A 72089-nucleotide genomic window follows, 5' to 3' on the forward strand; every position below is an offset into this window, starting at 1 on the left:
TAAAGCAGATAAATTTAATAAATTATCTCTACTCTCATGGTCACTTTTCTTTGCTCTGGCCGGAAAGATGCTGTGCAAAAATACTGTCTCTCAAACCCTGGATCCACAAATTGCTGGGCTTCTTCACCTTCCTTGCTGCTCCCCTGGCACTTCTCCTCGCACCCACCTCCGGCTGCGTACGCTATGTTGTTCACCGCAAGACACGGGTTCAGACTAGCAGCTTTAAGTCTGCATTCCTGCCAGGGAGGAATTCGAACCCACCACCTGCTGAACGCCTCGCCCAGAGAGGCATTTCAAAGTGGCAGGGAGTTCCAAAGCCCCCCCGGCACTGTAGCAGTGAGTCCCAAAGGGGTCATTGGGATTTCTTTTTCATGCTGAAAAGCCCCATATCTTTATAGGGCATCCAGTGGCAGGCAGTCCCAAAAGTGGACAAACACTGTCACCTTTAAAAGGAGTTTAACAGGAATAACATAAGGAAAATTCATTATTATAGCAACTCCAGTGGCAGGCAGTCCCACAGCCCCCAAACTTTCTGAGAAGGCTTGCCTGAAACTTGCCACCGCTGTCGACCAGAAGCTTCTCCTCTTGCCAGGCCCAACCAGAACTTGGTGCCAGCTGAGAGATGAAAAGAGTCAGGTGGGCAGTGGATTCAAGTGCCAGAGGCTCTTCCTTTGGCAGGGAGCTCCATTGGCCCAAGCAAACCCTGACTTGCCACTTTCTCCCTGGAAAGCTGGTAGTGGTAGTGGAAGAGTCTCGCTTGCGAGGCGGGTGGCACGGCGCCCACCTGGACGGAGACTAGCACCCTAGAAAATAGAAAATACTTATCGGGAGAGAAAGAGAGGGCTGAATCAGCTCCGTTCACACCCAGCTGGGTGTAAATTGTTATTGGGATGATTCATTCCCATCCCCTCAGCCCACCAAACAGGGTTGTGAGCTGGAGGCACTCAATGGTCATCCCTCCTGACACTTAGGGGTGCCTTGTGTGAGCCCCACCTTCATCACCCACCTCAGCCCAATCCCAGCTCCACCAATCGCCGTGGGGCATCCTCCAGCTTCAGGCGTCATATTCAAAATCGCACAAGCCTGAGCGGGAAACCACATTTTCAGGAGTTCTTTAATAGAAGTATGGGATAGATACAAAAATATATTGGAGCCAAAAGTCCCTTATTGGCTATCTCCGCTGGAGGTAATGAGTGTTAAGAAAATTAATATGAGAGGTAATTGGAGTACATATGGTGAATTGGTAATTAAAGAAGGAGGAAAATGGAAATTGAAACCATTTGAACAAGTTAAAGATTATGTATATGATTGGTTGCATTACTTTCAAGTAAATGAAATGTTTAAAAAAGACTTAAAAGAAAGGGGTTATGTAGAAAAAGAGTCTAAATTTCAAATAGACATAATAAACAATTAATATAAAACTCGGTCAAAAATGTATAAGATATTGTTGGAATGGCATACGAAAGATGAAGAGGTTAAATCGGTAATGATACAGTGGGCCAAAGATTTTGGGTATAATATTCAATTTGATGAATGGGAAAAATTGTGGAAAGAGAATATAAAATTTACTGCATGCACGGCACTGAAAGAAAATGTTATGAAAATGTTTTACAGATGGTACATCACACCTGTAAAGTTAGCAAAGATGTATAAGACGTGTAACAAATGTTGGAAATGTAAAGAAAAAGAAGGGACGTTCTTTCATGTGTGGTGGGAATGTAAGAAAGTGAAAAGCTTTTGGGAAATGATATACAATAAAATGAAAAAACTGTTAAGATATACTTTTGCCAGTGACGTAGCGTGGGGGGTGCAGGGGGGGCCGGCCGCACCGGGCGCAACATCTGGGGGTTAGGGGGCGCAAATCCACGGGTTAGGGGGCGCAAATCCACGGGTTAGGGGGCGCAAATTACTTGCCTTGCCCCGGGTGCTGACAACCCATGCTACGCCACTAACTTTTGCAAAAAAAAAGGAGGCTTTTCTTTTAGAGATCTTAGGAAAGGACATAAGAAGAAAAGACTGTAAACTCTTTCAATATGCAGCAACGGCAGCTAGAATCTTGTTGGCCCAGAAATGGAAGCAAGAGGAAATACCGACGATAAAAGAATGGAGACTGAAATTGACAGATTATGCGGAATTGGACAAATTAACTGGGAAAATCAGATACACCAAAGACCAAAAGTTCATCGAAGACTGGGGAAAGTTCGTAGATTATCTGAAAAACGTATGCGGCGTGAAGACAACTCTAGTGGGATTTCAAGAGGCACTGTAAAAATAGAGAAATATTGTTAATATGAAATAGTGAGGTAAGGGAGGTATAATGGCAATACGAAAAAAGGGAATGTGTAATTAAAGTTATAAATATGGATGATTATCAGAGACGCTGAAGGAAGTTCAAAAAAGGAGATAATTTGTTGTATTTTGGATAAAAATGTATAATTGCATGGAAAATCAATAAAATTTATTATTAAAAAAAACAAAAAAAAACTTATGCAAATAAAGCATTGCTTATTCTTCATCCACTGGTGTGCTTATTGGCTCCAGATCCAGAAATAACATACAGAAATAATATACAGTGCTTTTTTCTGGGGAATGCATAAAACATTTTGTGAATGGACTTTTCCCGGTTTGAACTAAAAAATGGCGATTTTCTTGAGTCAAAATGAGAGTACCCCCAAGCATTTTTTTTAGAAAAGAAGCACTGCATATATACACACACACATATATATATCCGTTTTATTTTTATATATTATATATTTACAAACGGACACCTATATCTAGGTATGTATATTCTTGTATATAAACTTCCGCGGCCCCCCCGCCCCATCCCTCCGCCAAGGGGCACGAGAGGAAGGCCACTGGGGGAGAAAGGCAGGTGAGGGCGGGGCGGGGGGCGGGGCTGCCCCCTGGGGAGAGCGGGGTCGAGAGAGAGTGGGCGGGAGAAAGAGAGAGGGCCAGCCAGGCTCGGCACGTCTCTGCTGGCCCAACGTCGCAGCGCCTCTTCCGCCCGTTTCCCTCCCCTTCCTGTCCTCTTGCCTCTCCTCCGGTGGCACCTCCTTCCGGGTACCCCTGCCCTCGCCCAAGATGGCGGCAGCACAGGCTCTTCCGCCCGTTTCCCTCCCCTTCCTGTCCTCTTGCCTCTCCTCCGGTGGCACCTCCTTCCGGGTACCCCTGCCCTCGCCCAAGATGGCGGCAGCACAGGCTCTTCCGCCCGTTTCCCTCCCCTTCCTGTCCTCTTGCCTCTCCTCCGGTGTCACCTCCTTCCGGTACCCCTACCCTCGCCCAAGATGGCGGCAGCACAGGCTCTTCCGCCCGTTTCCCTCCCCTTCCTGTCCTCTTGCCTCTCCTCCGGTGTCACCTCCTTCCGGTACCCCTGCCCTCGCCCAAGATGGCGGCAGCACAGGCTCTTCCGCCCGTTTCCCTCCCCTTCCTGTCCTCTTGCCTCTCCTCCGGTGGCACCTCCTTCCGGTACCCCTGCCCTCGCCCAAGATGGCGGCAGCACAGGCTCTTCCGCCCATTTCCCTCCCCTTCCTGTCCTCTTGCCTCTCCTCCGGTGGCACCTCCTTCCGGTACCCCTGCCCTCGCACAAGATGGCGGCAGCACAGGTTCTTCCGCCCGTTTCCCTCCCCTTCATGTCCTCTTGCCTCTCCTCCGGTGGCATCTCCTTCCGGTACCCCTGCCCTCGCCCAAGATGGCGGCAGCACAGGCCCTTCCGCCCGTTTCCCTCCCCTTCCTGTCCTCTTGCCTCTCCTCCGGTGTCACCTCCTTCCGGTACCCCTGCCCTCGCCCAAGATGGCGGCAGCACAGGTTCTTCCGCCCGTTTCCCTCCCCTTCCTGTCCTCCTGCCTCTCCTCCGGTGGCACCTCCTTCCGGTACCCTGCCCTCGCCCAAGATGGCGGCAGCACAGGCTCTTCCGCCCGTTTCCCTCCCCTTCCTGTCCTCTTGCCTCTCCTCCGGTGGCATCTCCTTCCGGTACCCCTGCCCTCGCCCAAGAAGGCGGCAGCACAGCCTCTTCTGCCCTTCCGAGCTAGGAGTGCAGAAAAAGGTGAAACTGCCAGGAAAAGGAGAGGAGGAGTGTGTGTGTGTGTGAGTGAGTGAGTGAGTGAGAGTGAGACAGGGAGCATCCTAGTAGAGATGGAAGGGGAACCCAAGGGTCATCTAGTCTCTGCAAAGAAGCTCAGAGCTACAATTCCCAGGTCTTCTTTGGGAATTCTATGGGAAGTAAGAGTTTCTACATTCATGAGCATTCACTTAGAGTGCGCTCATGTTTTTACCTTTTATTGAAAGCGGCCACAAGTGACTTGGGTGGAGTATAAATAATAAAATTATATTGCTCCTGCTGCTGTTCTTCTCTTACCCTAACTCACATCCAACCCAATACCAAACCTTAACCCGAATGCTCACCCTAACTCAAACCTAATCCTCACTCTAACCCTAAACTTCATAGAATCACAGAATCACAGAATCATAGAGTTGGAAGAGACCACAAGGGCCATCGAGTCCAACCCCCTGCCAAGCAGGAAACACCATCAGAGCACTCCTGACATATGGTTGTCAAGCCTCTGCTTAAAGACCTCCAAAGTAGGAGACTCCACCACACTCCTTGGCAGCAAATTCCACTGTCGAACAGCTCTTACTGTCAGGAAGTTCTTCCGAATGTTTAGGTGGAATCTTCTTTCTTGTAGTTTGGATCCATTGCTCCGTGTCCGCTTCTCCGGAGCAGCAGAAAACAACCTTTCTCCCTCCTCTATGTGACATCCTTTTATATATTTGAACATGGCTATCATATCACCCCTTAACCTCCTCTTCTCCAGGCTAAACATGCCCAGCTCCCTTAGCCGTTCCTCATAAGGCATCGTTTCCAGGCCTTTGACCATTTTGGTTGCCCTCCTCTGGACACGTTCCAGTTTGTCAGTGTCCTTCTTGAATTGTGGTGCCCAGAACTGGACACAGTACTCCAGGTGTGGTCTGACCAGAGCAGAATACAGTGGCACTATTACTTCCCTTGATCTAGATGCTATACTCCTATTGATGCAGCCCAGAATTGCATTGGCTTTTTTAGCTGCCGCGTCACACTCTTGGCTCATGTCAAGTTTGTGGTCAACCAAGACTCCTAGATCCTTTTCACATGTACTGCTCTCAAGCCAGGTGTCACCCATCTTGTATTTGTGCCTCTCATTTTTTTTGCCCAAGTGCAATACTTTACATTTCTCCCTGTTAAAATTCATCTTGTTTATTTTTGCCCAGTTCTCTAATCTGTCAAGGTCGTTTTGAAGTGTGATCCTGTCCTCTGGGGTGTTAGCCACCCCTCCCAGTTTGGTGTCATCTGCAAATTTGATCAGGATGCCCTTGAGTCCATCATCCAAGTCGTTGATAAAGATGTTGAATAAGACCGGGCCCAAGACAGAACCCTGTGGCACCCCACTAGTCACTCTTCTCCAGGATGAAGAGGAACCATTGATGAGCACCCTTTGGGTTCGGTCAGTCAGCCAGTTACAAATCCACTGAGTGGTAGCATAGTCAAGACCGCATTTTACCAGCTTCTTTACAAGAATATCATGGGGCACCTTGTCAAATGCCTTGCTGAAATCAAGGTAGGCTACATCCACTGCGTTCCCTTCATCTACCAGGCTTGTAATTCTGTCAAAAAACGAGATCAGGTTAGTCTGACATGACTTATTTTTCAGAAATCCATGCTGACTATTGGTGATCACAGCATTCCTTTCTAGGTGCTCACAGACTGTTTGCTTAATGATCTGCTCCAGAATCTTCCCTGCTATTGATGTCAGACTGACTGGGCGGTAATTATTTGGGTCCTCTCTTTTCCCCTTTTTGAAAATAGGGACAACATTTGCCCTCCTCCAATCTGCCGGGACTTCGCCTGTTCTCCAGGAATTCTCAAAGATGACTGCCAGTGGTTCTGAGATCACATCTGCCAGTTCTTTTAATACTCTTGGATGCAGTTCATCTGGCCCTGGAGACTTGAATACATCTAAACTAGCCAAATATTCTTGTACTATCTCCTTAGTTATTCTGGGCTGTGTTTCCTTTGCTGAATCATTTGCTCCAAATTCTTCAGGTCGGGCATTGTTTTCTTTATCGGAGAAGACTGAGGCAAAGAAGGCATTGAGTAGTTCAGCCCTTTCTGTGTCCCCTGTTTGCATTTCACCATCTTCTCCTCTGAGCGATCCCATTGTTTCTTTGTTCTTCCTTTTGCTACGAACATACCCATAAAAGCCTTTTTTTGTTGCTTTTAACCTCTCTAGCAAGCCTGAGTTCATTCTGTGCTTTAGCTTTTCTGACTTTGTGTCTACACGTGCTGGCTATTTGTTTGAATTCCTCTTTGGTGGTTTCCCCCCTTTTCCATTTTTTGTACACATCCTTTTTTAATCTTAATTCAGTTAAAAGTTCTTTAGATAGCCACCCTGGCTTCTTTAGGCACCTTCCATGTTTCCGTCTCATTGGTATTGCCTGACGTTGTGCTTTTAGTATCTCCCTCTTAACAAACTCCCAGCCATCATGAACTCCCTTTCCTTTTAGTATTGTTGTCCATGGGATCTCACCCAGCACTTCCCTAAGTTTTATGAAGTCGGCTTTCTTAAAGTCAAGAAATTGAGTCCTAGTATGCTTGGCTGCTCCTTTCCGCTGTATAGTAAACTTCAGAAGAGCATGATCACTCGCGCCTAATGATCCTTCCACTTCTACCCCACTAACCAGGTCATCAACATTGGTTAGGACCAGATCTAAAATGGCTGTTCCTCTTGTTGCTTCTCCCACTTTCTGGACAATGAAGTTGTCTGCAAGGCCAGTGAGGAATCTGTTTGACCTTATGCTCTTGGCTGAGTTTGACGTCCAACAAATATCCGGGTAATTGAAGTCCCCCATTACTACTATCTCCCTTCCTTTTGCATGCTTGGCCAGCTGTTCCAGGAAGGCATCATCTATGTCCTCCGTTTGGCTTGGGGATCTATAGTAAACTCCCACAATGAGGTCTCTGTTATTCTTCTCTCCCTTAATTTTGACCCAAATGCTCTCACTTTGGCTTTGAGGATCTAAATCTTGGATCTCTTCACAGGTATACACATCCCTGACATATAACGCCACTCCTCCTCCTTTCTTGTCTGGTCTGTTTCTCTGAAATAGATTGTATCCCCCCATTATTACATTCCAATCGTGGGACTTATCCCACCAGGTTTCAGTGATGCCTATTATGTCATATTTAGTTTGCTGTACCAAGAGCTCAAGCTCATCTTGTTTATTTCCCATGCTTTGCGCATTAGTGTACAGACATTGAAGTCCATTAATCATTCCCCCGTGTCTCTTATTTAAGGATTTTTTCCTCCCACCACTAGGTCCGCGTGCTGTTTGCTCCATTTGGTCTATGACATTTGGATGATCATCTTCATTAATTGATAGACTCCTACCTTCAGGAGCACTGTCTCCCTCCCCCACATTAGTCAGTTTAAAGCCCACCTGATGAGGTTTCTGAGATTTTTGGCAAAAACATTTCTCCCAACCGTTGTGAGGTGCAGCCCATCACTTGCCAGAAGTCCATCTTCAAGAAACTGCAGTCCGTGATCTAAGAATCCAAACCGTTCCTGTTTACACCATTTGCGAAGCCAGCTGTTCACTTCCACTATTTTCCCCTCTCTCCCTGGGCCACGTCGTTCAACTGGGAGGACAACTTAACCCAAACCTAAGCCTCAGTCTAAACCTAAGCCTAATTTAACCCTAACCCTAAGTAATAAAATTATATTTCTCCTTCTGCTGTTCTTCTCTTACCGTAACTCAACCCCAACTTTAACTCCTAATCCTAATCCAACTCAAACCCAACTCTCACTGTAACCCTAACCTTTACCCAAACCTAATCCTAAACGCTTTGCTTCTTTTTGTGGTGTTTTGTGTTATTGCTTCATTTCGTAGGTCATGAGGCTTTCTTTGTTTCTTGTGGTGTTGCTTCATTTAGCAGTTTTTTAATTGGCTTTTGTGTTTCTTTTGGTATTGCATCATCTTCATAGGTTGTTTGGATTTCTGATTAATTTGCTTTGGATTTCTGGTAGCTCTGCTTCTTTATGATTTGTTTCTGTGTTTCTGGTGTTTTGGCTTGGTTATGCCAAAAAATTGAAGACATACCACCAGAAGCACAAAAACCAAGAAATATTCCCAAAATGAGGCAAAACCAGGAGACATGAAAACCAAGCCAAATCAATGGAAAAGAAACAATCTCACCCAAAACTGCAGAACCATTCAAAGTAAAAGAAGCAAAACAATTAAATGCAAAAAACAAGCAAAACCACCCCAAATTAAACAAATTAGCAGAAAACCCAGCTGGCTAAACATGCCCAGCAGTAAAGCCACCAATTACAAAGCAATGCCACAAGAAACTGGAAACCAGTTTTTAAAAAGCAAAACCAGAAACTCAACAAGCATGCAATTTGTGGGCGTCCAAAAGCACTTCAAGCAACAGAAATTAATCAACACAGCATACTAGTTTTCACTTAGTCTTGGGTTTCTGGTGAATGTGCTTCGTTTGCAGCTGGCTTCATTTCTTTTCCATTGGTTTAGCTTGTTTTTTGGACTTTTGCTTTATCGCTTCTTTTGAGAAGTTTTCTTGTTTTTGCATTCTGGTGGTAATACTTTTGAATGCTTTGGGGGTTTCTGGTGAATCTGCTTTGTTTGGGGTTGGTTGGCTTCTTTGTCAGTTTCCATTGATGTTGCTTTTACATGGTTCTTCTGCTTCTTTTCAGTAGGTTTTTGTGTTTTTAGTGGTTGACTTCATTGTTGGAATGGTCATTAGACATTTCTGGTGGTTTTGCTTCATTTCTGGTGGTTTTCCTTTTATTCTTGGGATTATCAGATCTCATACAAATTAATATTCTCAAAGGTGCAAAACCCAAAAAACCTAGAAATGAAGCAAACTCACCATAAATCCAGCACCCAATCTGTTATGGACTAACCTTGGATCCTAGAATGCAACAACTGATTGGTCTTTTCCTGCAGGCCAATCAGGCTCCAAGAGGGAAGCAGAGTTAGCCAGTCAGACGGGACTCATTGTGTAAATAATGTATATAAAAGCCTGAGGTTGGGGGGGCAATAAAGAGCATGAAATACATACAAGACTCTGAGTATATTTCACAATTGTAATTTATATAAAAGAATCTATGAAACGAAAACCACAGAAAAAATTCAACATAATCCCAAAAACAAACCAGAAACAACAGAAACAAACCACATCCACCAAAGATGAGAAAACCAATTGAATAGAAATTCAAGAAACTCACGCAGTAAACATCTCAGGGAAAAGCAAAATCAATCCCACACCATGCAAAACTAGGGTTTAACTGGCTTTGGGGTTTCTGCGCAATTTACTTTCCCCCTCTTTTGGGGGGTTTCTGGTGGTATTTCTTGGGTCTGCATAAAAGGCGGATCTACACGGATCCTCACGGATCCTCCACTTTTTAAAAAATAATTCCAACAAATGCAGTGTCAAATCACACCTAGAAGGCACGCCTACAAACTGGACTATAAAAAAACGTGGATCCAACACTTTGCCGCGCTGCAGTACCATAAAAACATGGATCCGAGGCACGGATCCTCATGAATTCATATGATTTTTATATTGAAACAAAATAAAAACACCATGCTACTGTAGACCACATCTTAGTCTGTAGGAGGAACCAAAAAAATCACGCATCCACTGTTTCATGGTGCCGCAATGGCGCAAAAACATGGTTAAAAAACACGGATCCTCATGAATCCTCATGATTTTTGCACTAGATCAGCCCAAACGCACTTTCAAATTACACATCATGTCCAGGGGCACAACATCCACCACAGAAATCAAGGATCCATGGCTTCCTTGCCATACCATGGCCCAAAAACGTGGTTTTCAAGAACAGATCCTCATGGATCCTCACACTTTTTGCATTGGACCAACCCAAACTCACAGTCAAATCACACATCATAGCCAGGGGCACAGCCTACACCACAAAAAACTCAGATCCACGCCTGCCTGGCCACGCCCTGGCCCAAAAACGTGATTCCGAAGCACGGATCCTCATGAATCCTCATGATTTTTGCACTAGATCAACCCAAAGTCACCATCAGATCAAACATCATGGCCATGGGCACAGCATCCACCACAAAAATCACGGATCCACGGCTTCCTGGCGAAACCGTGGCCCAAGAACGTGGTTTTGAAGCACGGATCCTCATGGATCCTCACACTTTTTGCATTGGGCCAACCCAAACTCACTGTCAATTCACACATCATGTCCAGGGGCAGAGCCTGCACCACAGAAAACTCGGATCCACGGCTTCCTGGTCACTCCATGGCCCAAAAACGTGGTTTTGAAGCATGGATCCTCACGCTTTTTGCATTGGGCCAACCCAAACTCACTGTCAAATCACACATCATTCCCAGGGGCACAGCTTACACCACAAAAAATTCGGATCCACAGCTTCCTGGCCACTCCATGGCCCAAAAACGTGGTTTTGAAGTACGGATCCTCATGGATCCTGACTCCTTTTGCATTGGGCCAACCCAAACTCACCATCAAATCACACATCATGTCCAGGGGCACTGCCTGCACCACAAAAAACTCTGATCCACTGCTTCCTGGCAATGCCATGGCCCAAAAACTTGGTTTTGAAGCACGGATCCTCATGGATCCTCACACTTTTTGCATTGGGCCACCCCAAACTCACCGTCAAATCACACATCATTCCCAGGGGCACAGCCTGCACCACAAAAAACTCGGATCCACGGCTTCCTGGCCAATCCAAGGCCCCAAAATGTGGTTTTGAAGCACGGATCCTCATGGATCCTCACACTTTTTGCAGTGGGCCAACCCAAACTCACTGTCAAATCACACATCATGTCCAGGGGCACAGCTTACACCACAAAAAACTCGGATCCACGGCTTCCTGGCCAATCCAAGGCCCAAAAACGTGGTTCCGAAGCACGGGTCCTCATGGATCCTCACGCTTTTTGCACTAGATCAGCCCAAACTCACCGTCAAATCACACATCATGTCCAGGGGCACAGCCTGCACCACAAAAAACTCGGATCCACGGCTTCCTGGCCACTCCATGGCCCAAAAACGTGGTTCCGAAGCACGGATCCTCTTGGATCCTCGCGCTTTTTGCATTGGGCGACCCCAAACTCACCGTCAAATCACACATCATTCCCAGGGGCACAGCCTGCACCACAAAAAACTCGGATCCACGGCTCCTGGCCACTCCAAGGCCCAAAAACGTGGCTTTGAAGCACGGATCCTCATGGATCCTCATGCTTTTTGCATTGGGCCACCCCAAACTCACCGTCAAATCACACATCTTTCCCAGGGGCACAGTTTACACCACAAAAATCTCGGATCCACGGCTTCCTGACTATACCGTGACCCAAAAACGTGGTTTTGAAGCATGGATCCTCATGGATCCTCACGCTTTTTGAATTGGGCCAACCCAAACTCACTGTCAAATCACACGTCATAGCCAGGAGCAGAGCCTGCACCATAAAAATTATGGATCCACGGCTTCCTGGCAACGCCATGGCCCAAAAAGGTAGTTTTTGAAGCACGGTTCCTCAAGGATCCTCACTCTTTTCGCATTGGGGCTCCCCAAACTCACCATCAAATCACACATCATAGCCACGGGCACAACTCACAAATCATGAGTTGCACTACAAAAATCACAAAAATCCCCTTACCTGCACTGTTAATGTCACCACTGCAATATTATTATTAGAGCCGATAGGAGAATATATGACTACCGTATTTTTCGCTCTATAGGACACACTTTTTACCCTCCAAAAATTAAGGGGAAATGTGTGTGCGTCCTATGGAGCGAATGCAGGCTCCTTGGCTTCAGCGATAGCAACACGAAGCCTCCGAAGCACAGAGGGAGCGCTCCCTCCACGCTCCAGAGGCTACGCGTTGCTTTCGCTGTAGCCTGGAGAGCGAGAGGGGTCGGTGCGCACCGACCCCTCTCGCTGTCCAGGCTTCAGGGATAGCCGCCTGAAGCCTTTGGAGCACAGCACAAGTTCCTGCTGATCTCCGAAGGCTTGTGGTAAGCCGCCTGAAGCCTGGAGAATGAGAGGGGTCGGTGCACACCGATCCCTCTTGCTCTCCAGGCTTTGCTTCGCTGGAGAGGCACTGCACAATGTTTCCTCTCTGCGCAGCGCCCCTTCAGTGAAGCTGGAGGAGAAATGGAAGGGGCTCCGTTTCTCATCCCGCTTCGCTGAAGGGGCGCTGAGCGGAGAGGGGGAGAATTTTTTTCTCCTTGTTCTCCCCCTCCTATGGTTCGGTGCGTCCTATGGTCCGGTGCGTCCTATAGAGTGAAAAATACGGTATATATTGTACCAAGATATGGTTCATCTTCAAGAACAGATCAAATACATGCCAAAGTATTAAAGAGGAGAAAAAATATGAAACTGCTTACATACTGTCAACTAATATCCAGATTCAAGAAAGACTGTATGGCAAACATACAGTGAAAATCAGTGAAAAGATAGAATCTGAGTCCATCATAACAGAGTTCTACCTTCTGGGTAAAATTTATAAACTATTACTCAAATATGACACCAAGCCCGAACAAGCAAAACCTTATATGACAAAATGGATGCAAAAATTTTAAGAGCAGTTCACAGTAGAACAGTGAGAACAATTATGAATAAAGGAATAACATTTACTGCAAATTAAGCCCTAAAACAAAATTGGTACAGTAGAACCTCGGGTTGCAGAGATAACCCGTGACTGAGGCACGTCCGCAACCCACAGCATTCGCATCCTGAAGCGCCACGTCTGCACAGGCACTGGTGCAATTTGACGCTTCTGCGCATATGAAAGACCCAGTTATTTGAGTGCATGTTCTGGAAGCTGGGCAATAGGGGCAGTACAGGATTCCTTTTGGTGTACTGACCTCCCCGCTGCACCAAGGATTCCCTGCCCGAGCTGCTTCAGGTCATCGCGGATGTTCTCCTGGAGATACCTAGTTTGGTTGTCCTAGGGGATTTTAACATCCATGCCAACATGACCTTACAAGGGGCTGCTTGGGACTTCATGGAAAGCATGGCCTCCATGGGGCTGTCCCTGAATAAGTTTGGCCCAACTCATAGTCACGGACATGCCTTAGATCTAGTGTTCACCAATAGTGTCAGAGCTGCTTCCAGATCCTAGCTCACAGAGGATCACGCTAGCCAGCGTTCACTTTATAAAAGTCTTTATTGAGTTACAGTTTCCATTTCCAAGCTGCAGCGTGCAGCTCTACGTCTTAGAAGCTAGACCGGCGAAGCTCCATCTGAGTCCCCGCCTCCTGTACACCAACTTAATACCCTAGCCTTGCTCCACCTTTTCCGCCTTTCCTTCCTTCTCTGGGTCCCTCTGCCCCCCGTGGTCTCTTCCTTCCTGGACTCTTCTGACGCTGACCCCCCGGACCCTTCTGTCTCCTTGCGGCGGGCTTTAGGACCTAGCTCCCTTTCCGGGCTGCTTACTGTGCCGCCTTCCTGTGCATTTGAACTTGGCGCGCGCGCCCAACCTTCCACTTTCCGCTTGACCGTTTCTTCGCTCCCCGATGGAGGTGTGGCCACTCCTGACTCATACCCTCCCCCCTGCGGCGAGCCGCCGGCTCCCGATACCTGGCACCCTTCCTCCCCACTACGCTCTGTTGGGGACGCTGGCCCCGATTTCCAACTGCTGCTCTCTGAGTCCCCTCTGGTCCCTTCTTCCTGGGGTGTCCCCCTAGGCTCCCCCCTTGCTCTGGCCACTGGCGCCCCTTTCTGTGAATCTTCCGATTCACTGGAAAGACTCGGAGATCTCGGGTCGTCGTCATCACTCATCTTTCCTTCGGACTCCTCCCCCTCGCTCTCTGTTTCCTCCCTTGCCCGCGCCTCTGCTCCTGAACCCCTGACAAATAGTGACATGGGTGATATGACACTAGGTAAAAGTGAAACAAAAGAAGTGCCATGGTCAGATCACTTCCTGGTGCAACTGGACTTCTCTGTGACCCTTCTCCTCTGCAGGGAGGTGGGACCAATGTGGATGGTCCGCCCCCGCCACTTAATGAATCCAAATGGTTTCCAGAGAGTGGTAGGGCATGCTTTATCTCATGTTGATGGCCTTTCAGCTGATTCCCTGGTAGCCCGGTGGAATGTGGAGTTGACCAGGGCTATCGACTGTCTGGCTCCGAAGCGCTCTCTCCGACTGCATGGAGCCCTGACAGCCCCGTGGTTTTCTTTGGAGCTGCGGGTGAGGAAACAATCGCTGAGACGGCTAGAGTGCCAGTGGCAGAAAACTCATTCTGAATTGGACCGGACACAGGTTAGAGCTCAATGTCGAGCCTACCAAGTGGCGATAGCAACGGCGAAGAAGACTTTCTTCACCGCCTCTATAGCATCTACAGAAAATAGTAGCAGGAGACTCTTTCAGGTGGTTTGCAATTTAACGGAACCACCTTTACCACCGGGGCCTTGTAAAGACCCCAAGACCTCCTGCAACGATTTTTCAAATTTTTATGCAGATAAAGTTGCTCATATTCGGAAGGAGGTAGACACCACCGTGGGAGCAGGGTCGGGGCAAGAGAGTGCTAGAGCCCTGTCTGGTCAAGTTGCATGGAATCAATTTCAATCCGTTACCCCCGAGAATGTGGACAGGCTGCTTGGATGCGTGAAACCAACCACCTGTCTCCTTGATCCTTGCCCATCCTGGCTAATAAAAGCAAGCCGGGAAGGGCTGGGCAATGGGCTCTGCGGGGTGGTGAATGCTTCCCTCTGTGAGGGGGCATTCCCAGACCAGCTGAAAGAGGCGGTCATTAAACCGCTTCTTAAAAAAACATCTTCAGACCCGGCCAGTATGGCCAACTATCGCCCAGCCTCAAATCTTCCATTCTTGGGCAAGGTGATTGAGCGGGTGGCTGCTGAACAACTCCAGGCACGCCTGGAGGATGCAGACCATTTGGATCCCTTCCAATTGGGATTCAGGTCTCCTCATGGGATTGAAACTGCCTTGGTCGCGACAATCGATCATAACATCCTTCTGGACCGTCTAGAGGAGCTGGGAGCTGAGGGCACTGTTATACAGTGGTTCTGCTCCTTCCTCCTGGGCTGTGTCCAGAAAGTTGTAGTGGGGGATGAGTGTTCAGACTTACTTGTGGGGTGCCTCGGGGTTCCGTCCTCCCCTCCACGCTTTTTAACATCTACAGGAAGCTGCTGGGAGAGATCATCAGGGGGTTTGGGCTTGGTGTCCATCAATATGCGGATGATACCCAGCTCTACCTCTCTTTCAACTCAGAACCAGTGAAGGTGGTGAAGGTCCTGTGTGAGTGCTTGGAGGCGGTTGGAGGATGGATGGCAGCTAGTGGATTGAGGTTGAATCCTGACAATAATGAAGTTCTGTTCTTGGGGGACAGGGGGTGGGCTGGTGTGAAGGACTCCCTGGTCCAGAATGGGGTAACTGTGCCCCTGAAGGGCCAGGTGCACAGCCTGGGAGTCATTTTGGACTCACAGCTGTCCATGGACGCACAGGTCAATTCTGTATCCAGGGCAGCTGTCTACCAGCTCCATCTGGTACGCAGGCTGAGACCCTACCTTCCCGGAGACTGCCTCACTAGAGTGGTGCATGCTCTTGTTATCTTCCGCTTGGACTACTGCAATGTCCTCTACGTGGGGCTACCTTTGAAGGTGACCCAGAAACTACAACTAATCCAGAACGCAGCAGCTAGTCTGGTGACTGGGAGTGGCCACCAAGACCATATAACACATGTCCTGAAAGACTTACATTGGCTCCCAGTACATTTCTGAGCACAATTCAAAGTGTTGGTGCTGACCTTTAAAGCCCTAAACGGCCTCGATGCAGTATACCTGAAGGAGCATCTCCACGCCCATCATTCTGCCCAGACACTGATGTCCAGCACCAAGGGCCTTCTGGTGGTTCCCTCACTGTGAGAAGCAAAGTGACAAGGAACCAGGCAGAGGGCCTTCTTGGTTGTGGCGCCCGCCCTGTGGAATGTCCTCCCATTAGATGTCAAAGAGATAAACAACTACCTGACATTTAGAAGACATCTGACGACAGCCCTGTTTAGTGACGTTTTTGATGTGTGACTTTTTAATGTATTTTTATTTCATTTTTTGGGAAGCCACCCAGAGTGGCTGGGGAAACCCAGCCAGATGGGCAGGGTACAAATATATTTGTTGTAGTAGTAGTAGTAGTAGTAGTAGTAGTAGTAGTAGTAGTAGTAGTAGTACTTTGTAGGATTTGATAATCTTTATAGGTCTTTTAAATTTCTAATCTATCTATCTATCTATCATCTATCTATCTATCTATCATCTATCTATCTATCTATCTATCTATCTATCTATCTCTATCTATCATCTATCTATCTATCTATCTATCTATCTATCTATCTATCTACCCCCTCCCCCGTTTCCCTTTCTGTACTTCCTTATCCTTATAAAATTGAATATATATATATATATATATATTTAAAATTTACGGCTCCACAGTTTTCTGGGTCGCCCCATATTCATTACCCAACCACCTATGCTGCTCATGGCCAGATCACTTTGGGGCACTGCCATGCTGTAAAAAGATTCTCATGAAGCACAGATCCATAGAATCATAGAATCATAGAATCATAGAATCATAGAGTTGGAAGAGACCACAAGGGCCATCGAGTCCAACCCCCTGCCAAGCAGGAAACACCATCAGAGCACTCCTGACATATGGTTGTCAAGCCTCTGCTTAAAGACCTCCAAAGTAGGAGACTCCACCACACTCCTTGGCAGCAAATTCCACTGTCGAACAGCTCTTACTGTCAGGAAGTTCATATACATGATGTATATGACCACAGAACGAACCACAAAAACCACAGAGCACAGCCAAGGAACAAACACTATATTAAATACTTTAATCCTCATGGATCGGCATGATTGTTAAATGGACTCCACCAAATTATATTGTAAGATCACACCAATGTCCATGGAATGACCGAAATACAAACGCTATCTGAAATGGTTCTGCATTAGCAAGAACATTGAAATAAAATGACATTCATATTCATAGCTTCCACTGTGAAGAACTGCACCTGGAAATTTTTGACACTGCTAAACCTCAAGAATGTCCAAGGCAGAGATTGTGATGATCTTACCTGTGAATGTAAATTATCAAACCAACTAGATGGAGACCACCAAAGTAACCATGAAAAACAATCACCTGTCTTGCGTCAATTCAGCTACAAATGGTTTTGGGACAAAAGTTGGTTGCTTTCCAGGGGTAGTAATTATAAATGGAGGTTTAACTGCAAGTTTTTTTGAGAACAGATTTTGCCAGTGCAAACTTTGAAATAGGGGGTTTCCAACGTGGTGCCCATGGGAATCATGTTGCCTGCTGACAGCTTTCCTGGAGTCCACCACGTGTTTTTAGAAAAAGAACAGGATTAGTGGTGAATTGTGCCCAGCATGACTTCAGATTGTTCATAGTTGTCAGGGGTACAGGGACAGAGGCACAGGGAAGGCAGGAAATGGAGAGCGATGGAGAGGAATCCCAGGAGAGCGAGGAAGAGGATAGCAATGACGCAGGGGATTTCATGAGTCTCTCCAGCGAATCAGAGGATTCCCAGAAAGGGGTGCCTGTGGTAAGGGCAAGGGGAGCCCCGGGGGGAAAGTGTCAGGAGCGGGGGGCCAGCAGGGGACCCCAAAGCGGCAGCTGGGAATCAGGGCCAGCCTCCCCACCAGAGCGCAGCGAGGGAGGGGGAGGTTCCAGTGTGTCAGAGGGAGCAGCTCCGGCGACAGAGAAAGGGGAGGGATCAGAGCAAGCCGTTCTCCCGGCAGGGGATGAAAGCAGTGAGGGGAGTAGCATAACTGTCAAAAGGAAGGTCAGAAGTTGGGCGTGCGCGCCAAGTTCAAATGAGGAGGCGCGCGGGAGAACAGGGAGCCCGGAGGAGGAGGGGCCAGGACCCAAAGCCCGCAGGAGGGGGCAGGAGCAGTCTGGAGACTCCGCTTCAGGAGAAAGCAGGAGGGGAGGAACCCCGGCGGGCAGAAAGACCCTGCGGAAAAGGAAAGAGAGAAAGAGGTGGAGCAGCGTTAGCTTATTAAACTGGTGTAGGGGAGGGACCGATTCAGAGGGGACTTCTAATGTCTAGGAGAAAGAGACGCGGGGCTGCACGCCTCGGTTGTGGAACCAATAATGAACTGCAATAAACATCCTTGTATATAAGAAGAGCTTGGCGTTGGTCTTTTGTGAGCTGAGACTTGAGGCAGCCCTGACAGTAAGTCCCCTCCCAAAAGTACGCAAAAATTTTTTTGGCGAAGCTCACGAAGTTTGGCAGCCATGAGTATGGAGGAGCAGATAGCTGATCTACGCAACGCAGTCTCCCAGCTTACCACTGCGGTAGTGGTCTCCCAGAAGAAGGGGGAAGAGGCGGAAAAGCGATGCCAGGATCTGCAAGCCAGGTGGGATCATGCATGCCAAGTGGGGTTCCCGGGGTCCAGATCTGCAGGCGTAGGACTGGGCAGAAGGGGAGGCAACTTGGTAGCCCAATTCGATGGGAACCTGAAGCAGTACCCCAGTTTTCGAGCAGACGTTGAATATGCGTTGCATTTGCTTCGCGACGACTTTAAAGATGAGGAGGAGAAAGTGGGTTTCATTGTGTCCCACTTGCATGGGGAAGCGAGGGCTTGGCTGCGCAATCTGTGGCGCGAAGATTGTCCTGCTCGAAGGGACTCAGATGAATTTATCAAAGCCATGGACGCTTGCTTCCAATCTACCGTGGATGTGGATGTAGCACGCAAGGAGATGCAAGGTTTAAGGCAAGGCAAGGCTACAGTACGTCAGTATCATGCTAGGTTTTTCGCCTTGCTGAACGTACTGCGATGGGAGAAAGATTCCCTGGCAGTAAGAGACTTGTTTTGGGAGGGGTTGTCTGGCCCTGTAAAAGATGAATTGGCAAGGGGGGACAGACCTCAAACCCTTGCTGCAGTTGTGCAGAGGGCGCTCGCCATTGGAGTGCGCCACGAAGAACGCCCGTGGCGCACTGAGGAGGGTCGCCAGCTTCACACGCCGTCTAGAGCGCCTCCTTTCTTTCCCAAGGATCTAGGACGTACGCGTCCCTCACCTCAGCTGCAGGCAGGGGAGGAGCCAATGGAACTTGGTGGTGCACAGGCTCAGTCAGCTGCCGGAGCCCCAGCGTCCGGAGCAGTCAAGCCGAAGCCTCCTAGAGGGAACAGGAAGTGTTACATCTGTGACAGTGCGATGCACATGGCCAAAGAGTGTCCCCAGAGGCTCCAAAAGCACACTGCAGCCTTAGCAACAGTAACTGCAGCAGCACTACCTTAAGAGCAATTTCAGGGAAACGGAAATGCCTGGCTGGAAGCAGAAATGCTGGGGCACAGCCAGGCGAGTCAGTAATTCAGTCCCCAGCGCCTTTGCAGCATACAGACCCCCTGCCACCCAAGCCAGTGGTGCAACTCACTGCAACTCTCCAGCTGCCTGATGGACACACCCTGGAAGTTCCCATTACAATTGACAGTGGAAGCAACGCAGACTTCGTGGGGGTTCATTTCGTCCAGCAGCATCGCATAGAGCTCCTACCAGCCACGCTGCCATTGGACGTCGTCACAGTGGATGGCAGGAAGCTGCTGGGTGGGCAGGTGGTACAACAGACGCCACCCATGGTAATGCAGATTGGCAATCACCGAGAAGTCATCAGTTTCAACGTCACCCGCCTGTCAGACACGCCTATAGTGTTAGGCATGAGTTGGCTGGATAGGCACAGCCCAACCATGGCGTGGTACCAGCGGCAGATCACTTTCGGCTCGTCCTATTGCGCGCAGCATTGCATCCAGATCGCTCAGGAGGAGGAAGGCCAGGAGGAGGGGCAGCAGCTAAGCCTCAGCATGGTGCAAGTAGTACCCCTCAAGTACAAGGGGTTTTTGGAGGTCTTCTGCGAAAAGGAAGCCGACCAGTTGCCGCCCCACCGGCCCTACGATTGCGCAATTGACCTCTTGCCGGGGACAACGCTGCCGCCTGTGAAGCTGTATTCCATGTCCGAGGATGAGTTGCAGGAGCTCAGAGAGTTCATAGATCACAACCTGCAGCGGGGATTCATCCGAGAATCAAAGGCTGTAGGGGACAGTCCTGTGTTTTTCGTGAAGAAGAAGGACACACCCCAAAAAAGACTGATAGTGGACTTTAGATTCATAAACTCTAAAACAAAGCCCGCGGCCTTTCCCATGCCCAAGATTGATGACCTGCTCGCGACGGTGCGGAAAGGAAAGATCTTCACCAAGTTGGATCTCCGCGGAGCTTACAATCTCATACGCGTGCGAGAGGGTGATGAGTGGAAGACGGCCATGTTCACGCCGTTGGGCACCTACGAATACAGAGTTATGCCGTTTGGTCTCCAGAATGGCTCCCACTATTTCCAAGCTTTTATGCACCACGTGCTAGCGGGACTCCTCTACAAGAAGTGCATATGTTTCCTCGACGACATTCTGATCTTCTCGGAATCGCCGGAAGCTCACGAGAGCGACGTTAAGGAGGTCCTGCAGAGGCTACGGGAGCACAGGCTCTACGCCAAGCTGGAGAAGTGCCAATTCGACGTGATGGAGGTGGATTTTCTAGGCTATAGGCTGTCAGACAGGGGACTTGCCATGGACAGCGCCAAGGTCCGCGCGGTGTTGGACTGGAAAAGCCCACGAAATCGGAAGGAGGTCCAAAGGTTCGTCGGCTTCGCCAATTTTTACCGCAAGTTCATCAGGGGTTTTGCCAGGGAGACGGCAGCTATCACGGACACTCTCAGCTCCAAGAAGAAGAAGTTCACCTGGACAGACCAGGCGGAGCAGTCCTTCCGGAGACTTAAGAGTCTCTTCGCGTCCGAAGAACAGCTGCTACACGTGAATCCCGGCAGGCCCATGAGAGTTGAGACTGACGCATCTGACAGAGCGGTGGGGGCCGTCCTTTTACAGGAAGACCCGCAGGGGAACTGGAGGCCCTGCGCTTTCTACTCCCGGAAGCTCAGCATGTCGGAACAGAACTACACCATCTGGGACAGGGAGTTGCTGGCCATCCACGCGGCTTTCAAGGCGTGGAGGCACTTCCGCATCGGAGCCAAGCACACCATGCAGGTCCACACGGACCACAAGAACCTTGAGTACTGGCGCACGGCGAAGCTACAGAGCCAGAGGCACATACGCTGGGCAGAGTTCTTTGCGGACTTCGATTTCAGGATTGAGTACATCCCAGGCGACAACAATGTCATAGCAGATGCGCTCTCCAGGAAACCGCAGTATCTCGAGGAAGTGGCACCTGTGGCAGCCAAGCACATTTTTGCACCGCAGGCGTGGGCTTCAGCTGCCGTGGACCTGGAGGCGGTGCGTTGCGCGCTGCAGATGGATCCGTTCGCACAGTCCAAGATGGAAGAGGTGCGGAGAGGCACAGCGAGGGACGACGAGTTCCAGATACGCGACGGACTGCTAACCCGTAAAGGTGCTCTCTACGTTCCGGGAGACGATCTCCGCGCGAAGGTTCTGCAGCAGTTGCACGACGCACCCAGCGCTGGCCACTTCGGCAAGGAAAAGACGGCGGAATTAGTGGCCAGAGACTTTTGGTGGCCCCAGATGCGAGGGGAGGTCGCGGACTACGTCGCCAGGTGTGACACTTGCCAAAAGGTCCAAGCCAGTGCACCAGAAACCAGCGGGACTGCTGGAACCGTTGGAGACGCCACTGCAACCGTGGGAGAGGGTGGCGCTGGACTTTGTCACTGATCTGCCCAGTTCGCGAGGCAAGACGGCGGTGCTTGTGGTTGTAGACCTGTTCACCAAGATGGCGCATTTCATTCCTTGCGCGAAGGTGGCGACTGCGGAGCAGACCGCCAAACTGTTCATAGACCACGTGTTCAGGGTGCACGGCTTGCCGCGATCAATCCTGTCCGACCGCGGTCGCCAGTTCGTTTCCAGTTTTTGGCAGAAGCTCCTGGGTATCCTGAATGTCCAGATCAACTTAGCGTCGGCGAGACATACGCAGACCAACGGCCAAGCGGAAAGGGTCAACGCCATCATGCAGCAGTACCTGCGCTGTTACGCCAATCAGAAGCCTGCGACTTGGGTGGACTACTTGCCGATGGCCGAGTTTGCCTACAACAACACGAAGCACGCGTCCACGGGGGTGACACCGTTCTTCGCCAACAATGGGCGGCATCCCAGAACCTTTCCGGGAGTGGAGACGACGGTGCAGGGAGCGACGCAGGGAGCGGAGCATTTGGCCGCAGAATTGCAGGAGGTCCACGAGGAGCTCCGACGGCACTTAGAGCTGGCTAAACACGCCTACAAGGTGCAGGCAGACAGACACAGGAGGGCAGGGGAAGACATACAGGTGGGGGAATGGGTATGGTTGGCAGCCCAGGCGGCGCCTACCAAGTCGTTAGCCAAGAAGAAGCTAGGACACAGACAGCTGGGGCCATACCAAGTTGAGGCCAAGATCAACCCCATAGCTTATCGGTTGACCCTCCCAGAAGGTTCCCAAATGCACCCGGTCTTTCATAGGTCGGTGCTTACGCCCTACAAAGCCCCACACAGGTTTCAGGAGCCAGGGACGGCACCGGATCCACGCAGGGAGTCCCCAAGGGGGGGGAAGTCACTGAAGGCCGAGACACTCAACGAGGTCACAGAAATTCTGGACTCGAGATGGGGGGAGGAGGGAGTAGAATACCTCCTCGCCAGAGAGGGTACCCCGGCCAGTGCCAACAGTTGGGTGCCGGGCTATGCTCTGGAGGAACCCCTTCTTAAGGACGAGTTCCATGCACTCTTCCCACACAGGCCCATGCCAGCGGAATTTTTCGACGACTGGCTTTTTACGCCTACACTTTCAGGCAGCACCTTCTGGGGGTTCTCCTCAGCAGAGGAGACCATGCCAGACTCGAGTCCTCCAAGGGGATCGTGCTTGGGGGTGGACACGGATCGCTCTTACTGGTGGGACGACCAACCAGAGGATGAGTGGTGCAGGAGATTGCTGAGGGGGGCCTGGCAAACAGCAACGTCCGAAGAGACAGGGGGAGGGGAGGACATGGACGTGTTAGGAGAGGACCTTGGTTTCGAGCACACATGCAATGAGCTGGAAGCAGAGACGATTGACGTCGACGAACTGTATCCAAGATCTACCCCAGCGACTGAGGAGCTTCCGGAACCTGCACCCGAGCAGCGGGAGGGGGGAAGGGGGGCTTCGAGGGGGGGATGGATGTCAGGGGTACAGGGACAGAGGCACAGGGAAGGCAGGAAATGGAGAGCGATGGAGAGGAATCCCAGGAGAGCGAGGAAGAGGATAGCAATGACGCAGGGGATTCCATGAGTCTCTCCAGCGAATCAGAGGATTCCCAGAAAGGGGCGCCTGTGGTAAGGGCAAGGGGAGCCCCGGGGGGAAAGTGTCAGGAGCGGGGGGCCAGCAGGGGACCCCAAAGCGGCAGCTGGGAATCAGGGCCAGCCTCCCCACCAGAGCGCAGCAAGGGAGGGGGAGGTTCCAGTGTGTCAGAGGGAGCAGCTCCGGCGACAGAGAAAGGGGAGGGATCAGAGCAAGCCGTTCTCCCAGCAGGGGATGAAAGCAGTGAGGGGAGTAGCATAACTGTCAAAAGGAAGGTCAGAAGTTGGGCGCGCGCGCCAAGTTCAAATGAGGAGGCGCGCGGGAGAACAGGGAGCCCGGAGGAGGAGGGGCCAGGACCCAAAGCCCGCAGGAGGGGGCAGGAGCAGTCTGGAGACTCCGCTTCAGGAGAAAGCAGGAGGGAAGGAACCCCGACGGGCAGAAAGACCCTGCGGAAAAGGAAAGAGAGAAAGAGGTGGAGCAGCGTTAGCTTATTAAACTGGTGTAGGGCAGGGACCGATTCAGAGGGGACTTCTAATGTCTAGGAGAAAGAGACGCGGGGCTGCACGCCTCGGTTGTGGAACCAATAATGAACTGCAATAAACATCCTTGTATATAAGAAGAGCTTGGCGTTGGTCTTTTGTGAGCTGAGACTTGAGGCAGCCCTGACAATAGTATATTTGATTGACTACAGGGGCATATGAAGGGGCAGCGGGGTGATGGTGCCCCAGGGTGCCATGCTGGGGGGAGAGTGACAGTAAGGTCGCTGTACTGGCTGCCGCTCTTGCGGCAACTGTACAGGCAGCCCCTCTCGCAGCGACCGTATGGGCCATACGGGCAGCTGCTCTCGCGGCGACTGTACAGGCTGCTGCTCGCGTAGCGTCCGTACAGGCAGCTCCTCTCACGGCGGCCGTACAGGCTGTATGGGCAGCCGCTCTCCTGGCGACCATACGGGCAGCCATGCATGCACAGTCCGTACAGGACATCATCCAGGACTTGTTACCATATTATAGCTGCCACAAAATCTATCGGCATGCCACCAGAACCAGGGAAGCCTTGCCAGTTGCAGCTCACACAGTTGAAGTGAAATAAAAGACAGAAGAGTAGATCGGGAAGAAAGTTCCCCAGACTGCAGGAAAAGATAACAGTAGCTCCAGCATCTGATTCAGTGCAGGCTGCTGAGGGTTTTGACTCCTTAAGATCACCAACTGACTATGAGACACCTGGAAAGCACTCAGCCTCAGATGACCTCCACTCCAAAAGGTGGGAAAGAGGATTTGACAGTGACCAATCTTGATTATTTTGATAGCAGCCCCATATTCTCAACACAAAGTGAGAAGTGTTTGGACAAATCACTGATTTGTACATCAGTTCCCCCATGGCACAACTGTACCTTCCCCACACTCAGTCTACAAACCATGGGACTTTGGTTCAGTTGGCAACATCTGTGTGTATGACCATGACATAAACACACTGAAAGGATCAAACTGGATAAATGATCGCATAATAGATGCCTTTCTTGCCTCCAGGGTGATCATGGCCAAAGAGCTAGGTCACAATGGAACAATTTTTCCCACTTACCGTACTTGCCACTTCATGCAGATATGTCAAAGATTGCCAGTGCAAGCTCTGAAGAACTGTTTGAGATTTGGAGTGCTAAAGAAAGATGTTTTGATTATTCCAGTAAATGACAGAGAAGTCCACTGGAAACTGATAGTAATCATTTTTAAAAGGAAGACCATGCTCTATCTAGATTCCAAACATGGATTGAACCACTCTGTGATTGATGCAATAACATCCTTCTTAGCATGTCTGTATGAGATGGATTCAAAATATCCCTATAGTTTTGCGGCTGATCATTTTTTGCACCAACTGATATACCCAGGCAAGGTACCGTAATTCCAGTGACTACGGTCCTTTCACATGTACCATTGCCCATCTGATTGCTTCTGCTGCCCAATTACAGTTCATACAAAAGGATATGGCTGCCATTAGACCCTGGAGTGCAAAAGAAATAATACAGTACTGTGGGAAAACCTATTTTGAAGAACAAGACAAATATTTTCAAGTGGAAATTGATGCTGTTCCTCCCACGAAGAGACAAATCTTGAACGAGAGTTACATTACTGTGTCTCAATCATGCCCAGAGGGATGGAAGGATACACTAACCTATTGCTCAGATATCCTTGTTTGAAGGCTGCTGGTCACTATGTTTCTTGAAGGAAGGGTGCAGGAGGCCCAGTGGTGACCTAACTATGGCTTACTGTGAAGGAAACTGCAAGGACTGGTACCACTGCTTTCGCATAGGCATTGATTCAAAAGATCTTCCAGAGGTTTTTGTGTGTCCAGACTGTCAATCCACTGTGGCCAAATAGATTTTGAAACTGCGAACTGTCTAGAGAGTTTAGAAAAAGAGATAGAGCTCAGAACCCCCCTTTCAGGTCGAGCGGTGGTCCACGGTCTCTCTCACTAACCGGACCAAGAGAAAGGCAAGAAGGAGCGATAGAGAGGAGGGCAGAGAATTCAGTTGCCAGGAGATTCCACCCCCTTCCCACCAGTGCACTGGATTTCTTTTCCTATACTCACGTGTCTTCAACGTTGATCCCAGGATCGATGAATAAGCCGGCTGGATCCCTCTTTTGCTCCCCGGATGAACTCCTAGGGCTTTCGATTACCGCCCGGAAGAAGGCTGGGGGTCCAAAAGGATGTTCCCAGGCAAAATGGCCCGGAGCCGGCTGAAGATTTCGGGGCCCCCAGTCAGCAGCTCGGGAGAACCGCAAGCCCCACGTTGGGCACCAACTGTTACGGAAAAATCTGGGTGCAGGGCTACGCTGCCACCCAGCTCATCGGACTAGGTCCGCGGGTCCATGCGGAAGAAAATGAGCTCAGCCGGAAGCAGGAGCAAACTGCAGAAGATCCAAGTTTATTGCACAACAGGTTCAAGGCGAGATTGAACAGCGAGAAAGGGGTGACATGAACTTTTGAAATTTCCCTCCATATCCCAGAATACAGTGCAAAATACATCCCAGTTACATCATGAATACATTAAGAGGTTGGGTTACACAGATTACATCACGAATACATTAGGAAGAGGTTGGGTTAACATATGGAGGAGGGAGGGGGAATATGCAGAGAGCTGGAGATATGGAGGAGGGAGGGGGGAATATGCAGAGAGTTGGAGATATGGAGGAGGGAGGGTGGAATATGCAGAGCTGGAGATATGCGCAGATAAGCACATCCTGAGAAGACAATGGTCCATGTTTGCATAGTCTGTCACCTGGCATCGCCCGGAGGAAGGGCTTGGCAGATGGAAATAAATGGATATATTGTAGCGAAGAAGAAGGTGAAGAAGACATGCCCCCCCGTTCCGTATCAGTATAATACAGCAAAATCCAAACATATAGTTTTCATCATCATGGCAGGGATGGTCCTTTTCCATAGAATTCTTATTTATGGAGTTAGTTTTTATATCCTGCTTTTCTCTACTTGAAGGAGTCTCAAAGTGGCTAAAAATCTCCTTTCCCTTCCACCCCCACAACAGACACCTTGTGAGGTAGGTGGGGCTGAGAGAGTTCAGAGAGAAGTGTGACTGGCCCAAGGTCACCCAGCAGCTGCATGTGGAGGAGCGGGGAAGCGAACCCAGCTCACCAGATTAGAGTCCACCGCTCTTAACTACTACACCACAGAAACGTATCTCTTAAAACTCTGGAGCAAGCTGTTCAGTTCAGCCTCATAGTGATACTGATTTGTGGAGGGAAGGTTGGTGATGAGCAAGATCTGTTCCCATTTCCCAACACAGAGACCATAGAGCAGTTTCTTTTGGGGGCTGAACCTGCAAAGTGTTTCTGTTCAGAATTTCCGTGGCAGAAATTGGCTAAGTGCCTTTATAAACATTCAGCTTCTCAAATCGAACCCCATCATGAAACTTTCAGGTGCAGCTGTTGGAGGTGGAGGGCAGAGAAGGTGCTAGTCCTTACCTCCCTCCTCCCAGCCTATCATTGCCCAATGGGCTGAATTTCAGGGCTTTTGCATGTAAAGGGCAAGCTTGTTCTTTACTTGTTTAGACTCTTTAAACTTGGAAACAGATATTTGGCTCCATGACCAAAATGACCAAAAGGGTCAGCTTCTAGAGGACTGGAAAGATCATAATTGTACTTCCCCTACCCTCAGCCCTAACTCCGTTGAGTATTTTTTGTTATGAGACTGAGTGTTTGGGGCTGATGCTGTAGCATTCTTGTCTGGGGGCTTGATGGAAAAACAGAAAAGTGACCCTCACCTAACTCTCCAATGCCCTTCAACAAGAATGCTGTAGGAAATATTGCTAAGCCCAAAGGGAGGCAAGAATTTGCTTCAGCTCACCTTGTTAATGGCAGAGCAAAAGCTATGCGTGTGTCATTCTCAATCAGTCTACTTTCAGGACTGATTTTAGAACCCTCTTATATCAGGCCACATGGTCACTGGAGGTGGCTCCATCATGCAAACATGACTATCCACACAGGGACCATCTATTTTTGTTTTCCCCCCCTGATACTGGATTTTAAGTTACAGTTACATCTTTTAAAACAGCTGTCAGTATATCACTGTATTCCACTTGCCTTCCAAAGGAACACGTGGCTCTCCCCACATAGCGGGTTAGGTTGAGACTGCTGATCCAAAGTGATCAGTAATTTTTACGGTAATTACAATCCTGCTTTCCCTTGTACCAGCTTACCTTGACGTCAGTAAGGCCTTTGAAAAGGTCCCCCATGATATTATTGCAAAACAACTAGTAAAATGTGGGCTAGACAAAGCTACTGTTAGGTGGATTTGTAATTGGTTGATGGGCTGAACCCAAAGAGTGCTCATCAGTGGCTCACCTTCATCCTGGAAAAAAATGACTACTGGGGTTCCACAAGGTTCTGTCCTGGGCCTGGTGCTATTCAATATTTTTATAAATGATCTGGATGATGGAATAGAGGGTGTGCTAATCAAATTTGCAAATGACTGCAAACTGGGAGGGGTTGCTAATATACCAGAGGACAGGGTCAGAATTCAAAATGACCTGAATAGCCTAGAGAGCTGGGCCAAAACCAACAATATGGAGTTCAATAGGGAGAAATGTAAGGTACTGCACCTGGATAGAAAAAATGAAATGCACAGGTGGGGGACACTTGGCTTGACAACAGTACCTGTGAAAGGGATCTGGGAGCAGTGGCGTAGCGTGGGGGGTGCCAGGGGTGCTGGCCGCACTGGGCGCAACATTTGGGGGGCGCGCGTTTGGCTGGCCCTCCTCGAGGAAGCAGGAACCCCACTGTCCTCGGACCTCCTCTGAAGGCTGGCGGTGGGGCGGAGAGCAGTGGCGTAGCGTGGGGGGTGCAGGGGGTGCACGCCGCCTGCCATGCTGCCCTGGCTGCTTCAACCGCGTCCGACAGCCGGCTCGAGGCTCCTTCTGGCTGGGTCTCCCGACGGGGCGCTGCGGGCGGAGGCTCCGGCACCAAGCGCCACGCCGCCCAGGCTCGGGTCACTGTCTGGACGCGCGCAGCCCGCCAAATGCACCATCGGCGGTGCTCTAGTGCCTGCACGCCAAAACCGCCCACCCGCCCTGACGGCCCGCCCGCGCCGGAGGCCGGCCGACGCAGTGGCCCCAGAGCTGCCCCCTCCCCACGCCAGAAAGAAGCCCCCTCCCCGCGCCAGAAAGAAGCCGCATCGGGACTAGCCGGCCCGGGGAGGGAGACCGAGAAGGCTGCGCCGCGACACCCAAAGACGCGCGTCTTGGCGCAAAGGGGCCCGCGGCACCCAGACGCGGAAGGGACCCTCTCCCCCTGACCCGCCACTGAACTGCAATTTCCAGCTCCCTTGGCAAATCCCAGTCCCCAATCCCCAAGATGCTTTATTTGAGGCAGGGGTCCTTTAATTGCAAAAACAACACCACGGTGTTTGCCCCAGAGTAGAGCCGTCAGTATTAATGACCATGGTTAGGGGTTAGGGGGCGCAAATTACTTGCCTTGCCCCGGGCTAGGGGGCGCAAATTACTTGCCTTGCCCCGGGTGCTGATAACCCATGCTACGCCGCTGTCTGGGAGTCTTAGTCGACCACAAGCTGAATATGAGTCAACAGTGTGATGTGGCAGCTAAGAATGCCAATGCAATTCTGGGCTGTATCAATAGGAGTATAGTGTCTAGATCAAGCGAAGGAATGCTACCACACTATTCTGGTTGGTTGGTCAGACCACACCTGAAATACTGTGTCCAGTTGAAGAAGGATATTGTCAAGTTGGAGCATGTCCAGAGGAGGGTGACCAAAATGTAAAAGGTCTGGAATTCAAGCCCTATGAGGAGAGACTTAGGGAGCTGGATTTGTTTAATCTAGAGAAGAGAAGATTAAGGAGTGACATGATAGCCATGTTTAAATATTTGAAGGGATGTCATGTTGAAGAAGGGACGTGGGTGGCGCAAGGGACGCGGGTGGCGCTGTGGGTAAAAGCCTCAGCGCCTAGGGCTTGCCGATCGAAAGGTCGGCGGTTCGAATCCCCGCAGCGGGGTGCGCTCCCGCTGCTCGGTCCCAGCGCCTGCCAACCTAGCAGTTCGAAAGCACCCCTGGGTGCAAGTAGATAAATAGGTACCGCTTACCAGCAGGAAGGTAAACGGCGTTCCATGTGCTGCGCTGGCTCGCCAGATGCAGCTTTGTCACGCTGGCCACGTGACCCGGAAGTGTCTCCGGACAGCGCTGGCCCCCGGCCTCTTGAGTGAGATGGGCGCACAAACCCCAGAGTCTGTCAAGACTGGCCCGTTCGGGCAGGGGTACCTTTACCTTTACCTTTACATGTTGAAGAGGGAGCAAGCTTGTTTTCTGCTGTTCTAGAGACTAGGATGCAGAATAATGGATTCAAACTATGGGAAAAGAGATTCCACCTGGGCGTGGTAATTCAGTCAGGGAAAAAGGGAGGCATACTATGTTTAGGGCACCGTTTCCAGCCCCTTCCCCTTTTTGGGGTGAGCATAGTGGATCCTAAAAAGGGCTGCTCAGTCATGGATACAGCTGCTGAGCTGCTCAACAGCCTCATTCCTTGAGTCAGAACGACTGACCGCCCATGTGTCAGTTCGTGACTAGGGGCTTCACATTCCTGCCCCCGTAGCCATTTAATGATGGCCATGGGGCGAGGGTTTGGGGAGGTTGGGTTTGGTTTTTGGAAGACGCCTGTGCGTGAATTTGTTTTATGTGTGTAGATTAGTGCATGCTGACCAACGCACAGTCTTCACAGTAGGGCTCTGTTCTGATGGCATGAGTAGTCGCGACAAACTGGTGGATCCTATCTGCTGCAACCTTCATCCGCCTTCAGAGCCGTTGTAACACACTGCTTGTTATCACCCGCCTGTTCTGCCGTTGAGGACTTCTTGGATCATTCTTTGTCTAACTCCTTCCCTGTTATGTACTAAGCTTGGATCCTAGAACAATAGGCAAGTAGGATCCTAGAATGCAAGAACTGATTGGCTTGCAGGAAAAGACCAATCAGGCTCCAGGAGGGAAGCAGAATCAGCTAGTCAGACGGGACTCATTGTGTAAATAATGTATATAAAAGCCTGAGGTTTGGGGGGAAATTCAATCACTGTTTTACAAGCTGCAATAAAGAGCATGAAATCACTACAGGATTCTGAGCATATTTAATTTTCTTTGACCTTACCACCTTGGGTGACCCTGCTGGGAGTACGAGATTCCCAACGGCTTCGCTCACAAGGGTCATAGGAATGTGCAAGCCCACTCACCATGACAAGTGAGAGAACTGAGATAGATTGCACTGAGCCCTGGTTCTCATTAGACGGAGCGTTCCACCAAAAAGGCTCTGGCTCTGGTTGAGGACAGCTGGATATGTTTTGGGCCAGGGACCACCAGTAGGTTGCTGTTAGATGAGCGTCACACTCATGGGGGGGGTGTATTGGAAGATAATTCCCACAGATAAGAAAGGTCACAGACTGTTTAGGGCTTTAAAGATTAGCACCAAAACATTGAACCTGATTCGATACTCCACCTGGAGCCAATCCAGCTGATGAACAACCAACTGAATGTGGGCTCTCCACAAAGTCCAAGTAAGAACTCATGCATCTGCATTTTAGACCATTTGGAGTTTCTGGAGCAGTCTCAAGGGTAGCCCTGCATATCTATCTCTCTCACTCACTCTCTCTCTATCACATTTATACCCTGCACTCCCCGGCTCAGGTGTACAGCAAGTTAAAGTAGTCTAGTCTGCAGGTGACTACTGCATGGATCACCATGGCTAGGTTGGAAAGGGACAGGCATGGTACCGATCTCCTAACCTGTCATAGATTCAAAAATTCCAGTTTGGCTACATTTGTGACCAATGCCTCCATAGAGACAGAAGCATCCAGGATCACACCGGGACTCCTGATAGCGGCTACAGGTGACTATTGCGCCCCATGAAGAGCTGAGAGCTGGCAAACCAAACTGAAATTATTCTGGCCCAGCCATTGGACGCCCATCTTTAATGGATTGAGATTCAGCCGACTCAGTTTCCTCCATCCCAGCACACCCACCTAAAAATTGGCCAATATATCCAGGGTAGCATCTGGCAGTAGATCCATGATGTTTGTGGTCAGATCTGTGGTTATGTACAAGATATTTGAATAAAGGGTGAATTTGGGGTTCCCCAATGCAAAAAGTGTGATGATCCATGAGGATCCGTGCTTCAAAACCACGTTTTTGAGCCATGGAGTGGCCAGGAAGCTGTGGATCCGTGTTTTTTGTGGTGCAGGCTGTGCCCATGGCCATGATGTGTGATTTGACGGTGAGTTTGGGTTGGCCAATGGAAAATGCATGAGGATCCATAAGGTTCCATGCTTTGAAACCACGTTTTTGGGCCACGGTATGGCCAGGAACCCGTGGATCCGAGTTTTTTGTGGTGCAAGCTGTGTCCCATGGCATGAAGTATGATTTGACAGTGATTTAGGGGTGGCCCAGTGCAAAAAGTGTGAGGATCCACAAGGATCTGTGCTTCAAAACTACATTTTTGGGCTATGGTGTCGACAGGAAGCCATGGATCCATGATTTTTGTGGTGCAGGTTGTGCCCCTGGCCATGATGTGTGATTTGATGGTGAGTTTGGGCTGATCTAGTGCAAAAAGCATGAGAATCAATGAGGATCCGTGCTTCAAAACCATGTTTTTGGTCCACGGTGTTGCCAGGAAGCCGTGGATCCGAGTTTTTTGTTGTGCAGGCTGTGCCCCTTGGTATGATATGTGATTTGACAGTGAGTTTGGGTTGGCCCAATGCAAAAAGCATGAGGATCCATGAGGATCCGTGCTTCAAAACCACGTTTTTGGGCCACGGTATGGCCAGGAAGCTGTGGATCCTATTTTTTTGTGGTGCAAGTTGTATCCCTGGCCATGATGTGTGATTTGACGGTGAATTTGGGCTGATCTAGTGCAAAAAGCGTGAGGATCCATGAGGATCCGTGCTTCAAAACCACATTTTTGGGCCACAGTATAACCAGGAAGCCATGGATCCATGATTTTTGTGGTGCAGGCTGTGGTCCTGGACATGATGTGTGATTTAACGGTGTGTTTGGGTTGGCCCAATGCGAAAAGTGTGAGGATCCATGAGGATCCGTGCTTCAAAACCACGTTTTTGGGCAGTGTTATGACCAGGAAGCTGTGGATACTAGATTTCTTTGGTGCAAGTTGTATCCCTGGACATGATGTGTGATTTGACAGTGAGTTTGGGCTGGCCCAATGCAAAAAGTGTGAGGATCCATGAGGATCCGTGGTTCGGAACCACGTTTTTGGGCCATGGAGTGGCCAGGAAGCCGTGGATCCGAGTTTTCTGTGGTGCAGGCTGTGCCCCTGGGAATGATGTGTGATTTGATGGTGAGTTTGGGCTGATCTAGTACAAAAAGTGTGAGGATCCATGAGGATCCGTGCTTCAAAACCACGTTTTTGGGCCATGGAGTGACCAGGAAGCCGTGGATCCGAGTTTTCTGTGCTGCAGGCTGTGCCCCTGGGAATGATGTGTGATTTGACGGTGAGTTTGGGTTGGCCCAATGCAAAAAGAGTGAGGATCCATGAGGATCCGTGCTTTGGAACCACGTTTTTGGGCCATGGAGTGGGCAGGAAGCTGTAGATCCGAGTTTTTTGTGGTGCAGGCTGTGCCCCTGGGAATGATGTGTGATTTGATGGTGAGTTTGGGCTGATCTAGTGCAAAAAGCGTGAGGATCCATGAGGATCCGTGCTTCGGAACCACGTTTTTGGGCCATGGAGTGGGCAGGAAGCCGTGGATCCGAGTTTTTTGTGGTGCAGGCAGTGCCCCTGGACATGATGTGTGATTTGACGGTGAGTTTGGGTTGGCCCAATGCAAAAAGCGTGAGGATCCATGAGGATCCGTGCTTCAAAACCACGTTTTTGGGCCACGGTATGGTCAGGAAGCCGTGGATCCGTGATTTTTGTGGTGCAGGCTGTAACTCTGGACATGATGTGTGATTTGACAGTGAGTTTGGGGTGGCCCGATGCAAAAAGCGTGAGGATCCATGAGGATCTGTGGTTCGGAACCAAGTTTTTGGGCCACGGTTTCGCCATGAAGTCGTGGATCCGTGATTTTTGTGTTGCATGCTGCGCTGCTGGCCATTATGTTTGATCTGATGGTGACTTTGGGCTGATCTAGTGCAAAAATCATGAGGATTCATGAGGATCCGTGCTTCGGAACCACATTTTTGGGCCAGGGCGTGGCCAGGCAGGTGTGGATCCGAGTTTTTTTGTGGTGTAGGCTGTGCCCCTTACTATGATATGTGATTTGACGGTGAGTTTGGGTTGGCCCGATGCAGAAAGCGTGTGGATCCATGAAGATCTGTGCTTCAAAACCACGTTTTTTGGCCACGGTTTCGCCAGGAAGCCGTGGATCCGTGATTTTTGTGGTGGATGCTGTGCCCATGGCCATGATCTTTGATCTGATGGTGACTTTGGGCTGATCTAGTGGAAAAATCATGAGGATCCATGAGGATCCGTGTTTTTTAACCATGTTTTTGCGCCCCCCCGAAACAGTGGATGCGTGATTTTTTTGATGCTTTCTACAGAGTAAGACATGGTCTACAATATCATGGTGGTTTTATTTAATTTGGATGAAAAAATCATATGAATTCACGAGGATCCGTATAGATCCGCCTTTTACCTTTTTCCCTATGAAATGGTGATTTTCTTGAGTCAAAATGAGCGTACCCCCAAACATTATTTTTAGAAAATAATACACACACACATATACATATACAGTGGTGCCTCGTAAGACGAAATTAATCCGTTCCGCGAGTCTCTTCGTCTTGCGGTTTTTTCATCTTGCGAAGCACGGCTATTACTGGCTTAGCGGCTATGAACGGCTTAGCGGCTTTAAGAAAAAGGAAACAAACTCGCAAGACGTTTCGTCTTGCAAAGCAAGCCCATAAGGAAATTCGTCTTGCAGATTGACTCAAAAAATGGAAAACTATTTTGTCTTGCGCATTTTTCGTCTTGCGAGGCATTTGTCTTGCGAGGTACCACTGTATCCATTTTATTTATATATATATTTACAAATGCACACCTATATCTATATCTAACCACCAAGGGGCATGAGAGGAAGGCCACTGGGGGAGAAAGGCAGGTGAGGGCGGGGCGGGGGGCGGGGCTGCCCCCTGGGGAGAGCGGGGTCGAGAGAGAGTGGGCGGGAGAAAGAGAGAGGGCCAGCCTGGCTCGGCACGTCTCTGCTGGCCCAACGTCGCAGCGCCTCTTCCGCCCGTTTCCCTCCCCTTCCTGTCCTCTTGCCTCTCCTCCGGTGGCACCTCCTTCCGGGTACCCCTGCCCTCGCCCAAGATGGCGGCAGCACAGGCTCTTCCGCCCGTTTCCCTCCCCTTCCTGTCCTCTTGCCTCTCCTCCGGTGGCACCTCCTTCCGGGTACCCCTGCCCTCGCCCAAGATGGCGGCAGCACAGGCTCTTCCGCCCGTTTCCCTCCCCTTCCTGTCCTCTTGCCTCTCCTCCGGTGGCACCTCCTTCCGGTACCTCTGCCCTCGCCCAACATGGCGGCAGCACAGCCTCTTCCGCCTGTTTCCCTCCCCTTCCTGTCCTCTTGCCTCTCCTCCGGTGGCACCTCCTTCTGGTACCTCTGCCCTCGCCCAACATGGCGGCAGCACAGCCTCTTCTGTCCGTTTCCCTCCCCTTCCTGTCCTCTTGCCTCTCCTCCGGTGGCACCTCCTTTCGGTACCTCTGCCCTCGCCCAACATGGCGGCAGCACAGCCTCTTCTGCCCGTTTCCCTCCCCTTCCTGTCCTCTTGCCTCTCCTCCGATGGCACCTCCTTCCGGTACCTCTGCCCTCGCCCAACAGCACAGCCTCTTCTGCCCGTTTCCCTCCCCTTCCTGTCCTCTTGCCTCTCCTCCGGTGGCACCTCCTTCCGGTACCTCTGCCCTCGCCCAACATGGCGGCAGCACAGCCTCTTCCGCCCGTTTCCCTCCCCTTCCTGTCCTCTTGTCTCTCCTCCGGTGGCATCTCCTTCCGGTACCTCTGCCCTCGCCCAACATGGCGGCAGCACAGCCTCTTCCGCCCTTCCGAGCTAGGAGTGCTGTCATGAAAAGGAGAGGAGGAGTGAGTGAGAGAGAAAGACAGACAGGGAGCAACCTAGAATGGTAGAGATGGAAGGGCACCCAAGGGTCATCTAGTCCAAAGAAGCTCAGAGCTACAATTCCCAGGTCATCTTTGGGAATTCTATCGGAATTGAGAGTTTCTACCTTTTATTGAAAGCGGCCACAAGTGACTTGGGTGGAGTATAAATAATAAAATTATATTGCTCCTGCTGCTGTTCTTCTCTTACCCTAACTCACATCCAACCCAATACCAAACCTTAACCCGAATGCTCACCCTAACTCAAACCTAATCCTCACTCTAACCCTAAACTTAACCCAAACCTAAGCCTCAGTCTAAACCTAAGCCTAATTTAATCCTAACCCTAAATAATAAAATTATATTGCTCCTGCTGCTGTTCTTCTCTTACCGTATCTCAAACCCAACTCTCACTGTAACCCTAACCTTTACCCAACCCTAATCCTAAACGCTTTGCTTCTTTTTGTGGTGTTTTGTGTTATTGCTTCATTTCGTAGGTCATGAGGCTTTCTTTGTTTCTTGTGGTGTTGCTTCATTTAGCAGTTTTTTAATTGGCTTTTTTGTTTCTTTTGGTATTGCATCATCTTCATAGGTTGTTTGGATTTCTGATCAATTTGCTTTTTTGCCAGTTCTCAATGATTTTGCCTCTCCATGAGTTTGTATTTCTTTGGGTTTCTGGTAGCTCTGCTTCTTTGTGATTTGTTTCTGTGTTTCTGGTGTTTGAGTTCTGGTGTTCTGGTGTTTGGTCATAAAATGGAAGAAATACCACCAGAAGCACAAAAACCAAGAAATATTCCCAAAATGAGGCAAAACCAGGAGACATGAAAACCAAGCCAAATCAATGGAAAAGAAACAATCTCACACAAAACTGCAGAACCATTCAAAGTAAAAGAAGCAAAACAATTAAATGCAAAAAACAAGCAAAACCACCCCAAATTAAACAAATCAGCAGAAAACAAAAAAAGCAGTAAAGCCACCAATAGCAAAGCAATGCCACATGAAACCAATTTTTAAAAAGCAAAACCAGAAACTCAACAAGCATGCAATTTATGGGAGCCCAAAAGCACTTCAAGTAACAGAAATTAATCAACATAGCATATTAGTTTTCACTTAGTCTTGGGTTTCTGGTAATGTGCTTTGCGGCTGGCTTCATTTCTTTTCCAATGGGTTTCGCTTGTTTTTTGGACTTTTGCTTTATTGCTTCTTTTGAGAAGTTTTCTTGTTTTTGAATTCTGGTGGTAATACTTTTGAATGGTTTTGGGTTTTCTTGTTTTTGAATTCTGGTGGTAATACTTTTGAATGGTTTTTGGGTTTCTGGTGAATCTGCTTTGTTTGGGGTTGGTTGGCTTCTTTGTCAGTTTCCATTGATGTTGCTTTTACATGTTTCTTTTGCTTCTTTTCAATAGGTTTTTGTGTTTTTAGTGGTTGACTTCATTGTTGGAATGGTCATTAGACATTTCTGGTGGTTTTGCTTCATTTCTGGTGGTTTTCCTTTTTTTCTTGGGATTATCAGATCTCATAAAAATTAATATACTCAAAGGTGCAAAACCCAAAAAACCTAGTAATGAAGCAAACTCACCATAAATCCAGCACTGTTATGTACTAACCTTGGATCCTAGAAAAATAGGCAAGTAGGATCCTAGAATGCAACAACTGATTGGTCTTTTCCTGCAGGCCAATCAGGCTCCAGGAGGGAAGCAGAGTTAGCCAGTCAGGCGGGACTCATTGTGTAAATAATGTATATAAAAGCCTGAGGTTTGGGTGGGCAATAAAGAGCATGAAATACATACAGGACTCTGAGTATATTTCACAATTGTAACTTATATAAAAGAATCAATGAAACGAAAACCACCCCAAAAGAAACAAAATAAAAAAATTCCTTCCTGTAACACCTTGAAGACCAACTAAGTAGTTCTTTCTATAAGCTCTCGTGTGCATGCACACTTCTTCAGATACACACAAGTGTGCATGCACACGAAAACTTATACCAAGAACTACTTAGTTGGTCTTTAAGGTGCTACAGGAATGAATTTTTTTATTTTGACTATGGCAGACCAACACGGCTACCCATCTGTAATTGGAACCAAAAGAAACAAATTCAACATAATCCCAAAAATGAACCAGAAACAACAGAAACAAACCACATCCACCAAAGATGAGAAAACCAATTGAATAAGAACCACAAGAAACCCACACAGTAAACATCTCAGGGAAAAGTGAAATCACCCCCACACCATGCAAAACTAAGGTTTAACTGGCTTTGGGGTTTCTGCGCAATTTACTTCCCCCCTCTTGTTGGGGGTTTCTGGTGGTATTTCTTCTGCTTCTCACATTTCTACTTCTTTTCAATTGATTTTAGGATTCTGGTGAATTTGGTAATGTCAGGGGTTCAGAGACAGAGGCACAGGTGAGGGGGGAGACGGAGAGCGATGGGGAAGAATCCCAGGACAGTGAGGAAGAGGATGACAATGACTTGAGGTCTTCCATGAGTCTCTCAAGTGAATTGGAGGATTCCCAGAAGGGGGCGCCCCTAGTCAGGCCAAGGGGGGTCACAGGGGGGACCTGCCAGGAGCAGGGAAGCAGCAGGGAAACCCCGAGTAGGAGTGGGAGATCGGGGCCGGCTTCCCAGCAGGAACGAAGTGAAGAGAGTGGAGTTCCCAGTGTGACACACGGAGCGGAGCAGGATGGAGACAGGGGAAGGAGATCGGGGCAGGACGTCCTGCCGGAAAAGGCGGAGAGTAGTACAGGGAGTAGTGTAAGTGTCAAGAGGAAGGTCAGGGGTAGCGAACGCGCGCCAAGTTCAAATGTGGAGGCGCACGGAAATGGAGAGAGCCCGGAGGAGGAGCCTGGCCCCAAAGCACGAAGGAGGGGGGAACAGGCATCTGAGGAATCCGCTTCAGGAGAGAGCAGGAGGGAAGGAACCCAGGGGGGCAGAAAGACCCTGCGGAAAAGGAAAGACAGGAAGAGGTGGACTAGCACAAGCCTCTTAAGCTGGTGTAGGGGCGGGACTGATTCAGAGGGGACTTCAAACGTCTAGCCTAAGAGACGCGGGGCTGCGCGCCTCGGTTGTGGAACCGATAATGAACTGCAATAAACATCCTTGTATATAAGAAGAGCCTGGCGTTGGTCTTTTGTGAGCTGAGACCTGAGGCAGCCCTGACAGGTAATGATTTGATTGAAGTCTCTGTATGGCAATTTTCATTTTTCACGAATTCCTTCCTTGTTGGGTTTCTGGTATCTCACTTTTGGTTTTCGCATTTCTCTTTATATTGCTATGTAAACTAAGTGTAAAACACCCAGCGCCATCTACTGTGCCTGAAATGAAACACACACATATACCAGTCTATAGATTTTATTTAAATAAAGAAATGCAGACTAGGGCATCACACCCACTGAGATAAGCAACTCCCAAAATAAAATCCTGTCAACAATCTCCTTTGTCAACAAACTCCCACAGGGGCAGTTCCACAGTTTCCCTGTAAATAAAGGAAAACATAGCCATTAGCAGGATTGCTGGAAAACAGGAACCAGCCCAAACACCCCTTTGTGTACACCAAGCACAAACAATGACACAACTATTAACATGATTCTTCCCCTTCCAACACACCACTTACATGTTCTAATCCTCTCACCGCGCCTTGTCTGATGTCTTCTGCTGTCATTCATGTCTATGGAAATTAAAAGGTATAAATGTAAGAGTTCTCTTTTGTTCGAGCTTCTCTCTCCGTCGCCTGCTACGTGAGTGGGAACCCTGTTGCCAACAGTTCAATTTTTAATAAAGATCAGGCTGATAGCCACTTTGCTTTCCGTAAATCCTGTTCTGGTCTCTGTTTATGTCCCAACCGGTTTGAGCCTCAAAGCATGCTCCTTCTGAAGGTCCAGTCTTCCTTAAGAAACTGAACCCTTTTGGAGGGACTACGATTATTCCTATTTCGCCCTGTCTCACTAAGGGGATGTCCTCACATACTGTTCCTTGGGAGACGTCATCTCTACATGAACCATGTGAAACACAGTCTCCTTTGGGGAGAATGTAAAAGTCACCACAGAATCACAGAATCACAGAATCATAGAGTTGGAAGAGACCACAAGGGCCATCGAGTCCAACCCCCTGCCAAGCAGGAAACACCATCAGAGCACTCCTGACATATGGTTGTCAAGCCTCTGCTTAAAGACCTCCAAAGTAGGAGACTCCACCACACTCCTTGGCAGCAAATTCCACTGTCGAACAGCTCTTACTGTCAGGAAGTTCTTCCGAATGTTTAGGTGGAATCTTCTTTCTTGTAGTTTGGATCCATTGCTCCGTGTCCGCTTCTCCGGAGCAGCAGAAAACAACCTTTCTCCCTCCTCTATGTGACATCTTTTTATATATTTGAACATGGCTATCATATCACCCCTTAACCTCCTCTTCTCCAGGCTAAACATGCCCAGCTCCCTTAGCCGTTCCTCATAAGGCATCGTTTCCAGGCCTTTGACCATTTTGGTTGCCCTCCTCTGGACACGTTCCAGTTTGTCAGTGTCCTTCTTGAATTGTGGTGCCCAGAACTGGACACAGTACTCCAGGTGTGGTCTGACCAGAGCAGAATACAGTGGCACTATTACTTCCCTTGATCTAGATGCTATACTCCTATTGATGCAGCCCAGAATTGCATTGGCTTTTTTAGCTGCCGTGTCACACTGTTGGCTCATGTCAAGTTTGTGGTCAACCAAGACTCCTAGATCCTTTTCACATGTACTGCTCTCAAGCCAGGTGTCACCCATCTTGTATTTGTGCCTCTCATTTTTTTGCCCAAGTGCAATACTTTACATTTCTCCCTGTTAAAATTCATCTTGTTTATTTTTGCCCAGTTCTCTAATCTGTCAAGGTCGTTTTGAAGTGTGATCCTGTCCTCTGGGGTGTTAGCCACCCCTCCCAGTTTGGTGTCATCTGCAAATTTGATCAGGATGCCCTTGAGTCCATCATCCAAGTCGTTGATAAAGATGTTGAATAAGACCGGGCCCAAGACAGAACCCTGTGGCACCCCACTAGTCACTCTTCTCCAGGATGAAGAGGAACCATTGATGAGCACCCTTTGGGTTCGGTCAGTCAGCCAGTTACAAATCCACTGAGTGGTAGCATAGTCAAGACCGCATTTTACCAGCTTCTTTACAAGAATATCATGGGGCACCTTGTCAAATGCCTTGCTGAAATCAAGGTAGGCTACATCCACTGCGTTCCCTTCATCTACCAGGCTTGTAATTCTGTCAAAAAACGAGATCAGGTTAGTCTGACATGACTTATTTTTCAGAAATCCATGCTGACTATTGGTGATCACAGCATTCCTTTCTAGGTGCTCACAGACTGTTTGCTTAATGATCTGCTCCAGAATCTTCCCTGCTATTGATGTCAGACTGACTGGGCGGTAATTATTTGGGTCCTCTCTTTTCCCCTTTTTGAAAATAGGGACAACATTTGCCCTCCTCCAGTCTGCCGGGACTTCGCCTGTTCTCCAGGAATTCTCAAAGATGACTGCCAGTGGTTCTGAGATCACATCTGCCAGTTCTTTTAATACTCTTGGATGCAGTTCATCTGGCCCTGGAGACTTGAATACATCTAAACTAGCCAAATATTCTTGTACTATCTCCTTAGTTATTCTGGGCTGTGTTTCCTTTGCTGAATCATTTGCTCCAAATTCTTCAGGTCGGGCATTGTTTTCTTTATCGGAGAAGACTGAGGCAAAGAAGGCATTGAGTAGTTCAGCCCTTTTTGTGTCCCCTGTTTGCATTTCACCATCTTCTCCTCTGAGTGACCCCATTGTTTCTTTGTTCTTCCTTTTGCTACGAACATACCCATAAAAGCCTTTTTTTGTTGCTTTTAACCTCTCTAGCAAGCCTGAGTTCATTCTGTGCTTTAGCTTTTCTGACTTTGTGTCTACACGTGCTGGCTATTTGTTTGAATTCCTCTTTGGTGGTTTCCCCCCTTTTCCATTTTTTGTACACATCCTTTTTTAATCTTAATTCAGTTAAAAGTTCTTTAGATAGCCACCCTGGCTTCTTTAGGCACCTTCCATGTTTCCGTCTCATTGGTATTGCCTGACGTTGTGCTTTTAGTATCTCCCTCTTAACAAACTCCCAGCCATCATGAACTCCCTTTCCTTTTAGTATTGTTGTCCATGGGATCTCACCCAGCACTTCCCTAAGTTTTATGAAGTCGGCTTTCTTAAAGTCAAGAAATTGAGTCCTAGTATGCTTGGCTGCTCCTTTCCGCTGTATAGTAAACTTCAGAAGAGCATGATCACTCGCGCCTAATGATCCTTCCACTTCTACCCCACTAACCAGGTCATCAACATTGGTTAGGACCAGATCTAAAATGGCTGTTCCTCTTGTTGCTTCTCCCACTTTCTGGACAATGAAGTTGTCTGCAAGGCCAGTGAGGAATCTGTTTGACCTTATGCTCTTGGCTGAGTTTGACGTCCAACAAATATCCGGGTAATTGAAGTCCCCCATTACTACTATCTCCCTTCCTTTTGCATGCTTGGCCATCTGTTCCAGGAAGGCATCATCTATGTCCTCCGTTTGGCTTGGGGATCTATAGTAAACTCCCACAATGAGGTCTCTGTTATTCTTCTCTCCCTTAATTTTGACCCAAATGCTCTCACTTTGGCTTTGAGGATCTAAATCTTGGATCTCTTCACAGGTATACACATCCCTGACATATAACGCCACTCCTCCTCCTTTCTTGTCTGGTCTGTTTCTCTGAAATAGATTGTATCCCCCCATTATTACATTCCAATCGTGGGACTTATCCCACCAGGTTTCAGTGATGCCTATTATGTCATATTTAGTTTGCTGTACCAAGAGCTCAAGCTCATCTTGTTTATTTCCCATGCTTTGCGCATTAGTGTACAGACATTGAAGTCCATTAATCATTCCCCCGTGTCTCTTATTTAAGGATTTTTTCCTCCCACCACTAGGTCCGCGTGCTGTTTGCTCCATTTGGTCTATGACATTTGGATGATCATCTTCATTAATTGATAGACTCCTACCTTCAGGAGCACTGTCTCCCTCCCCCACATTAGTCAGTTTAAAGCCCTCCTGATGAGGTTTCTGAGATTTTTGGCAAAAACATTTCTCCCAACCGTTGTGAGGTGCAGCCCATCACTTGCCAGAAGTCCATCTTCAAGAAACTGCAGTCCGTGATCTAAGAATCCAAACCGTTCCTGTTTACACCATTTGCGAAGCCAGCTGTTCACTTCCACTATTTCCCCCTCTCTCCCTGGCCCACGTCGTTCAACTGGGAGGACAGATGAGATGACAATTTGTGCATTTAGTTGCTTCAATTTCCTGCCGAGAGCCTCGTAGTCTCTTTTGATCTTCTGGAGGCTATTGCTTGCAGTGTCATTGGTTCCCACATGAACCAAGAGGAAGGGGTATTTGTCAGTGGGTTTTATGATTCCTTGCAGTCGTTCAGTTACATCTTGGATCTTAGCCCCGGGGAGACAGCACACTTCCCGAGACATCTTGTCAGGCCCACAGATCACTGCTTCTGTTCCCCTCAGTAGGGAATCCCCTATCACCACTACACGCCTCCTCTTGGGTTTGGTCGGGGTTCTTCCGTGAGCTGTCCGTTCCAAGGTCGCCTGCACATTCCCTGAGGACTGACTTTGCTGCTCGTCTTCATATACCTGATCGACTGTAATGAGGGAGAGATCCTCAAATGGAGTCTGCTCTTCGTCTTCCATGCTAGGGGAGAGGACCTCAAAGCGATTGTGTATTTCTAAGCAATCAGAGTGAACCCTGGGCCTCCTACTTCTTTGAGTCACGTTTCACCATGTGTGGCTCTCCACTGAATAAACAGGAGTTCTACTCCTATGTTAAGACTCCCTGCATGTTCTTCCCAGGGCTGTGATCATGAGCAGTTTTCTTCTCTGGGGACATACTGAGTCTTTGCTTTAGCAGCTGCTGGCCACCAGAAATAAACTCAAATGGGAGCATCCAGCTGCTTGAGTGAGAAGTCAAAGATACTGGCTTATCTTGAGGGAAGGGCTGGAGACATGACAGGGTAGATACAGGGTGGATATGGATTGAAGCTGGCATTGTGTGTACACCACTTCCCAAAGAAGTGGTGGGATCACATTGCATGCAGAGTAAATGAAAGTGTGTCACAGCCTAGAATGGAGGGTGTTCAAGAGCCCTTGGCTGGGGAGACGCTCATACAGGAGTGTGTGGGCTGGAGCCCTTCAGGCATGGGTGTAGTTAAGGGGGGTAGGGGGCAGGGGGTAGCTGCCCCCTAAATCAATACAAATCTGAGGTTCTGCCCCCTAACCTAACAAAAGCTTGCCCCCCCAAGCAAAAATCCTGGCTACGCCCATGCCTTCAGGTGATTTCAAATTTAGATGGTACCTAATGACCTAATAATGGGGTGCGGGTGGCGCTGTGGTCTAAACCACAGAGCCTAGGGCTTGCCGATTGGAAGGTCGGCAGTTTGAATCCCTGCAAGGGGGTGAGCTCCCGTTGTTCAGTCCCAGCTCCTGTCCACCTAGCAGTTCGAAAGCACGTCAAGTGCAAGTAGATAAATAGGTACTGCCCCGGCAGGAAGGTAAACGGTGTATCCGTGTGCTGCTCTGGTTCACCAGAAGAGGCTTAGTCATGCTGGCCACATGACCTGGAAGTTGTCTGCGGACAAAGCTGGCTCCCTTGGCCTATAGAGTGAGATGAGCGCGCAACCCCAGAGTTGTCTGCAACTGGACCTAACGGTCAGGGGTACCTTTAATAAGACCTAATAAGTACATGAATAAAAAAGCATTTGCAGATTCTACACCTCAGGGGTGCCTCAGGGTTCTGTCCTCTCCCCCATGCTTTTTAACATCTACATGAAGCCACTGGAAGAGATCATCAGGGGGTTTGGGCTGGGTGTTCATCAGTATGTGGATGATACCCAGCTCTACCTCTCTTTTAAATCAGAACCAGTGAAGGGAATAAAGGTCTTGTGTGAGTGTCTGGAGGCAGTTGGAGGATGGATGGCAGCTAACAGATTGAGGCTGAATCCTGAGAAGACAGAAGTACTGTTTTTGGGGGAAAGGGGGCGGGTAGGTATGGACCCTGTGGTATATGCTCTGATTATCTCCCACTTGGACTACTGCAATGTGCTCTATGAGGGGCTACCTTTGAAGGTGACCCAGAAACTACAACTAATCCAGAACATGGCAGCTAGACTGGTGACTGGGAGTGGCCACCGGACCACATAGCACTAGTTCTGAAAGGCCTACAATGGCTCTCAATACGTTTCCAAGCACAATTCAAAGTGTGGTGCTGACCTTTAAAGCCCTAAACGGCCTCAGCCCAGTATACCTGAAGGAGCGTCTCCACCCCCATCGTTCTGCCCAGACACTGAGGTCCAGAGCCGAGGGCCTTCTGGCGGTTTCCTCTCTGTGAGAAGTGAAGTGTTGTTTTTTTTAATAAATAATTTTTATTAACAGGCCAATCAAATCACATTAATTCCAAATTACATTAGTTCCAAATTATACAGCCAAATTTTTAAAATTTTACTGGGGGTACCCATACTTCGCGCTCTGAAAGGGAACCAAACATCGCTCTTGCTGCTGCTTTAATTTCACAGTTCTGCTTATGAATAAAAAATTGGGACAAGAATTTATTTCGTCGGACAAAGTGAAAAAAAGAGGAGTTGTGATTTATGTAAAAGAGAAGTGGGCTCCAAAAATGATGTTCAAAGATGAACAAGGAAGATATTTAGCGGTGGAGATTCAGGTACAAGGAGAAAAATTTTTGATAATTGGGATCTATGCACCAAATGAAGGTAAAGCAGAATTCTTCAAAAAACTCCATGAAACTTTGACGGATTATTTGGAATACAATATGATAATCATGGGAGATATGAATGGTGTAGTCTCTACAAACATGGACAAGACACAAAGACTGACACTTACTAAAGAAGGGAGACTCCCGAAGACTTTCTTCGAAATGACTGAAAATATGGACTTAATAGACATTTGGAGAACAAGGAACCCTCTTGAAAGAGAGGGAACCTTTTTCTCCCATGCAAAGATGACCTGGACCAGAATCGACCAAATATGGGTTACTAGTGGAATGGCTCCGAAGATTAAGAAGGTAGAAATCTGCCCAAAAACCTGTTCCGACCATAACGCCGTGAAGATGGAAATGAAATTTACAACAACTGGTCAGTTTAGATGGAGAATGAATGACACCCTATTTTGAGATAGAGAGATCCACATGAAGGCCCAAAAAACTCTAAAGGACTATTTTGAAATCAATCTAAAGGGCGATGTGGAAAAAAGAGTGATCTGGGACGCAAGTAAAGCTGTGATGCGAGGATTTTTGATTCAACAAAATTCAATAAAGAAGAGAAAACAGAATGAGAAAAAGGAAAAATTTTTGGAAAAGATAAAAGAAGGAGAGAAAAAATTAAGAGCAAAACCAAAGTCCCAGGAGATTTTGAGGGAGATTAAGTTGTATCAAACACAATATATGGAATTGATGAACCAAGAGATAGAATGGAAAATAAAGCAAATGAAACAAAAGACATTTGAGTCGGCAGACAAATGTGGTAAACTTCTGGCATGGCAACTTAAGAAAAGACAGAAATTAAATACAGTCACAAGTCTAGAAGTGGATGGAAAAAATATATCTAAACCCAACGAGATAAGAAATTGTTTTGTGAGTTACTTTAAAAAACTTTATTCCCAAGGATTACAAAATGAAGAGGACATAGATAAATTCCTTAATAAATATGGATTACAAAAAATCTCTCATCATAGCAAGGTGGATCTAAACCAGAGAATAACAGAACAAGAGATAGAGGGTGCCATTCAGGACATGCAATTGGGCAAATCTCCAGGGCCAGACGGACTGACTTCCAGATATTACAAATCTTTAAAGGAATGGCTGATACAACCGTTAAAGGAAGTTTGTAACGAGATCTTAGAGGGAAAAAAGGCACCCGAATCGTGGAAAGAAGCATATATCTCACTCATACCAAAGACAGAGACTGAAAAGACTCAACTGAAGAACTACCGCCCAATTTCGTTACTGAATGTGGATTACAAAATTTTTGCAGACATTTTAGCAAAAAGATTTAAAAGAGTACTGATGGAGAAGATTCACAGAGACCAAGCAGGCTTTCTCCCAAAAAGACACCTCTCAGACAATGTTAGGAATATAATAGACATTTTGGAAAAGTTAGAGGTGAACATAAATACTAAAGCAGTTTTGATATTTGTGGATGCGGAGAAAGCCTTTGACAATATTTCGTGGAGTTTTATGAAAAAGAATCTTCATGGGATGGGGGTAGGACAAGGATTTGAGAATGGTATGGGTGCAATATATTCCGAACAAAAAGCTAAGTTGATTGTAAACAATGTAATAACTGAGGAACTTAAGATAGAAAAAGGAACACGACAGGGGTGCCCAATTTCCCCATTGCTTTTTATTTCGGTCCTGGAGGTGTTGCTGAACATGATTAGAGACGACCAGCAGGTTAAAGGTGTAAAGGTCGGAACCAAACACTATAAGTTAAGAGCGTTCGCAGATGACCTTGTTTTGACCTTGCAGGAGCCAAACACTAGTACAAAAAGAGTGTTGGAAATAATCCAACAATTTGGACAGGTAGCTGGATTTAAATTGAATAAACAAAAAACTAAAGTCTTAGGGAAAAACCTAACAGATATGGAAAAGAATAAGTTTCAAGAAGAGACAGGTCTGACGGTGGTTAAGAAGGTGAAATATCTAGGGGTTAATTTAACATCTAAAAACTTGAATCTGTATAAGGACAATTATGAAAAATGTTGGTCAGAAATTAAAAAAGATCTAGAAATATGGTCAAATTTGAGATTGTCAATGTTAGGCCGAATTGCAGTGATTAAGATGAATGTACTGCCTAGAATGTTATTTTTATTTCAAACTTTGCAGATTATTGACAAGATGGACTGTTTCAAGAGGTGGCAGAAAGACATTGCGAAATTTGTCTGGCAGGGCAAAAAGCCCAGAATAAAATATAAAATTTTAACAGATGCAAAAGAAAGAGGGGGATTTGCCCTGCCGGACTTAAAATTGTATTATGAAGCAGCAGCATTCTGCTGGCTGAAAGAGTGGATGCTCCTCGAGAATACAGATATCTTGGACTTAGAAGGTTTCAATAATGCATTTGGCTGGCATGCATATCTATGGTATGACAAAATCAAAGTGCATAGTGCCTTTAAAAATCATATTGTAAGGAAAGCGTTGTTTAATGTTTGGATGAGATATAAAGATCTGTTGGAAAACAAAACCCCTAGATGGCTGTCACCCTTAGAGGCTAAGGCCCACAAGAAAGTTAATATGGAGGTCGGATGGCCAAAGTATTGTGAGATCTTAGAACAGGATGGAGAGAAACTGAAATTAAAGAGCCATGAAAAATTAAAACCCAAAGTACAAGATTGGCTCCACTATTATCAAATAATGGAGGTTTTTAAACAAGACAGGAAAATTGGCTTCCAGGTGGAAAAATCAAAACTTGAGACAGAATTGTTAGAATCCAATACTAAGAATTTGTCAAGAATGTATAACTTGCTGTTGAAATGGAATACACAAGACGAAACAGTTAAATCAGTTATGATTAAGTGGGCACAGGACATTGGTCATAATATTATGTCTGCTGACTGGGAAAGGCTGTGGAACACTGGTATTAAATTTACGGCATGTAGTGCTTTAAAGGAAAATGTGATGAAAATGGTCTATAGGTGGTACATGACCCCAGTTAAGCTAGCAAAAATTTACCATTTGCCTGATAACAAATGTTGGAAATGTAAGGAAACTGAAGGTACTTTTTATCATCTTTGGTGGACATGCCCGAAGATTAAGGTTTTCTGGGAGATGATATATAATGAAATGAAAAAGGTATTTAAATATACCTTCCTTAAGAAACCAGAGGCCTTTCTCTTGGGCATTGTCGGCCAACTGGTGCCAAAAAAGGATAGAACTTTTTTCATGTATGCAACAACAGCAGCAAGAATACTGATCGCAAAGTATTGGAAGACACAAGATTTACCCACCTTGGAAGAATGGCAGATGAAAGTGATTGACTATATGACATTGGCGGAAATGACGAGCAGAATTCGTGACCAGGGAAAGGAGACTGCGGAAGAAGACTGGAAGAAATTTAAGATTTATCTTAAGAACTATTATAAACTTGATGAAGTTTAGAATGTCGAGATTTTACAGAGAGAAAGGGTTGCAGTAATATAAGATTAGATTAAGAAAGGACTATGATGAATTAGGATGGGAAAAAACATTTATAAGTTGCTATAAAATTTGGACATGAGGATGCAGAAAGGGGAGGTATGGGGAAGTCCGAGGAAAGAAGTTTATGAAAGGACATTTTGAAATTATATTTGTTTGTTTGTCTGTTTTTCTTTTATGTTTGTTTGTTATAAAAACTCTTGTAAAACCAATAAAAATTTTATAAAAAAAAAAAAAAATTTCACAGTTCTATCCAGTTCTGTCCAGATAGTCTCCTTTATTATTTTCCTCATCTTCTTGTTGTAATCATATATTCCTTTCTTTGAGATCTCTGATAATCTTCACAAGGGTTGAAAACAAACATGTCCTGTGTGGATTTTACACTCTCCAGGAGCCATATCACGTAAAGGACAGCCGTCATTTCCACACCTCCATAAACAACATTCTTACAGTCTGTCCGTGATTTCTTTCTTTCTTTCTTTTTAAAATGATATTTATTGAGAATTTTAAGGTTACAAAAAAATAAGAAGGAAAAACCAAGACGAAAAAAAGGAAAGAAAAAAGGAGATAAAAGTAACAATTAAGCAATACAAATCAATAAAAACCAAAGTCAAAAAGAAAAAACAAAACACACAATACATCAAAAGCAAAAAGAAAAAGCAAAAATAAACAAAAAAATTAAAAACAGATCCAATATTCTCAGATCCTTAACTGTCATTACCTTATTTCATTGACCTCCTCGCACCTCCCTTTTTTGTATTCTAGTTATTAATTATCTCAGCAAATCCTTTCCATCTTTCACAATATTCTGTCATTAAATTACCTTAATCTATTTTAACCTTATCTTACCATAAAAAGTCCTAAAACTTAAAACTTAAGTCTTATTTATACCAAATTCTCTTAACCATTACATATTCTTACATAATTCTTTTTAACATTTCTGCTAAAGCCCAATAATTTCATTCCAACATTTTTCTAATACTCATTAATTTTACAATACTTTTTCTAAATGAATTTTTAAAACTTTCTTCCAATCTTCATCCATCGTCTCTTCTTCCTGGTCTCGGGTTTTGTCAGTCCTTTCTATCCCATCCATCTAGTCCATCAACCTGGTGACCTTATGTCCGAGGCTCTTAAGTCTCTTCCATGTCCCTTCCGCAGATCTTCTTCATATTTATACCTGTACTTTACTTTGTCCTCCAGCTTGACAATATTTTTGTCCCTTCTCGACAAGTCAGCCCCTTTTCCATAGTCAACACCGAAATCCACGTGGTATTTGAAGGCATGTTTCAAGGCCCCTCCAAAGTTAAGGGCCCCCACAACTCTGAGCTCCCCCCAGCCCAAAGCCAGACTTGAAAAATCAAAACATCCCTGCATAGGGGGGTCCATCCAGCCCCCCATCTCCAAGCCAAACAGAACTCCATCTCTCCAAGTCTGACTTTTTCCAGGTTCATTCGTCAAATCCAACAACTCATGTTCCTGCTGGGCCACAGCTCCCTCCATCTCTGCCACCCGGGATCCAGCAACAGCCTCCTCCTTCATTTCATCTGTCAAAGCACGTTCCTGGATTAATTCCTGAGTGGGCTCTATATAGGTACCCACTGTCTGTCCAAAATTTCCGATCGCAACAGTAATCAAATCCATCTTCTTATGTAACTGTTCCAATAAAGCACTTGCCTTGCAAAAGGCAAGCACCAGAGCCTCCGAGTACATTGTTGTTCAAGGTCGAAGTCTGGTCCCACGATCTTAATCTATTACAGCTGCAAAGCTCCCCAGTTCAGTTTTAATAACAGTCTCACAAGCTCCCTCTAGGGGAAACAATTTCTTTTTGTATCCATCCTTTTTTTTTTTTAAGCAGATCTAGCAACAAAGTTTTCCTTTTTCGGATATTTTGTCAATATTTTGTTCCTTTTAAATGTGAAGGGGAACAATGGAATCAGTATGTTTCTCTTCTTTTAACTATCTGTCAAAAAGTTTGTCCATAGTCAATGAACTTCCCCAGAACGTCTGTCCTGACACCCCGCTCCCAGGTTCAAGACGGTGGAAAATTGCCTTTCTTTACTCTCTCTTCTGCAGGTTTAAACAGTCTAAAAAAAGGTTCCCCCCTCTTCTCCTGCTTCCAAGGGGGGTTCAATAATTTTAAATGATGAAATTTTGGTCCTTTACAGACGACTTTCTAAACTCTAGCTTGCCATGTCTTTGCTTCAATCTATCTACAAAAAGTGGAAGGCGGACTTCCTGTTTAGACCTTCCCACTTCAGTGCCAAATTAAAAAATTTCTTAATCCAATTTTCCGCTCTACTCACAAGCAGTTGTTTAAAATCGAATTGTCCACAGGAAAAAGTCAGCGCTCTCCGGCAACAGCAATGCGGCTTCACTCTGTGAAAGAAGCAGTCGATTCAAAGCACCACACCACTCACCCCACATCGCTCTGGATCCCCGAAAACCGGGTTTCCCCGCGAGTAGGGGGGGCGCAAAGGTGCCAGCCGAATCCCACGTCCACAGGCTTCTGCCGCCTGTGGTTTTTGATGGGTCTCCGCCTCGCCGTGGTGGTTCAGACCCTGTTTTCCACAGAGCGGATTCCTCCCGATCGGAGGAAATCCGCCATTACCAGAGGCACCAACCCGGAAGTCCTGCCCGTGATTTCCAACAGCCTGCGAAACTGTATCTCAGGGGGCCCCTGCCGGGTCAAATTCACATTCCAAAAACCATACATTCACATTCTGATGACCACGGTCCCCCCCCGTCCTCCTGTAGGCAGGCCGTCTTGACGAGTATATGAAACTGCGTCACAAAGCTTTCCTTCTGTTCCCGATCTTTCCACCAGCCTTTCTTTCTTCTTTGTTCAATAATTCATTTCCACACAGCTTTTAATCTCCATCTTGTGATTATTAAATTGAAACGATTTTTTTCTCTCTCTGGAAGGGAGGATTATTGGGTACTCACATAAGACAAAAAAAAGAAAAGTTTTTTCCCTCCCCCCCTTTCCATTTCAGTCTGACATACCAGTCTCTTAATGATGAGTCTTCACTTGATTTATTATCCAGCCTGTTGCTCCGCACACAGAGGTCCCATTAATCAGCAGTCTTTACACCCGATCTTCGCTTGAAGTATGTGCGATTGCTTCTTTATCCAATTATATATTTTGAAGTAATGCAAACCAGTGCGCAATCAGAGATAGCATCTGGGAGAGCGGCCTCACACGAGGGCTGTGTGCCAAGTGCCCGGTCACCCCCTTCTTTTGAATCCGGGGGTGAATTATGGGCACAGCTGGCAAGGCAGTCCCCCCCATCCCCTTGGGGGGGGCAAGGGAGGCTACATACTCCCATAATTACCTTGTGTGGGTTGGAGAGATGTTATTGTCGGCCATCTTCCAATGCCCCCCTCGTGGCCCCCCTTGAGAAGTGAAGTTACAGGGAACCAGGCAGAGAGTCTTCTTTGTAGTGGCACCCACCCTGTGGAATGCCCTCCCACCAGATGTCAAAGAAATAAACAACTATCTGACTTTTAGAAGACATCATACTAGGGAAGCTTTTAATATTTGATTAATTATTGTATTTTAATATTTTGCTGGAAGCAGCCCAGAGTGGCTGTGGAAACCTAGCCAGAGTATAAATAATAAATTATTATTATTACTATTGCAAGGAAATTTAGATGGAACCTGGTACAGGAAAAAGGAGGGTTCGAAACATTATACAAAATATTCCATACTATTAAACCAACTGTTGGGGTTCTTTTTTAGCTATTGGCTTTTTGGTATAATGGTTAATCAGGTCTTCCACATAAGTCTACATTTTTTTCAGAAGCAGAATCCATTTTGTAGCTATATGTTCTGTCTGCTTACTTTTGAATAGAACAGAGGAACTTGCTTTGTTCCATCTCTGAATCTTGTGACTGAATTCATCATTTATTGTCATTGGTCTGAAGCAAGGGAGGGCCAGCGTAAGGCAGTACCATGCCCGCTTTTTCGCTTTGGTCAGTGCCCTGGAATGGGACAGAGATTCGGCTCCTGTAAGAGACCTGTTTTGGGAGGGATTGCACGGCTCGGTTAAAGATGAGATTGCGAGGGGGGAGAGACCCCGGACCACGCAGGAGATCGTTCAGAGGGCGCTGGCGGTGGGGGTGCGGCTGGAAGAACGTCCGTGGAGCAGGGACGAAGGGCGTGGAGGGCGCGAACCAGCCAGGGGCTCCTCCTTCCTTCCCAGAGAAGCAGCGCGTGCGCAATCCATGCCTCCGCCAGGAGGAGGGGCGGAACCTATGGAGGTTGGAAGTGCAAGGGCTCAGTCAGCAGCCAGAGCCCTAGCACCGGCAACAGTGAAAGCGAAGCCTCCTAGAGGGAACAGGAAGTGTTATATCTGTGATGATCCACAGCATATGGTGAAAGAGTGTCCCCGGAGGCTCCACAAGCACACTGCAGCCTCAGCAATGGTAACTGCAGCAACGCAGCAAGGAGAACCACAGCAGGGAAACGACGCAGTCTGGCTGGAGGAAGAGGCACTGGGGCCCAGCCAGACGTGTCAGTGAAGCAGTCCCCAGAGATTTTACAGCCCATGGACCCCCTCCCGCCCAAGCCAGTAGTGAGGCTCACCGCATCGCTCCAGCTGCCCAATGGAATCACCATGGACGTGCCAATTACCATCGACTCAGGCAGCAATGCGGACTTTATAGGGCAGGACTTTGTCGACCGGCACGCCATACAGTTGCTGCCTGCCACGCTGCCCCTGCAGGTTGTCACGGTGGATGACAGGGAGCTGCTAGGGGGGCAAGTGGTGAAGCAGACGCCACCAATGGTGATGCGACTTGGGAATCACAGGGAAATCATCAGCTTCAACGTCACTCAACTATCGGACACGCCCATTGTATTGGGCATGAGTTGGCTGGACAAGCACAGCCCGACGCTGGCTTGGTACCAGAGGCAGCTGACCTTCGGCTCTTCCTTTTGTGCTGGACACTGCATCGTGCCCCGGCAGGAAGGAGAGGAAGAGGAGTCACAGCTGCAGCTAGGCACGCTGCAAGCGGTTCCCCACAAGTACGCAGAATTTTTGGAGGTTTTCTGCGAGAAGGAGGCGGACAGGCTACCCCCCCACAGACCATATGACTGCACAATTGACCTGCTGCCGGGGGCGGCACTGCCCAAAGGGAAGCTGTATTCCATGTCTGAGGACGAACTGCAGGAACTCAAAGAGTTCATAGATCATAATTTGGAGCGCGGTTTCATCCGAGAGTCCAAGGCAGCGGGGGGCAGTCCTGTATTCTTTGTTAAGAAGCGGGACACGCCCCAAAAAAGGCTGGTCGTGGACTATCGCATCTTAAACAGTGTGACCAAGCCATCGGACTTCCCCATGCCCCGAATCGACGACCTCCTCGCAAAGGTACGGAAGGGCAGCGTGTTCACCAAGTTGGACCTGCGAGGGGCGTACAACCTCATTCGCATGCGGGAAGGAGATGAGTGGAAGACAGCCATGTTCACGCCCCTGGGTACCTACGAATATAGAGTTATGCCTTTTGGATTGCAAAATGGCTCCCACGTGTTTCAAGCGTTCATGCATCACGTGTTGGCGGGGCTCCTCTACAAGACGTGCGTCTGTTTCTTGGATGACATCCTGATCTTTTCGGAATCGCAGCAGGAGCATGACAGACACGACAAGGAAGTGCTGAGCAGGCTACAGCAGCATAGGCTTTACGCCAAGCTGGAGAAGTGCCAGTTCGACGTGACGGAGGTGGATTTCCTGGGCTACAAGTTGTCTGACAAGGGGCTCGCCATGGACAGCGCCAAGGTTCGAGCAGTGTTGGATTGGAAAAGCCCACGCAACCGGAAGGAGGTCCAACGGTTTGTCGGCTTCGCGAACTTCTATCGCAAATTTATCAAAGGCTTTGCTATGCAGACGGCGGCCATCACGGACACGCTCAGCTCCAAGAAAAAGAAGTTCATCTGGACAGAGCAGGCGGAGCAGTCCTTTCAGGCACTCAAGCGGCTCTTCGCGTCGGAAGAGCAGCTGCTTCATGTCAACCCCAGCAGGCCGATGAGGGTGGAGACAGACGCCTCGGACAGAGCCGTGGGAGCAGTCCTGCTGCAGAAAGACCCGCAGGGGGTTTGGAGGCCGGGAGCGTTTTACTCCAGGAAGCTCAGCAAGTCCGAACAGAACTACACCATCTGGGACAGGGAGTTGCTGACCATTCATGCAGCGTTCAAAGCGTGGAGGCACTTCCTGATCGGCGCCAAGCACACGGTGCAGGTCTGCACGGACCACAAGAATCTGGAGCACTGGCGCACGGCACAGTTCCTGAACCAAAGTCAGATACGTTGGGCTGAGTTCTTTGCGAACTTCGACTTCCGAATAGAGTATGTCCCAGGGGACACCAGCATCATGGCGGATGCTCTCTCCCGTAAGCCGCAGTATCTGGAGGAGGCAACGCCAGCGGCCGCCATGCACATCTTCGCACCAACAGTGTGGGCGTGCGCTGCGGCAACAGTTGACCTGGAGGCGGTGCGACGAGCGTTGCAGGATGACTCCTTCGCGCAAGCAAAGATGGCAGAGGTGCACAGGGGCACGGCAGCGACCGACGAGTTCCAGCTGCGAGATGGATTGCTCATCCGTAAAGGGGCCATCTACGTGCCGGGAGACGAACCTCGCGCCAAGGTACTGCAGCAGCTGCACGACGCGCCCACTGCCGGGCACTTTGGCAAGGAGAAGACGATGGAATTAGTCGCCAGAGACTTCTGGTGGCCCGGAATGAGAGGGGAAGTCGCGGACTATGTGGCGAGGTGTGACACCTGCCAGAGGGCCAAACCAGTGCACAGACCGCCGGCCGGACTGTTGGAACCGCTGCAAACTCCGTTCGAACCATGGGAGAGAGTGGCCCTGGACTTTGTCACGGATCTGCCCAGCTCGAGGGGCAAGACGGCAGTGCTGGTGGTGGTGGACTTGTTCTCCAAGATGGCACATTTCAGGAACCAGGCACGGCACCAAGTCCACTTCGAGAGAGAACCGAGCAAGGGGGAGTGGCACAGGAGGAGCGCATCAACGAAGTCACAGAGATTTTGGACTCTAGATGGAGGGAAGAGGGGGTAGAATACTTTCTCGCCAAGGAGGGCACCCCGGCCAGTGCCAACAGCTGGGTGCCAGGCTACGCTCTAGACGAACCTCTGCTCAAAGAAGAGTTTCATGCCCTCTTCCCACACAGGCCCATGCCAACAGACATTTTCGACGACTGGCTTTTCACGCCCACGCTTTCAGCCAGCACGTTCCGGGGGTTCGACTCGGATGAGGAACCGACACGTGACGCACGTTCCCCGGAGGGGTCACCCTCGGGATCTGCCTCAGAACCTTCGTATTGGTGGGACGATAGACCAGAGGAGCAGTGGGCAGGAAGTGGCTGGAGGGTCCAGGCCGAGCAACGCCCCCAGGAGGAAGCGAGGGAGAGACGGACATGGACGTATTCGGGGACGACCCGGGCTTCGAGCACGGCGGCACAGAGATGGACGCGGAAGTGACCGTCGTCGACGAGAGCAGGGAGGAAGAACCGGAAGACTTCAGATGGAGGCCCGCCACGGGAAGCGAACTGTATCCGACATTCGTCCCCATGACACGGCAGCACCCAGCTCCCGCACCGGAAGGAGGGGAGGGGGGAAGAGGGGGCTTCGAGGGGGGGATGGATGTCAGGGGTTCAGGAGCAGAGGCAAGGGCAAGGGAGGAAACAGAGAGCGAGGGGGAGGAGGCAGAAGAAAGGATGAGTGATGACGACGACCCGAGATCTCCGAGTCTTTCCAGTGAATCAGAAGATTCACAGAAAGGAGCACCAGTGGCCAGGGCAAGGGGGGAGCCTAGGGGGACACCCCAGGAGGAAAGGGCCAGAGGGGGCTCAGAGAGGAGCAGTTGGAAATCGGGACCAGCGTCACCAACAGAGAGCAGGGGAGAGGAAGGGAGTCAGGTATCAAGCGCTGGCAGCTCACAACAGGAGGGAGGGCACGAGTCAGGAGTGGCCACACCTCCATCAGGGAGCGAAGAAACGGTCAGACGGAAAGTGGAAGGTTGGGCGCGCGCGCCAAGTTCAAATGCACAGGAAGGTGGCGCAGTAAGCAGCCCGGAAAGGGAGCCAGGTCCTAAAGCCCGGCGCAAGGAGACAGAAGGGTCCGGGGGGTCAGCGTCAGAAGAGTCCCGGAAGGAAGAGACCCCGGGGGGCAGAGGGACACAGAGAAGAACAGTCAGGCGGAAAAGGTGGAGTAAGGCTAGGATATTAAGTTGGTGTACAGGAGGCGGGGACCCAGACAGAGCTTCGCCGATCTAACCATAAGACGTAGAGTTGCACGCAGCAGCTTGAGAATGGGAACTGTACTCAATAAAGACTTTTACTAAATGATCGCTGGCTAGCGTGATCCTCTGTGAGCTAGGATCGGGGAGCAACTCTGACAGTCATCATTATTATTTCTCCTGAGGACTGCTCAGTTTAAATTTCAGTCAGAAAAAGTGGGGGAGGAGGGAGACAAACCCATTACCTACACTCAGTTATAAAATCCTGCTGCTACTCAGCTAGAATATAAATTCACTGAGTTGGGAGAATAGGGCATCAATCAAAATCAAATTGCTTTGTGGAAACTGAATGTCTTAGAGAATTAGGGATGTGATAGAGATTATTTCACCATTGCTATAGGTCACTAATTGGAATCCATCTCAAATTAGCAATAGTGACCTGAATTTAGGAGTGAAAGACATTTTGTAATCTTTAAGGAATTAGTAGGTGGTGCCAGGCCATGGAGCCATGCAGTTGGTAGTAGCTTCATTACAGATGTTAACTGTTCCTGGATTTGAAACTGTCTGAAGCCAGGGGTCGGCAATCTATGGTTCATGGGCCACAAGTGGCCCACGGGGCCGTAGACTGGCACAGTGTGGTGGGGGACTCGCTTCCACAGCACCAGAAATCATGTCTGTGTGGACGCAAATTCCGGAAATCGCGTCTGTGCAGAGGCAGATGCCGGAAATCGTGGGCGCACGCACGACCTGGCCCACAGAGTGATGTCTGCGGGAGTGAACTGCCCAGGCAGGGTAAACCTTGCTGACCCCTGGTCTGAAGCCCTTTCAGGGCACACAATAATGGCATGAAGATAATTGCATGCTTGCTCACCACCCCTGCCCCTGCGGCCTGATCACATCCTGTGCTGTGTCTTCCCCAATGCTCTCCATGCATTTGAGAGCATGTCTGCAGCAGGTTCCACCTGTCCAGGGACAGCCTACTTTTGCTCAGCACACTGCTCTGCAGCAAGCATCCTCCCAAATACGCAGACAGTGTTCAGCCCTTCCGTCTCTCACAATTACCAGAGTATGACCTGAACATGTGGATGACATTTCAAACAAGCCTGCAGAACCTTTGGCACACCAACCCAAAGACAGCACACTTTCAAAATGATATTCTACCAAGGACTTTATAAAACAGTTTTTTGCTGCCTGTCTGGGACTAAGAGAAAGAGGATCGTCAAGCCTATGACAAGTCGATACATTGCAGATGGGCTGCATTTGGGTCACATGAGCCACAGGTTGTAGAGGTTTTCTATTCCATCAAGCAAGTGTGATTATCAGTGCGCTCTTATTCATTCTTCTGAAGGAAGGTGACCCCACCTAGGCCCGAAGTCACCCCCCCCTCAATAATCACCCCAGGTCTCAAAAGTATCCAAAATTCCTTTCTGTTTTCTAAAAATCCACAGCTAAAGCTTTCCTCTGTTTTTATCACAAGATGTGTGCATAGGCAAAATGTTACTTTTAAAGGCTAATGAATAGACTCTGTCAGAGCAGGCCTGAGAACTGAATCTTATCTCATTCAGTTGCAGCATCTTTGGACATGCTGGACCGCTCTCTTTCCCCTTTCCTGGGAAGGGTGCCAAGAGTCCACAATAGTCATAGAATCATAGAATCATAGAATCATAGAATCATAGAATCATAGAGTTGGAAGAGACCACGAGGGCCATCGAGTCCAACCCCCTGCCAAGCAGGAAACACCATCAGAGCACTCCTGACATATGGTTGTCAAGCCTCTGCTTAAAGACCTCCAAAGTAGGAGAATCATAGAATCATAGAATCATAGAATCATAGAGTTGGAAGAGACCACAAGGGCCATCGAGTCCAACCCCCTGCCAAGCAGGAAACACCATCAGAGCACTCCTGACATATGGTTGTCAAGCCTCTGCTTAAAGACCTCCAAAGTAGGAGACTCCACCACACTCCTTGGCAGCAAATTCCACTGTCGAACAGCTCTTACTGTCAGGAAGTTCTTCCTAATGTTTAGGTGGAATCTTCTTTCTTGTAGTTTGGATCCATTGCTCCGTGTCCGCTTCTCCGGAGCAGTAGAAAACAACCTTTCTCCCTCCTCTATGTGACATCCTTTTATATATTTGAACATGGCTATCATATCACCCCTTAACCTCCTCTTCTCCAGGCTAAACATGCCCAGCTCCCTTAGCCGTTCCTCATAAGGCATCGTTTCCAGGCCTTTGACCATTTTGGTTGCCCTCCTCTGGACACGTTCCAGTTTGTCAGTGTCCTTCTTGAATTGTGGTGCCCAGAACTGGACACAGTACTCCAGGTGTGGTCTGACCAGAGCAGAATACAGTGGCACTATTACTTCCCTTGATCTAGATGCTATACTCCTATTGATGCAGCCCAGAATTGCATTGGCTTTTTTAGCTGCCGCGTCACACTGTTGGCTCATGTCAAGTTTGTGGTCAACCAAGACTCCTAGATCCTTTTCACATGTACTGCTCTCAAGCCAGGTGTCCCCCATCTTGTATTTGTGCCTCTCATTTTTTTTGCCCAAGTGCAATACTTTACATTTCTCCCTGTTAAAGTTCATCTTGTTTGTTTTTGCCCAGTTCTCTAATCTGTCAAGGTCATTTTGAAGTGTGATCCTGTCCTCTGGGGTGTTAGCCACCCCTCCCAGTTTGGTGTCATCTGCAAATTTGATCAGGATGCCCTTGAGTCCATCATCCAAGTCGTTGATAAAGATGTTGAATAAGACCGGGCCCAAGACAGAACCCTGTGGCACCCCACTAGTCACTCTTCTCCAGGATGAAGAGGAACCATTGATGAGCACCCTTTGGGTTCGGTCAGTCAGCCAGTTACAAATCCACTGAGTGGTAGCATAGTCAAGACCACATTTTACCAGCTTCTTTACAAGAATATCATGGGGCACCTTGTCAAATGCCTTGCTGAAATCAAGGTAGGTGTCAGGGGTTCAGGAGCAGAGGCGCGGGCAAGGGAGGAAACAGACAGCGAGGGGGAGGAGTCCGAAGGAAAGATGAGTGATGACGATGACCCGAGATCTCCGAGTCTTTCCAGTGAATCGGAAGATTCACAGAAAGGGGCGCCAGTGGCCAGAGCAAGGGGGGAGCCTAGGGGGACACCCCAGGAAGAAGGGACCAGAGGGGACTCAGAGAGCAGCAGTTGGAAATTGGGGCCAGCGTCCCCAACAGAGCGTAGTGGGGAGGAAGGGCGCCAGGTATTGGGAGCCGGCGGCTCACCGCAGGGGGGAGGGTATGAGTCAGGAGTGGCCACACCTCCATCAGGGAGCGAAGAAACGGTCAAGCGGAAAGTGGAAGGTTGTGCGCGCGCGCCAAGTTCAAATGCACCGGAAGGCGGCACAGTAAGCAGCCCGGAAAGGGAGCCAGGTCCTAAAGCCCGCCGCAAGGAGACAGAAGGGTCCGGGGGGTCAGCGTCAGAAGAGTCCAGGAAGGAAGAGACCACGGGGGGCAGAGGGACCCAGAGAAGAAAGGAAAGGCGGAAAAGGTGGAGTAAGCCTAGGGTATTAAGTTGGTGTACAGGAGGCGGGGACTCAGACGGAGCATCGCCGGTCTAGCTTCTAAGACGTAGAGCTGCACGCTCCAGCTTGGAAATGGAAACTGTAACTCAATAAAGACTTTTATAAAGTGAACGCTGGCTAGCGTGATCCTCTGTGAGCTAGGATCTGGAAGCAGCTCTGACAGTAAGCTCCGTCTGCAAAAAGTTTTGGCACCTAAAGCCTCGCAGCGAGGGGTGAAGACTGGTGCCTACTTGCGAGCTCACGAACAGCAGACGAGATGACTGCAGAACAGCAGATAGCGGATCTGCAAGACGCAGTGACACAACTGAATCCTGAGATACTCGCATACAGGAAGAGAGAGGGGGAAGCAGCTGCCGCCTACAAGGATCTCCAGATCAGGTTGGAAATGCTTACGAAGCAAGGGCAACTGGGACCCAAACCGGAGGGAATTGGGTTGGGGAGAAGAGCAGGCGGTCTAGTGTCTCACTTCGATGGGAATTTGCAACAGTACCCCAACTTCCGAGCAGATGTACAGTGTGCGCTGCAACTGCTGGACAAGGACTTTAGAGATGAGCAAGAGAAGGTGGGGTTTATCCTGTCCCATTTGCATGGAGATGCTAAAGCATGGCTGCGCAATTTGTGGAGAGATAAGGATCCGGCGCTCCGAAGTGCGGATGCCTTCATTAAAGCAATGGATGCGTGCTTTTTATCAAGCATAGACGTGGATCTTGCCCGGAAAGAGATACATGGACTGAAGCAGGGGAGGGCCAGTGTAAGGCAGTATCATGCCTGCTTTTTTGCACTGGTCAGTGCCCTGGAATGGGACAGAGATTCGGCTCCAGTCAGAGACCTTTTTTGGGAAGGCTTGAGCGGAGCAGTTAAAGACGAAATTGCGAGGGGGGAGAGGCCCCGGAGCACGCAGGAGATCGTGCAGAGGGCGCTGGCGGTTGGGGTGCGTCTGGAAGAACGTCCATGGAGCAGGGACGAAGGGCGTGGGGGGCGAGAGCCAGCGAGAGGATTTTCCTTCGTTCCCAGGGAAGCAGCGCGTGCGCAATCCACGCCTCCGCCAGGAGGGGGAGCGGAGCCTATGGAGGTTGGAGGTGCCAGGGCTCAGTCAGCAACCAGAGCCCTAGCACCGGGAGCAGTCAAAGCGAAGCCTCCTAGAGGGAACCGGAAGTGCTACATCTGCGACAACCCTCAGCACATGGCGAAGGAGTGTCCCCAGAGGATCCACAAGCACACTGCAGCCTCTGCAATGGTGACTGCAGCTACTCAGCACAGAGAACCACAGCAGGGAAACGACGGAGTCTGGCTGGAGACAGAGGCACTGGGGACCAGCCAGACGAGTCAGTGAAGCAGTCCCCAGAGATTTTGCAGCCCACAGACCCCCTCCCGCCCAAACCAGTAGTGCAGCTCACCGCATCGCTCCAGCTACCCAATGGACTCACAATGGACGTGCCAATCACCGTTGACTCAGGAAGCAATGCGGACTTTATAGGACAAGACTTTGTCGATCAGCACGCTATACAGTTGCTGCCTGCCACGCTGCCCCTACAGATCGTCACGGTGGATGGCAGAGAGTTGCTAGGGGGGCAGGTGGTGAAGCAAACGCCCCCAATGGTGATGCGACTTGGAAATCACAGGGAAGTCATCAGTTTTAATGTCACCCAACTGTCGGACACGCCTATTGTATTGGGCATGAGTTGGCTGGACAGACACAGTCCGACGCTGGCTTGGTACCAGCGGCAGCTGATCTTCGGCTCTTCCTATTGTGCTGAACACTGCATCCTGCCCCGGCAGGAGGGAGAGGAAGAGGAGTCACAGCTGCAGTTGGGGACGCTGCAAGCAGTCCCCCACAAATACGCAGAATTTTTGGAGGTTTTCTGCGAGAAGGAGGCGGACAAGCTACCCCCACACAGGCCATATGACTGCAAAATTGACCTCCTGCCAGGGGCGGCGCTGCCAAAAGGGAAGCTGTATTCCATGTCTGAGGACGAACTACAGGAACTCAAAGAGTTCATAGATCATAATTTGGAGCGCGGTTTCATCCGAGAGTCCAAGGCAGTGGGGGGCAGTCCTGTATTCTTTGTGAAGAAGAAAGACACGCCCCAAAAAAGACTCGTAGTGGACTATCGGACCTTAAACGCGATGACCAAGCCGTCGGACTTCCCCATGCCCAGGATCGACGACCTCCTCGCGACGGTGCGCAAAGGACGCGTGTTCACCAAGTTGGACCTGCGAGGGGCGTACAACCTCATTCGCATGCGGGAAGGCGATGAGTGGAAGACAGCCATGTTCACGCCCCTGGGCACCTACGAATACAGGGTTATGCCGTTTGGACTGGAAAATGGCTCCCACTGTTTTCAAGCTTTCATGCATCACGTGTTAGCGGGGCTCCTCTACAAGAAGTGTGTCTGCTTCCTGGATGACATCCTGATATTTTCTGAATCGCAGCAGGCCCACGACCTAGACGTCAAGGAAGTGCTGAGCAGACTACAGCAGCATAGGCTGTACGCCAAGCTGGAAAAGTGCCAGTTCGACATGTCGGAGGTGGATTTCCTGGGCTATTAGTTGCCGGACAAGGGGCTCGCCATGGACAGTGCCAAGGTTCGCGCGGTGTTGGATTGGAAAAGCCCGCGCAACCGGAAGGAGGTCCAGCGGTTTGTCGGCTTTGCGAACTTCTATCGCAAGTTTATCAAGGGGTTTGCAATGCAGACGGCGGCCATCACAGACACGCTCAGCTCCAAGAAAAAGAAGTTCATCTGGACGGAGCAGGCGGAGCGGTCCTTTCAGGCACTCAAGCGTCTCTTCGCGTCGGAAGAGCAGCTGCTACATGTCAACCCCAGCAGACCGATGAGGGTGGAGACGGACGCTTCAGACAGAGCCGTGGGAGCAGTCCTGTTGCAGCAAGACCCGCAGGGGGCGTGGAGGCCGGGAGCGTTCTACTCCAGGAAGCTCAGCAAGTCGGAACAGAACTACACCATCTGGGACAGGGAGTTGCTTGCCATTCATGCAGCATTCAAGGCGTGGAGGCACTTCCTGATCGGCGCCAAGCACACAGTGCAGGTCTGCACGGACCACAAGAATCTGGAGCACTGGTGCACGGCGCGGTTCCTGAACCAGAGGCAGATACATTGGGCAGAGTTCATTGCGGACTTCGACTTCCGAATAGAGTATGTCCCAGGAGACACCAACGTCATGGCGGATGCGCTATCCCGAAAACCGCAATACCTCGAGGAGGCGATGCCAGCGGCGGCCATGCACATCTTCGCACCGACAGCGTGGGCGTGCGCTTTGGCAACAGTTGACCTGGATGCGGTACGGCGAGCGTTCCAGGACGACTCCTTCGCGCAAGCAAAGATGGCAGAGGTGCACAGGGGCACGGCAACGAACGACGAGTTCCAGGTGCGCGATGGACTGCTCATCCGTAAAGGGGCCATCTACGTGCCGGGAGACGAACTTCGCGCCAAGGTACTGCAGCAGTTGCACGACGCGCCCACTGCCGGGCACTTTGGCACGGAGAAGACGATGGAATTAGTCGCTAGGGACTTCTGGTGGCCCAGAATGCGAGGGGAAGTCGCGGACTACGTGGCGAGGTGCGACACCTGCCAGAGGGCCAAGTCAGTGCACAGACCGCCGGCGGGACTGCTGGAACCGCTACAAACCCCGTTCGAACCATGGGAGAGAGTGGCCCTGGACTTTGTCACGGATCTACCCAGCTCGAGGGGCAAGACAGCAGTGCTAGTGGTGGTGGACTTGTTCACCAAGATGGCACATTTCATTCCGTGTGCGAAGGTGGCCACGGCGGAACAAACCGCCAAACTGTTCATAGATCACGTGTTCAAGGTTCACGGTCTGCCACGGTCTATACTGTCCGACCGTGGGCGACATTTCATCTCGAACTTCTGGCAGAAGCTGATGGGCTTCCTGAACGTCAAGATCAACCTGGCGTCGGCGAGACACCCGCAGACCAACGGGCAAGCGGAGCGAGTCAATGCCATCATGCAGCAGTACCTGAGATGTTATGCTAATCAACAGCCTGCAACGTGGGTGGATTACCTGTCACTCGCCGAGTTCGCCTACAACAACACGAAGCACGTGTCCACAGGAGTGACGCCGTTCTTCGCCAACAATGGAAGGCACCCCAGAACCTTCCCGGGACTGGAAAGAATGGGGGAGGGGGAGCCGCAGACAGCGGACGCGTTCGCGTCGGAGTTGCAGGAGGTCCACGATCAGCTCCGGCGGCAGCTGGAGCTAGCTAAGCACGCATACAAGGTGCAAGCGGACAAACACAGGAGGGTTGGCGAAGAGATCCAAGTGAGAGACTGGGTCTGGTTGGCAGCGCACGCAGTGCCGGCCAGATCGTTAGCAAAGAAGAAGCTAGGACATAAGCAACTGGGGCCCTACCAAGTCGAGGCACAGGTCAACCCGGTGGCCTTCCGGCTGACACTTCCGGAGGGATCCAGGATGCATCCGGTGTTCCACAGATCGGTGCTCACTCCCTACAAGGCACCTCACAGATTTCAGGAGCCAGGAACGGCACCGAGTCCGCTCCGGGAGAGGACCGAGCAGGGGGGATTGCCACAGGAGGAGCCCATCAATGAGGTCACAGAGATTTTGGACTCTAGATGGGGGGAAGAGGGGGTAGAATACCTTCTCGCCAGAGAGGGCACCCCGGCCAGTGCCAATTGCTGGGTGCGGGGCTACGCGTTGGAAGACCCTCTGCTCAAGGACGAATTTCATGCCCTCTTCCCACACAGGCCCATGCCAGCCGACTTTTTCGACGACTGGCTTTTCACACCGACGCTCTCATCCAGCACGTTCCACGGGTTCGAATCGGACGTGGAACATTCACTGGACACACGCTCCCCGGAAGAGTCACCCTCGGGATCGGCCTCGGAAACCTCGTATTGGTGGGACGATCGACCAGAGGAACAGTGGCGCAGGAAGTGGCTGGAGGGTCCAGGTCGAGCGACGGACCCGGGAGAGACCAAGGCAGAGACTGACTTGGACGTGTTCGGGGAGGATCTTGAGTTCGAACCACCCCTCCCAGTTTGGTGTCATCTGCAAATTTGATCAGGATGCCCTTGAGTCCATCATCCAAGTCGTTGATAAAGATGTTGAATAAGACCGGGCCCAAGACAGAACCCTGTGGCACCCCACTAGTCACTCTTCTCCAGGATGAAGAGGAACCATTGATGAGCACCCTTTGGGTTCGGTCAGTCAGCCAGTTACAAATCCACTGAGTGGTAGCATAGTCAAGACCGCATTTTACCAGCTTCTTTACAAGAATATCATGGGGCACCTTGTCAAATGCCTTGCTGAAATCAAGGTAGGTGTCAGGGGTTCAGGAGCAGAGGTGCGGGCAAGGGAGGAAACAGAGAGCGAGGGGGAGGAGTCCGAAGGAAAGATGAGTGATGACGACGACCCGAGATCTCCGAGTCTTTCCAGTGAATCGGAAGATTCACAGAAAGGGGCGCCAGTGGCCAGAGCAAGGGGGGAGCCTAGGGGGACACCCCAGGAAGAAGGGACCAGAGGGGACTCAGAGAGCAGCAGTTGGAAATTGGGGCCAGCGTCCCCAACAGAGCGTAGTGGGGAGGAAGGGCGCCAGGTATCGGGAGCCGGCGGCTCGCCGCAGGGGGGAGGGTATGAGTCAGGAGTGGCCACACCTCCATCGGGGAGCGAAGAAATGGCCAAGCGGAAAGTGGAAGGTTGGGCCCGCGCGCCAAGTTCAAATGCACAGGAAGGCGGCACAGTAAGCAGCCCGGAAAGGGAGCCAGGTCCTAAAGCCCGCCGCAAGGAGACAGTAGGGTCCGGGGGGTCAGCGTCAGAAGAGTCCAGGAAGGAAGAGACCACGGGGGGCAGAGGGACCCAGAGAAGAAAGGAAAGGCGGAAAAGGTGGAGTAAGGCTAGGGTATTAAGTTGGGGTACAGGAGGCGGGGACTCAGACGGAGCTTCGCCGGTCTAGCTTCTAAGACGTAGAGCTGCACGCTCCAGCTTGGAAATGGAAACTGTAACTCAATAAAGACTTTTATAAAGTGAACGCTGGCTAGCGTGATCCTCTGTGAGCTAGGATCTGGAAGCAGCTCTGACAGTAGGCTACATCCACTGCGTTCCCTTCATCTACCAGGCTTGTAATTCTGTCAAAAAACGAGATCAGGTTAGTCTGACATGACTTATTTTTCAGAAATCCATGCTGACTATTGGTGATCACAGCATTCCTTTCTAGGTGCTCACAGACTGTTTGCTTAATGATCTGCTCCAGAATCTTCCCTGCTATTGATGTCAGACTGACTGGGCGGTAATTATTTGGGTCCTCTCTTTTCCCCTTTTTGAAAATAGGGACAACATTTGCCCTCCTCCAGTCTGCCGGGACTTCGCCTGTTCTCCAGGAATTCTCAAAGATGACTGCCAGTGGTTCTGAGATCACATCTGCCAGTTCTTTTAATACTCTTGGATGCAGTTCATCTGGCCCTGGAGACTTGAATACATCTAAACTAGCCAAATATTCTTGTACTATCTCCTTAGTTATTCTGGGCTGTGTTTCCTTTGCTGAATCATTTGCTCCAAATTCTTCAGGTCGGGCATTGTTTTCTTTATCGGAGAAGACTGAGGCAAAGAAGGCATTGAGGAGTTCAGCCCTTTCTGTGTCTCCTGTTTGCATTTCACCATCTTCTCCTCTGAGTGACCCCACTGTTTCTTTGTTCTTCCTTTTGCTATGAACATACCCATAAAAGCCTTTTTTGTTGCTTTTAACCTCTCTAGCAAGCCTGAGTTCATTCTGTGCTTTAGCTTTTCTGACTTTGTGTCTACACGTGCTGGCTATTTGTTTGAATTCCTCTTTGGTGGTTTCCCCCCTTTTCCATTTTTTGTACACATCCTTTTTTAATCTTAATTCAGTTAAAAGTTCTTTAGATAGCCACCCTGGCTTTTTTAGGCACCTTCCATGTTTCCGTCTCATTGGTATTGCCTGACGTTGTGCTTTTACTATCTCCCTCTTAACAAACTCCCAGCCATCATGAACTCCCTTTCCTTTTAGTATTGTTGTCCATGGGATCTCACCCAGCACTTCCCTAAGTTTTATGAAGTCGGCTTTCCTAAAGTCAAGAAATTGAGTCCTAGTATGCTTGGCTGCTCCTTTCCGCTGTATAGTAAACTTCAGAAGAGCATGATCACTTGCGCCTAATGATCCTTCCACTTCTACCCCACTAACCAGGTCATCAACATTGGTTAGGACCAGATCTAAAATGGCTGTTCCTCTTGTTGCTTCTCCCACTTTCTGGACAATGAAGTTGTCTGCAAGGCCAGTGAGGAATCTGTTTGACCTTATGCTCTTGGCTGAGTTTGACGTCCAACAAATATCCGGGTAATTGAAGTCCCCCATTACTACTATCTCCCTTCCTTTTGCATGCTTGGCCATCTGTTCCAGGAAGGCATCATCTATGCCCTCCGTTTGGCTTGGGGATCTATAGTAAACTCCCACAATGAGGTCTCTGTTATTCTTCTCTCCCTTAATTTTGACCCAAATGCTCTCACTTTGGCTTTGAGGATCTAAATTCTGGCACAGATCATTAAGCAAACAGTCTGTGAGCACCTAGAAAGGAATGCTGTGATCACCAATAGTCAGCATGGATTTCTGAAAAATAAGTCATGTCAGACTAACCTGATCTCGTTTTTTGACAGAATTACAAGCCTGGTAGATGAAGGGAACGCCCCTTTCTGTGAATCTTCCGATTCACTGGAAAGACTCGGAGATCTCGGGTCGTCGTCATCACTCATCTTTCCTTCGGACTCCTCCCCCTCGCTCTCTGTTTCCTCCCTTGCCCGCACCTCTGCTCCTGAACCCCTGACACCTACCTTGATTTCAGCAAGGCATTTGACAAGGTGCCCCATGATATTCTTGTAAAGAAGCTGGTAAAATGCGGTCTTGACTATGCTACCACTCAGTGGATTTGTAACTGGCTGACTGACCGAACCCAAAGGGTGCTCATCAATGGTTCCTCTTCATCCTGGAGAAGAGTGACTAGTGGGGTGCCACAGGGTTCTGTCTTGGGCCCGGTCTTATTCAACATCTTTATCAACGACTTGGATGATGGACTCAAGGGCATCCTGATCAAATTTGCAGATGACACCAAACTGGGAGGGGTGGCTAACACCCCAGAGGACAGGATCACACTTCAAAACGACCTTGACAGATTAGAGAACTGGGCCAAAACAAACAAGATGAATTTTAACAGGGAGAAATGTAAAGTATTGCACTTGGGCAAAAAAAATGAGAGGCACAAATACAAGATGGGTGGCACCTGGCTTGAGAGCAGTACATGTGAAAAGGATCTAGGAGTCTTGGTTGACCACAAACTTGACATGAGCCAACAGTGTGACGCGGCAGCTAAAAAAGCCAATGCAATTCTGGGCTGCATCAATAGGAGTATAGCATCTAGATCAAGGGAAGTAATAGTGCCACTGTATTCTGCTCTGGTCAGACCACACCTGGAGTACTGTGTCCAGTTCTGGGCACCACAATTCAAGAAGGACACTGACAAACTGGAACGTGTCCAGAGGAGGGCAACCAAAATGGTCAAAGGCCTGGAAACGATGCCTTATGAGGAACGGCTAAGGGAGCTGGGCATGTTTAGCCTGGAGAAGAGGAGGTTAAGGGGTGATATGATAGCCATGTTCAAATATATAAAAGGATGTCACATAGAGGAGGGAGAAAGGTTGTTTTCTGCTGCTCCAGAGAAGCGGACACGGAGCAATGGATCCAAACTACAAGAAAGAAGATTCCACCTAAACATTCGGAAGAACTTCCTGACAGTAAGAGCTGTTCGACAGTGGAATTTGCTGCCAAGGAGTGTGGTGGAGTCTCCTACTTTGGAGGTCTTTAAGCAGAGGCTTGACAACCATATGTCAGGAGTGCTCTGATGGTGTTTCCTGCTTGGCAGGGGGTTGGACTCGATGGCCCTTGTGGTCTCTTCCAACTCTATGATTCTATGATTCTATGATTCTAAATCTTGGATCTCTTCACAGGTATACACATCCTTGACATATAACGCCACTCCTCCTCCTTTCTTGTCTGGTCTGTTTCTCTGAAATAGATTGTATCCCCCCATTATTACATTCCAATCGTGGGACTTATCCCACCAGGTTTCAGTGATGCCTATTATGTCATATTTAGTTTGCTGTACTAAGAGCTCAAGCTCATCTTGTTTATTTCCCATGCTTTGCGCATTAGTGTACAGACATTGAAGTCCATTAATCATTCCCCTGTGTCTCTTATTTAAGGATTTTTTCCTCCCACCACTAGGTCTGCGTGCTGTTTGCTCCATTTGGTCTATGACATTTGGATGATCATCTTCATTAATTGATAGACTCCTACCTTCAGGAGCACTGTCTCCCTCCCCCACATTAGTCAGTTTAAAGCCCTCCTGATGAGGTTTCTGAGATTTTTGGCAAAAACATTTCTCCCATCCGTTGTGAGGTGCAGCCCATCACTTGCCAGAAGTCCATCTTCAAGAAACTGCAGTCCGTGATCTAAGAATCCAAACCGTTCCTGTTTACACCATTTGCGAAGCCAGCTGTTCACTTCCACTATTTTCCCCTCTCTCCCTGGGCCATGTCATTCAACTGGGAGGACAGATGAGACGACAATTTGTGCATTTAGTTGCTTCAATTTCCTGCCGAGAGCCTCGTAGTCTCTTTTGATCTTCTGGAGGCTATTGCTTGCAGTGTCATTGGTTCCCACATGAACCAAGAGGAAGGGGTATTTGTCAGTGGGTTTTATGATTCCTTGCAGTCGTTCAGTTACATCTTGGATCTTAGCCCCGGGGAGACAGCACACTTCCCGAGACATCTTGTCAGGCCCACAGATCACTGCTTCTGTTCCCCTCAGTAGGGAATCCCCTATCACCACTACACGCCTCCTCTTGGGTTTCGTCGGGGTTCTTCCGTGAGCTGTCCGTTCCAAGGTCGCCTGCACATTCCCTGAGGACTGACTTTGCTGCTCGTCTTCATATACCTGATCGACAGTAATGAGGGAGAGATCCTCAAATGGAGTCTGCTCTTCGTCTTCCATGCTAGGGGAGAGGACCTCAAAGCGATTGTGTATTTCTAAACAATCAGAGTGAACCCTGGGCCTCCTACTTCTTTGAGTCACGTTTCTCCATATATCTGGCTCCTGTGTTGGTGAACTAGACTCCTTCTCAGGGGAGTCCCCTGTCTCCTCCTTGTTGGAGACAGTGTGCTCTGTTGCTTCCAAGAAGAGCTCCAGCTCTCTAATTCTTTGGAGCGTAGCTACACGTTCCTCCAGTTGCTGGACTTTGTCTTTTAAGAGGGCAATCAACATGCAATTGCTGCAGGTAAAGCTGCCTGCAACCTTTGGCAAGATGGCAAACATTGCGCAGGAATCGCAGGTGACTGCAGCTGTTCCCTCCCCTTCCATCTTGAGATCGTGTCGTTGGGGGTGGCTACAGAGGTCCTCCATCATAAAAAGCTTGAAGACAGGACAAATAACTTCCCCCACACAAAAAAAACACCTAGGTCTCCCCCAACAAACGTTTGAGACTAGCTCCCCTAAATCTAAAAGATGGATATAAGCTCCTCCCACAGCTAATCCCCTGCCTCAACAGAAACCCTGCCCCCTCTGACCTTTACACAGGGAAAACAGCTAATCAGCCACAAAGAAACACACACAAGAAAACCCTTTTTGCTCCTTCTTCAACTGCTGCCCTGCAAACTCTGATAAGCTCCTCCCACAGCTAATCCCCTGCCTCAACAGAAACCCTGCCCCCTCTGACCTTTACACAGGGAAAACAGCTAATCAGCCACAAAGAAACACACACACACAAGAAAACCCTTTTTGCTCCTTCTTCAACTGCTGCCCTGCAAACTCTGATAAGCTCCTCCCACAGCTAATCCCCTGCCTCAACAGAAACCCTGCCCCCTCTGACCTTTACACAGGGAAAACAGCTAATCAGCCACAAAGAAACACACACACACAAGAAAACCCTTTTTGCTCCTTCTTCAACTGCTGCCCTGCAAACTCTGATAAACTCCTCCCACAGCTAATCCCCTGCCTCAACAGAAACCCTGCCCCCTCTGACCTTTACACAGGGAAAACAGCTAATCAGCCACA

The 72089-nt window shown here is 49.0% G+C and overlaps 1 long non-coding RNA gene across 1 annotated transcript; it reads right to left on the reverse strand.

Moving 5' to 3' along the window:
• Nucleotides 1-3630: 3630 nt before the first annotated feature.
• On the reverse strand, nucleotides 3631-35475 carry LOC309538979. The gene is made up of 3 exons (XR_014222572.1): nucleotides 35334-35475; nucleotides 34909-35129; nucleotides 3631-3706 (listed from the first exon to the last, which is right to left on the reverse strand). It is a non-coding gene; the product is annotated as an uncharacterized lncRNA (long non-coding RNA).
• Between the last annotated feature and the right edge of the window lie 36614 nt (nucleotides 35476-72089).

The sequence above is a fragment of the Podarcis vaucheri genome (genome assembly GCF_965113315.1).
Source record: "Podarcis vaucheri genome assembly, chromosome: 8".
Lineage (NCBI taxonomy): Eukaryota > Metazoa > Chordata > Lepidosauria > Squamata > Lacertidae > Podarcis > Podarcis vaucheri.